The 72,089-nt window shown below is 45.8% G+C and overlaps 1 protein-coding gene across 1 annotated transcript; it reads right to left on the bottom strand.

The window, feature by feature from the left end:
* Positions 1-27,361: 27,361 nt before the first annotated feature.
* On the bottom strand, positions 27,362-70,280 carry LOC149285038 (uncharacterized). Its single transcript, XM_089495889.1, has 4 exons — positions 69,834-70,280; positions 69,518-69,677; positions 39,850-40,529; positions 27,362-28,012 (listed from the first exon to the last, which is right to left on the bottom strand). The coding sequence occupies exons 1-4, from the start codon at positions 70,278-70,280 to the stop codon at positions 27,362-27,364; spliced, it is 1,938 nt and encodes a 645-aa protein (XP_089352015.1).
* Between the last annotated feature and the right edge of the window lie 1,809 nt (positions 70,281-72,089).

The raw sequence follows: 72,089 nt of genomic DNA, 5'->3' as shown, positions 1-72,089 counted from the left end.
TTCTCTGGAGTAGCAGAAAGCAAGCCTGCTCCATCCTGAATATGACATCTCTTCAAATATTTGAACAGGGCTGTCATATACATTCTTAACCTTCTCTTCTCCAAGCTAAACATACCCAGCTTCCTAAGTCATTCCTCAGAGAGTATGGTTTCCAGACCATTCACCATTTTGGTTTCCTTCCTCTGGACATGCTCCAGCTTCTCAACATCTGTTTGAATTGTGGTGCCCAGAACTGGACACAGGATTATTGCAAGTGAGCCCTGACCAAAACAGAATTGAGTGGCACTATTACTTCCCTTGATCTTGACACTATACTCCTATTCATACAGTCTAGGATTACATTGGCCTTTTTAGCTGCTGCATCACATTGTTGACACATGTTCAACTTGTGCTGTACTACGATTCCTAGTTCCCTTTCACACGAAATTTAATTGTCATAACAACTTCCTGTGGAATTGTGAAATTTCTAGTTTTAGTGAGGAACTATTGTTCTCCACTTTGTAAGGTTTCTAAATATCCAATCCTAAACTGCCAATTCTGGAATGTTGTGGGACGCAAGTGCTATCCTTTTAAGGGAGTTTGGTACTTAGGTCAATAGAGTGAAATAGTTTTACTGGGGCAATAGTGACCTTTGGACTCAGCCAATCTATAGCAGTTCCTGAATCAAACAGATCTTCAGTGGGATTTGAAATAGGTTTTTGTGTTTTATTTAGGGGGAAAGCAAAACACACAGACGCATATATATAAGTGTTCATGCACACACGCAAGAACTAGGTAACAAAGGTGGGTGTGGTGAATAGATGTAAGGCTTTGATAATGATGATACGTTATCTATCCAGATCTTTATTCCAGTTGTTGAGGATTTGAAATAAGGAGAGGTCAGTAGTTCCTGCGACAATTGGGGTTGGTGAGTACATTGAGGTGTTTAGCCATGAAAACAAACAGAGTGTCTATCTGTAACTGGACTGACACCGAAGAACAGCAAGTCAGGGCTGATATTTATACTGAAATTGGTTTCTGCTCGGGAGCAGAAACTGTGGGTTCAGAAAGGTTTATATCACTTTAGAATATTTCCTTTGTGGGGGAAGAATGGTGTGAAATGAACTGAATGCAAAGGGTGTTTGATGCAAATACCTCAGACAAAAAAGATTAGCTCACCACCTCTCAGATTCTTGTTGGCTCTGAATTTTGATCGCGTTCACAAGCCAATATACACTACAATCTGAGGGTGATGCACCCAGATACAGCTCAAAAATATCATAGCAGAGTATGGAAGCAAATATCCAGATATAGGCATTGGCAATGCAGTGACCACTTTTTCTTCGTGGTCTCTGCGAATCATACAAATGGGTTTCACTGCGCCTGCGCAGTGCTGTTCGGAAACTTCTGGAATCACTGGGCAAAGTTAACTTTGCAACATATAGAAACTTTTTGGCGGTAACTCCGCCCACCCGTTATAAGGCCCCTGCGTTCCCGCTCTTTCCCCAGTTCCTTTTTTTCCGCCGCGTTGGCTGCTGTAGGGAACTTCGCTTGCATTCGCTAGCTCTTTTGGCTTGAATCACTGTTTTTTTTCTGACTTCGGACTGCTTTTGACAACTCTTCTTCTACATCCCCCGTGTTTTGGTGACTCCGGACCGTTTTTGACGTTGGCTTCGTTTTTCCCGTCGACCATGTCTCCGGCTCCCTTTAAGAAGTGTGACGTCTGTGGTGGTAAAGTACCTATCCAGGATCCCCATACCTCCTGCCTTCTGTGTCTGGGGAGAGACCACGATGTCAAGGCCTGTCCACTCTGTAGGTCCATGACGTCCCAGGCTCGGAAGAACCGGGAGTCCCGTCTCACCTCTGCTATTGCCCAGGGAGCCCTTAAGAGACTGGATGAGGGGGATCCGCGACCGTCTTCAGCCCCGGTAGTGAACTCTGCTCCGGCGCGTGACAGCCCGGCCAGCGTGTCTTCAGCTCCCCCGGCCGACGCGGCCCGTGGTTTCACTGAACCCAGTGCCGCCACCGCTGTGGCCCGTGGTCTTGATGCACCCAGAGCCACCACCAAACCCCCTAAACGCCCTCATAAGGTTTTGGGCACGGGGGAATCTTCCAGCTCTTCCTCCGTCATTCGGAAGAAAAAAGATCGGGCCACTCCGTCTGAGACCAGCCCCAAAGTCTCTAAGACTCCATCCGAGACCTCGGGTCGCAAGCCGGCCTCGACCCCAGAGAACCCAAGGGACCCGAAGATACATGGGTCCGGGACCGAGGCTTCGACTTCCAAGACTCCTACGCCCGGTAGGAGCTCATCCAAGAAATCGAAGTCGTCAACCTCTCTGATGCCTCTGGATGCCTCCAAGGTGGATGCAGGGGCCCGCACCTCCTCTCTGCCCAAAGGAGATGGTCCGCGATCCCATGGTGACCGGGACCCCTCCAAGCCTTCTAAGAAAAAGAAGAAGAGCTTGGACAAGGCCTCTCATTCGGCGGCCCTCGATAACCTCTTCGAGCCCGACCCGGTTTCGAAGAAGTCCAGGTCATCCTCTGGGCCTTCTGAACGGCCTGAAACCACCAGGGAAGTTCCATCGTCGGTGTCTGGTATACCTCCCTCCGAACCCGGCTCCTCCTGCCGTCGGACCGACATAGCCCCCGTCAACACACCTCGGGATGCGTCCACGGTACCGTTCATCCATTCCGGGGATGAAGATTCGTTGTCTTCTGGACGTCGATCCCCAACCCCGATTCCGGAGCCCACACGGGAGGTCCCTCGACGAAAGGTCCCAGACTTCTTTTATGACTCGGAGACGGATCAATATTACATGTCTGTCTCCAAGGAACATGCCTTTGAGTGCTTTTCATCCAAGCATCCTAAGCGCCGTGCTCTGGACCTGGCTGTACCGACACCGAGGCATCCACCTGCGTCTCCCTCGCGTCATGGACACATCTCCACAGCGCCCGCAGCCCCGGCACCTGCCAAGAAGGCGCCCCGCCCAGACCGTCCAGTGGTGCCTCAGGAGCCCGAGGAACTTGACTCGGAACCCGAGGTTGTTGTTTCCTCGGACGAGCCATCTGAGGCAGAGCTGTCACCTCCAGGCTCTCCACAGGAGATGCATTGTCCGGGACCGGCCTCTTCGTCGGATGACGTCCGGTCTTTCAGTGAACATACCATCAAGATGGCTAATGCTCTTGAGATTGAACTCTCGTACGCAAATGATGGTGCCCAAGACCCCGTCGAGCGTCGAGTTCAAGGCAGGGTCCCGACTCCTCCTTCGATTCTGCTGCTACCGTCACTGGAGACCATATTGAAGCGGGCGTGGGATTCCCCTACTTCGTTGGCAGGCTCATCTCGAAAGGTGGAGACTCTCTACAGGGTCTCCCCCTCCTCCTGCCCATGGTTGGCTTCGCATCCGAAGCAAAATTCTGCTATTGTGGAGGGCTCCCAGCAGACCTTCACTCAAAAGCAAGCCTCATCCCCAGCAGACCGGGAGGCTAAGAAAGTGGATGCGTTGGCGAAGAAGGCCTATTCAGCTGCCGCCCTTGCTGCCAAGGCTACGAATTATAATGCGTGCATGGGGGCTTATGTCCAGACGCTAATGGAGGGCATTTCTCCTCTCATCCCTGACGTGCCGGACGAGGTTCAACGCAAGCTGGTGGAGATCAGGGATGAGGCCCATTCTATAGGAAGCTGGCTCATTACCACTTCTAGAAACATCACGGATTGTGTGGGCAGGGCAATGTCAGCCGCTATCGCCCTTCGTCGACATGCATGGCTCAGGAGCTCTGATCTCAACCTCAACGCCAGGGCCGCTATTGAGGAGATGCCAATTGACGGGTCTGGCCTGTTTCATACCGACACTGATGAGACTCTCAATAAGAAGTACCGTATGAAAGCGGCCGCCAGAAAACACAGCATGTCTTCGGCGCCCACCCAACCGTTTAGGAAGAGGCAGCGCCCCTGGCACACTCAAGGTCAGTCCCAGCGGCCCTTCCAGCAGGACCGTTCCTTTCAGCAACAGGGACCCCAGAGGCAGAGATACCCCTCACAGTCTTCCTCCTCCTCCGGTCGACGCAACACTGGTCGGTACCGAAAAAACCGTCAACAGGAGCCCGACCAATCTAAAAAGAGGTCCTGAAGGCCCCCAGCGCGCTTCGTCTCCTCTTCCCCTCCCTCCTATCTTGATATTCTGAGGCCTCACATTAACATCTGGGCCTCCATTACATCTGACTCGTGGGTCCTCAAAATTGTCCGTAGGGGTTATGCCCTCGAGTTTTTTGACCTCCCTCCGACTGGATTTTTTGTTTCCACCCCACCCTCGGACACCCTTCTCGACGAAGTGCGCTCTCTCCTTGCTAAGGGAGCAATCTCACCTGTAGCTCCCGAACTTTTCCATAGATCTTTCTTTTCAAGGTACTTCACTGTGCCCAAGGCCGATGGTGGCATCAGGCCAATCCTAGACTTGAGAGGTCTGAATCAATTCCTTGACCACCACCACTTCCGTATGGTAACGTTGGCTTCTATCCTGCCTTTACTCCACCAGGGACTTTGGTTTGCAACCATCGATCTCAAGGATGCCTACTTCCACATAGGGATTCGAGAATCCCACAGACGCTTCCTTACCTTTGCCGTCGGATCCGATGCTTACCACTACAACGTTCTTCCCTTCGGCCTGGCCACGGCGCCACGGGTGTTCACCAAGTGCATGGCACCGATAGTAGCCTATCTCCACCAAAGAGGCTTTATGGTGTTTCCGTACCTGGATGATTGGCTCTTTGCAGCGACCTCCCGGGACCAACTTCTAGAGGCATCCAGATTTGCACTGGAGCTCCTGGCATCTCTAGGACTGGTCGTCAATTTAGACAAATCCCATCTCGTCCCGTCCATGCGCATCAGGTTTATTGGAGCTGTCGTCGACTCCGTGCTATGCACCGCATATCTCCCTCGAGACCGTTTCCAGGCTCTGTCGACAGCGGTTCGGGCGTGTATGGCTCACAGAAGGGTCACAGCCAAGGTCATTCAGATAGCCCTGGGCCACATGGCGTCGACCACCTATGTCACCCCCTTCGCAAGGCTTCACCTCCGACCATTACAGGCCTGGTTCCTATCGGTCTTCAACCCAGTAGAGGATCACCCCTCCAAGTGGCTCACCGTCCCAAGACCTGTCGCCTCTTCTCTGCAATGGTGGCTAGACTCCCGCAACGTCTGCGCCGGCATGCCGTTCGTCCCACCGCAACCACAAATAACTCTCACGACGGACGCGTCGCTAGAAGGCTGGGGAGCCCATCTACTCGACCTCGTGATAAGAAACTCTTGGTCCCCGGCGGAGAGGTGCCTCCACATCAACGCACTGGAAATGCTAGCGGTGGAGAAGGCCCTCCGTTCATTCGAGCCCAATGTTGCAAACAAGGTGGTACTGCTCAGGACAGACAACACCACCGTGATGTTCTACATCAACAAGCAAGGCGGCACCAAGTCCAGGACCTTACTGGACATCACTCTACGGATCTGGGACTGGTGCATACGGAGGCGGATCACCCTCCAAGCAATTCACCTGCCCGGAGACGAGAACGACCTTGCAGATCAACTCAGCAGGTCCTCATCCACCTGCCACGAGTGGAGGCTACATCCAGAGACAGTCAACGACCTCTTCGACAGGTGGGGCCGAGTTCAGATCGATCTCTTTGCGACCGTCCACAACACGCACTGTCCCCAGTTCTGCTCCCGAACGCCGAACCTCAATTGCCTTGGAGACGCGTTCGAGTTCAGTTGGTCGGGGCGGAAGCTGTACGCCTTCCCACCGTTTCCACTAATAACCAGAGTAGTCTCCAAGATGACCGCGGATCGCCCGGAGGCAATCCTCATCACTCCTTGGTGGCCGAGACAACCGTGGTTCCCAGTACTTCTTCAACTCTCCAAGGGACAACATCTCGAGTCCCGTCCCGATCTACTCACGATGCGAGAGGGACGGATTCGACACCCAGAGATCGAGAGCCTACCCTTGGTGGCCTGGAGGCTTCGTCCCTGACTACATTATCGGATCCGATACGCAGAGTAATCCTGGCTGCACATAGACCATCCACCCAGCGGTCCTATGCCCTCAAGTGGAGGAGGTTCGGCCTCTTCCTTGAGGAAAAGGGCTTGTCTCCTGCTGAGATCTCCACCCCTGTGCTGTTGGAGTTTTTGATGGCGCTATTGGATGAGGGGCTGCGCCTCTCATCCATCAAGTGCTATCTATCTGCTATTTGTTCCAAGTATCAATTCGGGGGGAGGGTTTCCTTCTTCAAGGATCCCTTGGTGAAGGGGTTCCTTAAGGGATGTGCCAACCTCTACCCTCCCGTGTCGGTACCGACCCCGGCTTGGAGCTTGGAGGCGGTGCTTGCCGCTCTTCAGTCCAAGCCCTTTGAACCGATGGCCACAACGGACTTGAGACTATTGACTTGGAAGACCGCCTTCCTTGTGGCCATCACCTCTGCCCGCCGTGCTGGTGAACTATGTGCCTTGCGGAGGGACCAGCCCTTCCTGAGGTTTCACAAGGACAAGGTGGTCCTCCGGACAGACATTACCTTTCTGCCTAAGGTTGTTTCTGCCTTTCATATGTGCCAGGACATTGTGTTACCCACCCTTGCTTCCAACCCGACCTCGGATGTGGAGCGGAGCCTGCACTCTCTTGATGTCAGGAGAGCGCTGGCGTTTTACCTGGACAGAACTGCTGCCTCCAGTCGGTCCGAGAGACTTTTCCAATGCTACTCGGAACCGAAAAAGGGGTTGCCTGTGTCCCCGCAGAGGTTTTCCAAATGGGTGGCCGGTACCATCCACCTCTGCTATGAACTCCTGGGCAAGCCTCTCCCTGGCAGGGTTCGATCCCACTCCACAAGGGCAGTGTCAGCATCCTCTGTATTCCTGTCGGGGATTCCCTTGGAGGATGTTTGCAAGGCTGCTGTTTGGTCCCAACCTCTGACTTTTATCAAACATTATCGGTTGGACACCAGAGCCATTCGAGACGCAGCCTTTGGGAGGGCTGTGTTGGTTTCAGGGTTGCATTGATTGCACTATTGATGGTTGTGTTTCAGCATTTGTGTGTACATTGTGTTTACATTCTGTTGAATGTTGGTTTGCACAATTTCAATGGGATGGGTCTTGCACGACCTTATCTCCTTTTCTCAGGTTTAGCAATGTTGTTGCTATGTTTGGTTTGTGCAATGACAAAAAGACTGACTCCTTTTATGGTTCAAGGTGTTTATTGTTGTAATAAATATACCTTTGGTTTACCATAGCTTTGGTCTCAGGACACTCCCTCCGCCGCATACCTAAGCTTGTCAGTCTAAACCCATTTGTATGATTCGCAGAGACCACGAAGAAGAAGGACAGGTTGCTTACCTGTAACAGTATTTCTTCGAGTGGTCATCTGCGAATACATACAAATCCCACCCGTCCATCCCCTCAGTGTCCTGCTCTGATTGGCTCTTTCCATCGCCTGATTGGCGGAAAAATTTGCGGAACTGGGGAAAGAGCGGGAACGCAGGGGCCTTATAACGGGTGGGCGGAGTTACCGCCAAAAAGTTTCTATATGTTGCAAAGTTAACTTTGCCCAGTGATTCCAGAAGTTTCCGAACAGCACTGCGCAGGCGCAGTGAAACCCATTTGTATGTATTCGCAGATGACCACTCGAAGAAATACTGTGACAGGTAAGCAACCTGTCCTTTTCACACTTAAAAATAAGTCACAAACATAGTCGATTTAATTGAAATCCTTGGAGGTTCTCTATCTTGAGTTGCAAAATAATATAAATATTTGCAAGCTCTCCTCCAACTTCCATCAACTTTACTATCCCTTGTACACACAACTCTAATGCAATCCACACCAATCCGCATGTGAACTGCATACTGTATTGGTTGTGAGTCATCTCTTGGTGCCACATAGCATGAAACATCCTCTGCAGTTAGCTTGCATCATGCCTTGGGCTCTGACTCAGCATTCAGTGGCCGTCTCACAGGATATGATGCCACCTGTCAATCAAAGTATTTTTGCACATGTTTAATTAAATATTTTTTTTCAACAGTCCTTTGACTATCTTCTTCCACTGATTCCCTCAAGGCAGTCCCCATACGGTCTCCTCTTTGCTAGCTCCTATGAGTAAGAATGCAACCGTTCAATGGATTTATGGTCATAAGCAGCAGGGTCATGCTTAGGTTACTCATAGCAACTTTATTAATTTAATCTCTAAGAAGGAGGGATTAATGAGGGCTAAATCATGCGGTAACACCCTCCTCTTTTAACGCTGATTTTCAGTCTCATCTGTAATTGTCCTTCTTTACAGAAAAACATTTGAGTTATGAGAGAGTCCCCACAGGAAAGAGGTCACAAAAATGCCAGCATTGTGGGAAATGTTTTCCTTTCCAGTCAGTCCTTGTCATACATCAGAGAGTCCACACCGGGCAGAAGCCTTACAAATGCCAGCGTTGTGTGAAATGTTTTTCTTGGAAGTCATACCTAGTGACACACCAGAGAGTCCATACAGGAGAGAAGCCATACAAATGCCAGCGTTGTGGGAAATGTTTTTCTCGGAAGTCAATCCTAATGATACATCAGAGAGTCCACACAGGAGAGAAGCCATACAAATGCCAGCGTTGTGGGAAATGTTTTTCTCAGAAGTCAATCCTAATGATACATCAGAGAGTCCACACAGGAGAGAAGCCATACAAATGCCAGCGTTGTGGGAAATGTTTTTCTCAGAAGTCAATCCTAATGATACATCAGAGAGTCCACACAGGAGAGAAGCCATACAAATGCCAGCATTGTGGGAAATGTTTTTCTCGGAGGTCAAACCTACTGACACATCAGGGAGTCCACACAGAAGAGAAGCCATACAAATGCCAGCATTGTGGGAAATGTTTTTCTTGGAGGTCAGTCCTAGTGAAACATCAGAGAGTCCACACAGGAGAGAAGCCATACAAATGCCAGTGTTGTGGGAAAGGTTTTTCTCAGAAGTCAAACCTAGTGAAACATCAGAGAGTCCACACAGGAGAGAAGCCATACAAATGCCACCATTGTGGGAAAGGTTTTTCTCAGAAGTCAGACCTAGTGAAACATCAGAGAGTCCATACAGGAGAGAAGCCATACAAATGCCAGCATTGTGGGAAATGTTTTTCTTGGAGGTCAAACCTACTGACACATCAGGGAGTCCACACAGGAGAGAAGCCATACAAATGCCAGCATTGTGGGAAATGTTTTTCTTGGAGGTCAGACCTAGTGAAACATCAGAGAGTCCACACTGGAGAGAAGCCATACAAATGCCACCATTGTGGGAAATGTTTTCCTCAGAAGTCACACCTAGTTGCACATCAGAGAGTCCACAGAGGAGAGAAGCCACACAAATCCTAACATTATATTTGTCAATAACGAATACAACAAATATATTTTCACTCCAGCAGTGCAAAGAAAAGGCCCTTGTGATCTTATTTGTAAAATTTGTCTGTCAGTATGTCTCTATGTTTTCAAGTTGGATTTTGTTAAGTTTAGGTTTTAATTGCCAATAGTATAGATAAGTGCTTTGGGTTGTCAATTTGGCTGGGGATTGTGGGTTGTGGTATAGGTTAGGTAGATGGGAGGTTGGGATTTATTGCAGCTGGTTAGAATAGTTATGGGAATTATAGCTTTTGCAATGTGTGGGATTTTGTCTTAAGAAAGTTGGAGGCAGGTATTAACAGAAAGGGCTAGTTTTTGGGAATGGCAAAAGGGGGCCTTGTTACCTGTGGGGCAGAGACTGTGGGAACTGGAGGTGGGGGCTAGGTTTGGAAGAGGGTCATGTTTTAGGTTTTAGGGATTTTAATGTATTGTTTGGATTGGAGTGGTCAGTTCTGGCTTAAACACTGAATTTCTATGTGTTCTCAATAAAGTTCTTTACTGTTTCAACACACTGGACTTTGATGCACAGAATTTCTGAATTTGCCCAAAACTGACCCTTTCTTCTTTCCTCAGTTCTCATCTCCATTCCCAGCCACAAGAACAGCACAGACACACAGACACAAACATACAGGATACACAGAAAGAGCTATATTGCCAAATCAGAGCCTTCCTTTCCTGCCTTTCCCTCCTGAGTCCAGCTCTGCACCTTGGGCTCCATTGCGGTCTCCTCAAAGGAAGAAAGGAGGGAAGGAAGGGGAGGCCACTGAACCCCGGCGCATACCTTCCTTTCCCACAAAGGCCGCCAGCGGAATAAACAGCTGCATCTAGGACCTGGCAATCCCTGCACATGCTGAGGAGGGGCCTTTGGGACTATATGCGCCTGCACAGTCTCAGCCCCAGAAGCCATTTCTGCCCTCACAGTCTGTTCTGAGGGAGGGAGGGAAGTGGGGAGAGCCCTTGTTCATTCAGAGGAATGGCTGGAGGGGAGAAACCCCTCTTCTCCCCCCAAAGAAAGGCAGGGGTCCTGCAAGGCCTCCTCTCCTTCTTTCCTTCCCTGCCCCCTCCTTGGGGGATTCCTTGGGTCCCGGGTACTTGGGGGGTTATTATGAAAAATGAGGGCCAGGGGGACCCTTGGAGAGAGGCATGGCCATGGAGGGGAGGGGGATCTAAAGGTAAAAAGGTCTTTGAGGAGCCCCCTCCCTTGTGGAAAGTGGGGCTGAGGAGAGACCCTCTCTTCTGATGCCTCATTTGGGGAAGAGTTTTGTGCCAAATAGAAAGCATCGCACAGGATAGGATTCAATGGCATTTTTCTTGGGGGGGGGGGGAGTTTTCTCTGGAGTCCTGGGGGAGGAGGCTCTGGGGGGGGGGGAGAAGAGCCAAAATCCTCTTGGCCAAAGCCAAGAGGAGGGAGACGGAGGGAGCTCAAAACTCTGGCAATCCCCTGTCAACCTGCGAAGTAGGCTTAGAGACCCACAGGATCCAGATTGGGCATCCTCCCTCACATACTTATCTTTTCTTTCACAACAGCCCTGCAGAGGAGGACCAACAGAGAGAACCACAGCCCCAGAAACATGGGAGCATACTGAAAGGGCTTTTGATCCCCTTCAAGAGATGTAATAAATAATAATAATAATAATAATAATAATATTCCACCTTTTCTCAAAGGAATCAAAGCAGATTACAGTAATAAAATAACATACAATTTAAGAAATACAATTAAAATTCCAAATCCCCAACCCTTCTCCCAATTATAAAAACATTAATCAACCCTTAAAAAACCTATTAAACAGCAAGAAAATTTAAAACTTTCATAACACAATACAGTAAAAAAGTTTTTTTGGGCAAGAAATGGGTCGTTTTCTGAAGGAGAGGTGGGAGGACAGGAACGATATACATCAATAGCAATTTCCATCACACTAATGATGGCAAGGGTCAGGGTCAGGGGGAGGGGGAGGCAAGTCAATAGATCCAAGGTGTTAATAGGACGGATCTCATCCGGAGGTCATTCCAGAGTGAACCAACACCTTGTATCTTGCCCGGAAACTAATGGGCAGCCAGTGGAGGGATTTAAGAACCGGTGTAATGTGGGCAGTTCTAGAACAGCCCGTAACCAACCTGTCTGCCATATTCTGTACGAACTGAAGTTTCTGAACTTGGCACAAGGGTAGCTCCATGTAGAGTGTGTTACAGAAGTCAAGCCAAGAGGTGACCAGCGCATGTACTACCGTTTCAAGTTCTCCCTGTTCCCCGCCCCATGTCTCCGAATGATCTCACCCAGCAGCTTCATGTAAATGTTGAATAGCACTGGGAATAGAATTGCGCCTTCAGGGACGCTTGAGTTGACTCCCTCTTGGACGAACAATTGTCCCCAAGTGACAGGAATCTGCCTGAGATGTAGGACCTGAACCACTGGAAAGCAGTGCCCCAATTCCCAACTCTCCCATATGTTCCAGAAGGATACTGTGGTCAATGCTATTGAAGGCCACTGAGAGGCCTTCAATAGCACCAGCAGGGTCACACTTCCCCTTTTCAAAGAGCTGTCGATGCTCAGACGGAGGTCATCGACTAAGGTGACCATGGCTGTCTCAGCTCTATAACCCGTCCTAAATCCAGTTTGAAATGGATGTAGAAAAATCCATTTCTTCCAAGACTCCTTGGAGTTGAATGGCGACTTCCCTCTCGATTACCTTGCCTAAGAATGGTAAGAGCCAAACTGGCCTGTCATTGTTTTTGTCCAGAGGGTCAAGGGAAGGCTTTTTTTAGGAGTGGTTTAACCACCACCTCTTTGAGGCAAGATGGAAGACAGCCTTCTCTCAAAGATGCATTAGTTATGTTTTTAGGAGCATCTTGATGGTATCTTCCGCTGGACGGCCAGCCAAGACAGGGAAGGATCAAGTGAGCAAGTCCTCTTTATCATACTCCCAAGACGCTTGTCCACATCCTCTGTACTAATGACTCAAATTGATCCAGAAGAACAGTATAGGTGGAGGCCCTGGATACCTCTCCTGTCGCCTCCGTCATAAGGCCGGCATCCAAATCGGCTCTTATCTGAGAGATTTTGTCTGTGAAGTAGTTATTAAAAGCATCACAACAGGCTTTTGTAGGTTCTAATAAAGAGTTCAGGGTTCTGGAAGCTATATATTAAATAGGACAGTGTTGAAAAATATATAGTTTGGCAAATGGGTGATATAACCCAAGAAAAAAGATTAGTTCACAGAGACTGGAAGAATCTTAAAGTAAAAGTTGAAAGAATAGATGTGTATATGCAGAACATGTTCATGTCTATAAACTTCACTGTCAAACATACTGGTGATGACCGGATGACAGACAAGCGTCGGTGGGACCCCAAAAGCCATCAACCAACTGGAAAAGGAGATTCAACAGAGGGGAAAAGACCAAAGATTGTGATGAACTATCTAGAGAACGGGATGATTTTGATAAGGGACACTTTCTGGTCTACAGAAGAAGATGTAAAGATTGCTCAGCACACTCAAGGAATGTGGTCCAGTGAAACAGGAGGAAGCAAAGACTTTTTACTAGATGAGGTGTTAAGTCCACAGCCGGTAAAAAGAAACACGTGGTCAGTTACAAGGACTGATCCAGAGAAGACTCCTAAAAAGGACAAGGATATAATTGAGTTGATAGACTGGAAAACCAATATATTGTAGTTTGCCATTAGTATAATGGAAGATGAAGTGTTTTCAAAACCATACTGGGAACGGGACAAAGTGGTTGGAGATGATGCTCCATCAATAAGAGAAAAGGGTTAAAGATTAAATATGTTTGATAAAAACATTTAAATGGAACATATAAAGATCTAAAGTTGGGGAAAAGGTTATTTAAGTGTTATTAAAATATCAAAACCCAACAAGTGATAAGGGATATGGTTATAATATGCTAAACTTACAAGAAAATGATGGTAAGTTGTTATAACAGGTAGAACTGATATTAGACATATGTTTAAAAGGGGAACATACAGGAAAATACCAAAGATATTTAAGTTGGAAATGGTTATTGATAAAACAAGTATATGAAGTATATCACATGTGTCACCTGATGTGTGTATAATGTTATATATAATGGGTAAGTATAATTGATAACTGGGAGTTCCTTGGACCTTAGAACCGTTTGGTTCTGTGTCTCAATGAACCTATTAAAGGGGGGAGGCATGTGACGGACTGACTTACAAACCAGCCAATCAGAAGCCAGAGACTCTAAGCCAATCAGGTGCTGGCTGAGGAGTTTGAAGATTCCGCTTGGCAGTTGGGTGGAGTCAGTTAGGGTTTGCAATCCTGAGGGATGAAGCGGGAGTTCAGTGGGGAGATGGTTATAGGGAGGATGGGAACAGTAGAGTCCAAGAGAGGACTGGGTTCCCATAGTTCCTGAGGGATGGTTACTTAAGGAACTGCTTTGTCCAGAGAGGGACAGGATTAGTTCTGGAGAGTCTAGAAGAGACACTCAGTGGAACCAGACTCAGGAAGAGGGCTTTGGCTTACATCATTTCTTGAGTGATACTATAGCCTGTGTGGCGGAGTTATTATTATTATTATTATTATTATTATTATTATTAAAAATAAACTTATATTCTTGTTAAATCAGCCGCTTGGTCTGTGTTTTACAATCCATCCACACGACTGTCCTTCAAACACCCAAAGAAGTGTCAGGTCAAAATAGAAGAGAGGATTGTGAATCGTTACATCATCTATTAGAGACTTAAATCTGATTCTAGGTCTTTTCCTGCCCAGATGAACTTTTGCAGGTCCTTCTGCCATTCTAAAAATGGTTTGTCATTAAGAAGGATAGTATAGTGTGAAATGAAAATAGTAATTTAGGCAGTATGTTCATTTTAACTGCCCTGATCCTACCCAAGAGGGACAGGTTGAGTTTAGCCCATCTATTGGGATCTTGGTTGATATCACCCCATATTTTCTTGTAGTTGCTTTTAAAGAGGTCTCGGTTTTTAGAGATGAACTCAACACCTAGATATTTGACCCTTTTTTCTACTTTAAAGCCAGTCTCCTCTTGTAGATTTTCCTGATCCTTCTTTTGTTAAATCCATTGGTAAAATTTTTGTCTTATCCCTGTTAATCCGGAAACCTGAATGCTGTCCATATTCCTTTAATTTATGAAGTTGGGGATTAACACTTTCTATTGGGTCAGATAAGTATATCACCACGTCGTCTGCGTATAGTTTAAGTTTCAACTCTTCCTGTTTTATTTTCAGGCCTTTGGTCTTCTTATCTTCTTTAATGCTAGGACTCAGAGTCTCTAAAGTGGCTATAAATAAGAAAGGTGAGAGGGGTATCTCTCTTATCATCCCCATGAATAATAAGTCTCAATGTTTGTTTTCTATAGATTGCATCTATCCAGCTTATAAAATTATCTCCTAGAACCATGTTTCTTAAGGTTTCCAGCATGAAGTTCCAATTAACTTCATCAAACGCCTTTTCGGCCTCAAGAAAAATCATAGCTGCTTTTTAATCTGTTTTCTTCTCATAGAAGTCTATAATATCCAGTAAATTCCTCGTGTTGTTTCTAAGGTGCCTTTTTGGGAGGAAGCCCGTTTGGTCTCCGTTTATGATATTTTGTAGGGTTTTAAAAAATCTTTCTAAGACCATTGCACAGATTTTATCATCGTTGTTAAGGAGAGAAATCGGTCTGAAATTTTTGACCGCCAGCACTTCTTTACTTTCTTTAGGAATCAAAGGCGGGTTACATACCGCCATTTGGGACGTCCCCAGGACATCCCAGTTTAAAAAGGGGGCATCTCTTCTAGATGTTACGGACTCCTGTTACGGACTCTGTCTGTAACAAATGGCAGCGGCCGTTCCACACGGCCGCCGCCATCTTGACGTAGCGGACGCTGTGTGTCTGCACGTCACGCAGCGCTTATGACGTTTTTGGACATTTTGGAGCTTCTTTTTTGCTCCGCAAGGGAGTCGCACAGTTTGGCTGCTGCGGCTCCCTCGCGGAGCAAACAACAGCGCCGGCAGACCGCCGCAAAGCGGCGGTCTGTAAAGCACCAAAGTCTCATTTAATCTTCATATCAGTTCCTTAGGTTTATTCTTCAAAGACAATAAAATTGGATTGTGATCCAATAGGATTTTTGGTAAGGTTTCTACTGCTTCCACCATTGTGCTAATAGTTGGGGAAGTCAAGAACATATCTATTCTCCACCAGGATTGATGGGTGTTTGAAAAGAACGTGAATCCTTAGACAGACCCTACTTCATTCTCCAGTATCTTCTAACGTGAAGGCTTCTTTTGATTCAAAGAAAGATTCCGGCAATTTCCCTTTCTTATATAAGTATATTTTGTTGTCTGCTTTTTTATCTATCTGGGGGTCTATCACCCCTTTCCAATCTCACATCATTAAGGTCCTATAGAAAATATGGTCTGGCATTTGTTTTCTCCGTTTTCCAAAAAACAGGCCTTTATTTCCTAAGGGTACATAAACTCCCACCATTAGGATCTTTTGGTCTTGTAAAGTAACTTCTCCACCAACCAAGTATCCATTGGGGTCTGAGAATACCTCTTTAGATTCTCATTTATCCTTTACATATATCACTACACCTTTTTCCCTCTTTTTTGAGGCTGCTATGTATTCTTTCCCCAATTTGTCATTTTCCAACAATCTTATATCCTCTTCCTTTATATAGGTTTCCTGAAGACAAATGACGTCAAGTCCGTTTCCCTCAATAATGAAAAAGTTTACCTCTTTTTTTGGGCTGTTAATTCCTTTAACATTCGATGATAGGATGTCCGTCTTTTCCCATTTCATCCTCATATTCTCCATCTATATCTTCCTCTCTTGTGTTTGGATCTGGTTTCCTAAGCAATTCTCCTTCTTCTCTTTCTTCTTCTAAGCTCTCTTCCTCCTTTTCCTCTTCTCCTTTTCCGGGGTTGTTTATTTATTCTTTCTGACTGTCTCCTTTATTAAGTTCTTTTTCATTCTTATGTAGAAAATGTCTTGCTTTTTGTACCGAGTTGATTTGGTATCTTTTTTGCTTGAATTTAAAAGACAGGCCCTGAGTTAGTTCCCATTTGTAGTAGATCCCATTGCTGCGCAAAACCTTAGTCAGTGGTCCATATTCCTTCCTCTTCCTTAACACTTTCCCAGAGATATCTTTAAACAATAAAATTTCATTTTCTTCAATTCTGAATCTTGTATGAAAGTGTTGTTGTAGAATTGCTTCTTTCATTTGAGTCCTAACAAAATAAATCACGATATCTCTGGGCAGTCTCTTCTGTTTTGAGACCCAGGAGTTTACTCTAAACATCTTGTCCACCTCAAGGAGAAAGGTTTCATTATCTAGGTCAATAAATTCAGCCAAGGCCGGTATTATCCTTTTATATAGATCTTCCTCTATTCGGGAAGACCTCTTATTCTAAGACATCCCTCCCTAAATCTTTGCTCTAATTTAATTCTTTCTGCTATGTCTTCAGTATGTTCTTTTGATAATCTCTCTATCTCTTTCCCCAATTTTTTATATTCTTCCTCCAGGAATATCACTCTTTCCCTGGTTTGTGTTAATTCTGATGTTATCTTTTCCAAGGAGTATTTATGTTAAGCAACGGGGTGGACATTAAACCAACAGAATCCCCAGACTTTCCCTAGTCTTTAAGCTGAGGCAAATACATTTGATGTGGTCCATCTTATGGATAGGTATCCTGGCCAAAGCAAGATTGTCTTTATGGACCAACGCGACGTCCCTTTACCTGCTCAAAGACTGAGAACCCGGCTGGTAAGGCCTGATCCCAGGTGGCTGAGCTATCATCACCCAGCCAGGTCTCCATGAAACAATCCAGCTCAGCCTCTTCGTCCAGAAGGAGATCCTGGGCTATCTGCGGTGTATTTTTGACTGACCTGGCATTACACAAGAGCAGGGAAAGGTTCTGTGGTTGGTTTGGTATTCTCTCCAGCTCTTTTGGGATAGCAGGGAGAATGGAAGGGGAGAGAGATATCTGTCAGGGTCCTAATTGCAGCCCATATTGCAACAGAAAAGGCAATACTTTGAAAAAGGAACAGCTTTTATTGAAAAAGAAGATGCATGCAATAGAAGTGACTTTTTTTGTCAGGAATGAAAGAAAGTATGTATATACATTTCACTTTTATAACCATATCAATTAACCCCATCCTATAACCAATAAAGCTAATTAATTAGATAGCCCTTCATCCGGGATTCTGGCAGTGTTTCTAAAAACAATTAAGCTCTCATGTGCCTTTTCTCAACCACTGCACCTGTGGCCTTGTACCACAGAACTCAGCGACACAATAGTTTTAATTAACATTATGGCTTAACAATATATATATATGAAACCCCATCAATCCCAATCTAATATGATACCATATGAAAATATAATAAGCATAAACCCATGACAACATATTACAATATAAAAATACCAGTAACTCTCTATGTTCCCCCTCCTTTTACAGAGACCAGTCTTTTAAACTCCAGCCTCTGTTAGAAGGGTGATTCCCATACATTCCAATCCTAGCAAACAAGAACATACTTTAGCCATGATCTCTCTACCTCTTTCTAGTATCTTCTATTAAAGCACATATTCAAACATATTATTTCAACCCACCATAAATCCCATTTATCTTAACTCTAATTTAATCCTAAACCCTTATGGCATGAATCCCTAAATTAATAAATGCATGAATAAAGGGATTCGTGACATATAGCAACCTCAGGCTGGTGCTCCTTGCCTGCAGCAATGAGATGGGACCATTGTGAATTTAGGCTAATGCTACTTACCTGAACGTTTGAGACTTGACCATTGCAACCTGAGGCTGATGCTTCTTGCCTGAAGGATTGAAACTGGCCCATTGTGATCTCAGGCTGATTCTCGTTGCCTGAGAGACTGAGTCTGGCCTATTGTGACTTCAGTCTGATGCTCCTTGGATGAAGGATTGAGACGGTACTATTGTGACTTCAGTCTGAGCAGGTGCCTTCTTCAGAGGAACTAGGGCCAAGCCCAAGACTGGGAAACCCCCTGAAGCTCACAGCACCCAGGCCACCACTGGAGGATTTGGGTTTCCGGCCCCAAACTGGGGAAAGGAAGGCTGTCAGGGGGGGAAGTGACAGCCTGGGACCTGGCAGTGGGGGAGTCGCTTGATAGCCGCCCCAGCAAAGAAGAACCCCAGGTAGAAGTCTATTGAATGGAGGAATACAGAAAGGAATTAAAGGACCGTATGAAGTGGATGGTGTCCAAGTTAAAGATGTAAGAGAAATGTGTGAGTTCTGACTTAAACCCAGAGCTGAAGAACCAAAGAACCAAGGAATGGTGTTTTAAAACAAGCTAAAGAACTAAACAAGATGGTTCTGCGCAGAGCATTGATGTGAAGGAGGGATTTGGCAACTGAGACGAGGAAAGGCTGAGGAATTTGGAAGCTGAAGCGGGGAGATGTTCAGGTGTGTCGAACTATGACCTGGAAGGTGCCTTTTCTCCTGAGTCACAATAAAGAGGAACTGACAGGACAATAGACTAATTTGAACAGAACGACCTGCCTTTGAACAGCTGTCTCCTCCTGAAAAGAAGAAGTTGAGTAATGGGCAGCAATATTGCAAGACTTCAGCAGCCAAAAACGAGAGAGAAGAAAAGTATAAGGATCCTTGGCTTTCACCCTAATTTTGTTGGCACCAACCGCGCAGCAACGATGTCATCTCCAGCCTTCGAGGACAACTGATCAATGTCCGGCGGAAGGAAAGTGTGTGAGAGTATTGTATGAATCTGTGAGTGAATGAAAGACCTCTTGATAATCAATGTTTGTATTATGTTTGTGATTTAATAAATGTTACATGTATTATGTTTAAACTCAAATTTTGGTGTCTCACTATCTGTGTTATCCCTTCTCTGAATCAGTCCACAGAAAGAGACATTTTCATTACACGCTCTCAGGTTAAACAGGTTGCCCTTACAAACTTGGGCATAACAAAGATGTGGAGGAGGAAGACGTCAGAGGCAAACTGAGGGCAGCTGATGCTCCTTGCCTGAAGCATTGAGACTGTCCCATTGTGACTTCAGTCTGATGCTCCTTGCCTGAAGCATTGAGACTGTCCCATTGTGACTTCAGTCTGATGCTCCTTGCCTGAAGCATTGAGACTGTCCCATTGTGACTTCAGTCTGATGCTCCTTGCCTGAAGCATTGAGACTGTCCCATTGTGACTTCAGTCTGATGCTCCTTGCCTGAAGCATTGAGACTGTCCCATTGTGACTTCAGTCTGATGCTCCTTGCCTGAAGCATTGAGACTGTCCCATTGTGACTTCAGTCTGATGCTCCTTGCCTGAAGCATTGAGACTGTCCCATTGTGACTTCAGTCTGATGCTCCTTGCCTGAAGCATTGAGACTGTCCCATTGTGACTTCAGTCTGATGCTCCTTGCCTGAAGCATTGAGACTGTCCCATTGTGACTTCAGTCTGATGCTCCTTGCCTGAAGCATTGAGACTGTCCCATTGTGACTTCAGTCTGATGCTCCTTGCCTGAAGCATTGAGACTGTCCCATTGTGACTTCAGTCTGATGCTCCTTGCCTGAAGCTTTGAGACTGTCCCATTGTGGTTTCCAAATCCTTCACCATTTTAGTCGCCCTCCTTTGGAGGTGCTCCAGTTTCTCAACATCCTTTTTGAATTGGGACACCCAAACTGGACACAATATTCCAGGTAAGGCCTGACCAGAGCAGAATAGAGTGTCACTATTACTTCCCTTGATCTAGACACCATACTTCTATTGATACAGCCTTAAATCGCATTGGCCTTTTTAGCTGCTGCATTGCACTGTTGACTCATGTTCAACTTGTGCCTACTTGATTCTTAGATCCCTTTCACACGTAGTTTCATTCATCCAGGTGTCCCCCATCCTATATCTGTGCATTTCATTTTTCCTCCCTTAATGCAGTACCTTACATTTCTCTGTGTTGAATTTCATTTTGTTAGGTTTGGACCAGCTTCTTAGTCTATTCAGGTCATTTTGAATTTTGATCATGTCCTCTGGAGTATTAGCTACTGCTCTTAATTTGGTATCATCTGCAAATTTGATAAGCATGTCCCCAATTCTGTCCTCCAAGTCATTGATAAAGATGTTGAATAGCATATAAAACAAAAACATGAAACAAGTTAGACAAGGCAACTGTTACATGGATTTGTAACTGATTGACCGGCCGAACCCAAAGGGTGCTCAAGAATGACTCCTTTTCATCCTGGAGAGAAGTGACCAGTGGGGTTCTGTCCGGGGCCCAGTGCTTGTTTAATTTGGTTAACTGCTATTAGTGAATTGCCAAGAGTGGCCACCAGGTGGCGCTCCAGAATAGAAGTTGGTGAGGAGCCCAAAGAGGCTGCAGTGCCCTGAGTATCCACCAGAGGGCAGCGTTGTATTAGGAATGTTCTTTATTGATTAAAACATTAGTCTATGGGGACTAATGTGATTTTCCATTGGCTCCCCATTCCTGAGGGGGTGTGGCCTCCTTCCCATTACCTGGACTTTCCTCCACTCCCATTGGCTGCCTATTCCCCACGAAAGGTTTCAGCCTTATCCCAGCAACAATGGAGCGAACAACGCACCCCCCTGGTTGCCCTGAAAGTGAAAGGAGCACCGGAAGGAAATGGGGGGAATTGCAGCGCTGCATCATGGGAAATTTGCAACCGGGGGGTTTGCGGTGGTGAAACAGAGCAGAAGCGAAGCTACATTCCACACCAGACCAATTCGGAGTGGAATCGGAGTGAGCTTGGAAGCGATTTCTGTGCATTCGCTTGTTACCGATTTCAGCAAAATGAGGGGTCACTTTGGAATCACTTCGGAAGCCCCACGGAAGGAGCCCCATAGAAAGGAATCGCGTGTGATAACACAAAATGTTGTCGCCTGAATTCGCATCATTGGACCCGCAGTGGCTTCGGATCTGAGCTGCATAGAGCTGCAAAAACCTCCGTGTGATAAACACAGTCTTTGAGATTTCACAAGGCTCTGTGCTTTTGGGAACAAGACACTAATTACCATAATTGTTGTTGATAATAATAACAATAATAATAATAATAATAATAATAATAATCTCATTCTCCCTCATAAAGGGACACAACTGGAATTACAAGTTTAAGACAATAAACTCTCTTTCCCTGGAGTTTGCACCCATTGCTCCGTCTCCCAGTCTCCTCCGCTGGTAGGAGGGAGAGTGTGGAATTCTGGGAAAGGCTGGCGGTTGGCTTGGAGCCTGAATAGGGTTCTAGAAGGCTGGTGGCTTTGACTGCTGGCTGCTTAGGAAGAAGAAGGGCTCCTTCTGGGATTCCTTGGCAGGGAAGGCAAGGTGGGGGCCTCGAGATGGCAATGGGGGACCCCCAAATTTGGGTCTTCTGTGAGAAGGATGGCTAAAGGGAAGAGCCCCCATTTTGGAGCCAAGGATGGGGTCTGGAGGGTCTTCTGTAGGGAGGCAGCCTTTGGGGGCTGGAAGCAAGGAAGCCCCCCTCCTCTTCCCCTCTTCTCCATCTGCCAGGCCTCCTCTCCTCTCTTGGGAGTCTGTGTGGGGCCCTGAGAATTTGGAGAGGGATCCAAGAGAATCAAAGGGAGGCTGGGACCAAACAACCTCATAATATGATCAAGACTGCAAGGTTCTTTCTGAGGAAGGAGAGGCAAACTAGGAGAGGCTGCAGCTGTTTGCCTTTGCCTGAGCCGCTGGGAAGGGCCCCTCTTCTCCTTTCTCCTTGGCTGTCTTCATGGAGGGCAGACTCCTTTTGCCCTTTGCACTCAGTTTGCAGCAATGGCAGCGAGCTGAAGAGAAGGGGAGAAATGGCAGCAGGAGGAGGAAACTGTGGCCTTTGAAGAGCAGCTGAAAAGGTGGGAGGGCAGAGGATGAACAAGGGGAGGGTCCCTGCCAGACTGGGAGAGATGGAGGGTATGCAGAAGGACCTGGGCCTGGAAATGGAGGAGGAGAAGGGGGCTTGCAAAATGACCTCCATGGATGAGGAAGCTGCCCAAATCCATGGCATACAATGGTCCAGTGAAATGATGTCCATGATATAGGAGCCAGTGTGGGCTAGTGGTTTGAGCATAGTGGAACTACAACTCTGGAGATCAGTGTTTGAATCCCATCTCCAACATAGAAACTCTCTGGGTGACTGGGCAAGCCACACTCTCTCAGCCTTAGGGGAAGGCAATGGGAAACATTAAATATAGACATTTAAATATTGCAATTGCTATGGTTGTTGTTATTGCTGTCTATCTATACATTATGATTTTATGTAGATTATTGGAAGAAAAAATTTAAAAATAGACCCATTAAAATCAATCAGACCCATGAGTCCCACCCAGCCCTCCTCCTATTGACATCTTTGGGAGTGATAAAGGCTGGGGCCAACCCTAGGACTCCAATCCTAGCCCCATTTTCTGGAAATTAAGGGGATGTACAGGCCGCCCCTTTTAGCGCCAGATCAGGGCCACGACAAACACGCTACTTTTTGCAGCTCCTTTTTCCACTATGATAAAGCTACGCTGTGGCCCTGATGTGGCCTTTCCGTGGGGCAAAAAGGAGCTCCTTTCTGCGCCAGGGAAAAAGTGCCATATCCGCCAATGGTGTGGCTTTTCTCCACTCCTTTTCTGCATCATCAGGATGTAGCGCCAGAAGAACACCGTGATGTCACCTGTGATATGGTGCAATGTGCAGCATCAGACATGCGGGAAGAGTCAGGGAGTGCGCTGTGCAGACGCCATCTTCGCCCTCATGCCAGCCAACGATGCTGGTCTCTACGCCCCGAAAGGCACAGTGAACTGTCTTAGTCTTTCAGTATTCACAATATTCTCTCTCTGAGGGTTTGGAGGCAAGACTAATAATAGTAATAATAATAATATCAATAATTAATATCCTGCTTTCCAATGGATTTATTTTGAATTTTAGGGAAGGTTCAGGTTTGATTTGCCCTTAGTGCTGTTGAATTGTATTTTCTGTGGTCCATGAAAGATTGCATAAATGTGTGCACATAAAAACACTTTGTATTTTCTGCAGGTGTGGAAAGAACCAAGATGGCTTCCAAAGGAAGGGAGAGAAGAGAAACAACCCTCAATTCCTCCTTTGTGGAAGAAACTGGAGGAAAGAAGACCTCCGGACAGGTTAGTGCCCAGACCTCCTTTTTTGTGGTGGAGCCATTGGGAATTTGACTGACTAGGATGCAATGGGGGTGTTATTTACAATCCTCTGTCTTTCAGCGAAGGCTGTTTTCTATTGCAGATCACCTTTTGAGATGTGGCAGTGTTCTTCACAGAGGAGGGATGGCCACTCTTGAGTCCAAAGAAGAAATTTCTGTACAAAGAGGTGATGATGGAAACCTATGAAAATGTGTCCTCTGTGGGTAAGGACACATCGCCCTTCCTATAGAATGGGGGCAAGTGCTCTAGAACACTACATTGCATGCAACACTGGTCCGAATTCAATTTTTATAGCAACATCCTGTGAAATCATGGAATTTGTAGTCTGTAGTTTCTAGAACTGCCCACATTACACCGGATCTTAAATCCCTCCATTGGCTGCCCATTAGTGTCTGGGCAAGATACAAGGTGTTGGTTGTAACCTTTAAAGCCCTACATGGCTTGGGTCCTGACTACTTGCAGGAGTGCCTTCTTCCACACAATCCTCCCTTCACTGGAAAAAGTCTCCTAAAGCCTAAGAAGACTAGATTGGCTACAACAACCCAGAGGACCTTTTATTCTGCCACTCCTAGTCTTTGGAATGACCTGCCAGAAGAGATCCATCACATCTCCACCTTAGAAGCCTTTAAAAAGGCTGTTAAGACAGATCTCTTTCAGCAGGCCTTTCCAGATTAGGGCTTTTCACTGTCACTGACACTTTTATTGCTACCAATACCTTGGCTACCTTGCATAGATAGAGGTTCTCCCCTCAGCCTCTCCACCCTCATTTTAGCCCATTTTTCCTTTTTCTTATCTGTATTGTAATTTATCTTACTTAGAGCCGATATAGACAGGCCAAAATAAAGCTGCTTCTGGTCACTTTGGAGGTATGCTATTTAAATGATGCATGTGTCCTAAGAGGCCAGAAGCCATGACAAAGCCACACTACAATCCTAAGGACAGGAGCGCAGCTTTGGTGCAGCTTCTGGCCTCTTAAAATGCATGTGTCATCTGAACAGTAATAATAATAATAATAAGAAGAAGAACAAAAATAAGAACAAGTGTGATGTATGTTTGAATTGTAATTTTATTGATTGTATGGTGGAATTTGAAGATTATTTACAGTTTGACCTCAGTATCTGCTGAGGTTTGGTTTCAGGACCCCATGAAGTAACCAAAATCCGTGGATGTTAAGTCCTATTACAAACAATGGGGTTGTAGTATGATGTGCCTTACATAAAATGGCAAAATCAGGGTTGGCTTTTGGGGGATATATTGAGATGCAGAATCTGTGGATCCTGAGAGCTGACTGTGAAATGTTAAAAAGCAGTTGAAATCATCCTATTAAGAGAAATGTAACCCATGTCATTGGACTCATGGAGAAGTGGTCAGATGGAACCAAGGAGAATGTGTTTCTTTGGTTGGTTTCCTTGGAAAGAATTGGGAATCTTGGCCAAGGTGGGAGTTGAGTCAGTTGAGGCTGAGAGAAGGAGGGGAGACCTCAGGACAAGAGCATTTCTCTGGGTTAGTTTGCCTGTTTCCTATTTTATGTTAGTGTTTTGAGTACTGTCTTCCTTACAGTGGAACCTACTCCTGCTTTGTGAAGGCATCACAAGTTGGACTGGTTGATCTCACCTGAAAGCATCCTTCTGGAGGTCTTTAAGCAGAGGCTGGTTGGCCATCTGTCAGGGATGCTTTGATTTGGATTTCCTGCATCATAGGGGGTTGGACTGGATGGCCCTAGTGGTCTCTTCCAACTCTACGATTCTATGATTCTATGATTCTTATTCATTCATTCCTATTGTACGTTCTTTTAACTGTATGGTTGTGTTATTTATTACATTTCATCCCATCTTTCTCCCATGGGTGGGTCTCAAGGTGGCTTAGAATACAAAATGTAGAATGAACAAAAGCATCTTTGGGTCTCCATTAGTCCAAAATGACTTGGAGACACACCAGCACCACCAGCAGCAGCACCACAACAAGGCAATGTCACACCTTCTTCCCCTCCTTTCTTTCAATAGTCAGATCCCTGATTTTGTCACATCCCTAATTTTGCTTTAGGACTAATCTGCCCAATTTTCTTCTTTCACTGGCCAAAGACAGTGAGGCCAAAGTTGGAGATAAAGGGAACCCACCACAGGGCCCTGTCTACGTTGCAGCTGGGAGTGAGCCCATAGCCATTGTGGAACAGGAGGAAGAAGAGGAGGAAGAGTATATAACGAGGAAACATTTGACATTGTACGTTTTCTGCCACTCATATCATGCTGAAAACATGCAGAAAAGAGTATCTATTGAACTCTTCTCCTGCATCACATTTTAGATGAGCTGATTTTCCTCTTTACTTAGCTGTCCAAAGCAATAGGCAAGTTAAAAAAATTCCTCCCACCTTCCCTCCAACCCTTCACTTTCACATGGCTCCTCTCTGTTTTTTCCCCTCTTCAGTGCGAAGAGAAGATGCAGCCAGTCAGGAAGGCCATACAAGATCTGGACAACCCAGGCAAGGGGCACTTGGTGGAAGAACTGGAGAATCCTATGCTCAGCTGTCTGTTGAGATAGGCGACCACATCGGCGAGTGCTTGAAAGCTTATTCCAACAAGCAGGAAACTATACTTTGGCGAAGGTAAGTCTCAGCTACTTTCCTGCCAGGCCTTTTACCATGGAATCCAATGACCCCGACGGAAAACCCAGGACAGGGCTATAGAAAGGGAGCTTGTTTGGCTCTCGGTGGCTCCCCTTGAGGTCCAATGGACACGGCAGATTGCAGTCTGGAACATAGTTGAATGCAGGAGCAATCATGGGTCTTGGCTTCCATGTCGACCTGTTCTCAGTTTTAATACCCTCTAAGATGCTGAGTTTGAGGGATATGGTTCAGCACTGTCAATAGTTGCCTTAAAATCTGAAACTGCGCATGTGCATATACTTCCAAAAGCCCCTTCTGATCATGTGCAGGGATCACCAGGGCCTTACTGCTGCTGCTGTTTATTCCACTGGCGGCCTTTGAGGGAAGGGAAGGAGCGCGCCGGGGGTTCAGCAGCCTCCCCTTCCTTCCTTCCTTCCTTCCTTCTTTTGAGGAGATTTTGAAGAGGCCGCAATGGAGCCCAGGAAAGGCAGGAAAGGAAGACTCTGCTTTGGAAATAGCTTCTCTGTGTATACTGTATGTATATAGATATATAGATATATATATAGATGTATGTGTGTTTGCCTCTGCTGTTCTTATGGCTGGGAATGTTGCTGAGGACTGAGGGGAGAAGAAAGGGTCAGTTTTGTGCAAATTCACAACTTCTGTGCATCAAAGAGTCCAATGTGTTGAAATAACAAAGACCTTTATTGAAAACACAGCCAGAAATTCAGTGTTTAAGCCAGAACTGGCCTCCCCAAGCCAAAGAATATACTGAAACTCCAAAACCTAAAACTACACCTTCTACCAAACCTAGCCCCCACCTACAATTACCATCATCTATCCCCCACTATTAACCAGCCCCACTTTGCCATCCTTCTCACACGCACAATCTCTCCCCGCCCCAGACATTCGAAGAAGCTAGTTCCCTTTCTGTTACTACCGGTCCCCAACTTTCTTCAGCCAACATCCCACAAATTCTGAATGCTATCATTGCTATTCTAGCTAGCTGCAATAAATCCCAGTCCCCCATCTAACTAACCTAAACCACGGCCCATAATCCCCAGCCAAATTTATAACCCAAAGCGATTATCTATACTAGTAGCAATGAAAACCTAAACTTAACAAAATATAACATAAACAGACATATGGACATAAAAACCGTACAAATAAAATCATGAGGGCCTTTTCTTAGCACTGCTGGATTGAAAAAAGATTTTTGTATTCCTTCTTTACAAAAATAAAGTTCGTTCACTGCTTGGATTTGTGTGGCTTCTCTCCTGTGTGGATTTTCTGGTGTGTCAGTAGGTTTGACTGCTGAGAAAAACAGTTCCCACAATGCTGGCATTTGTAAGGCTTCTCTCCTGTGTGGATTTTCTGGTGTGTCAGTAGGTGGGACTGCTGAGAAAAACAGTTCCCACAATGCTGGCATTTGTATGGCTTCTCTCCTGAGTGGATTCTCTGGTGTCTCAGAAGGCAGGACTGCTGAGAAAAAGAGTTCCCACAATGCTGGCATTTGTAAGGCTTCTCTCCTGAGTGGATTCTCTGGTGTGTCAGTAGCTGAGACTGCTGAGAAAAACAGTTCCCACAATGCTGGCATTTGTAAGGCTTCTCTCCTGAGTGGATTCTCTGGTGTGTCAGTAGCTGAGACTGCTGAGAAAAACAGTTCCCACAATGCTGGCATTTGTAAGGCTTCTCTCCTGAGTGGATTCTCTGGTGTGTCAGTAGGTGAGACTGCCGAGAAAAACATTTCCCACAATGCTGGCATTTGTATGGCTTCTCTCCTGTGTGGATTCTCTGGTGTGTCAGTAGGTGAGACTGCCGAGAAAAACAATTCCCACAATGCTGGCATTTGTAAGGCTTCTCTCCTGTGTGGATTCTCTGGTGTGTCAGTAGGGTTGACTGCCGAGAAAAACAATTCCCACAATGCTGGCATTTGTATGGCTTCTCTCCTGTGTGGACTCTTTGATGCATGACAAGGATAGACTTGTACATAAAATGTTTCCCACAATTCTGGCAGTTGTATGGCTTCTCTGATGTGTGGACTCTCTCATGACTGACAAGTTCTTCTGTAAAGAAAAATAATGACAGATAATACTGAAATTCAGAGTTAAGAGAGGAAAGTGTTAGCCCAACATTTAGCCCTACGTTCACGCCTCCCTATTTGAGATTAAATTAATAGAGTTGGAGTGGGTGACCTGAGCATGATTCTGGTGCAGGTGCCCCAAATCCATGAAATGATTATATCCTTACTCAGAGGAGCTGGCAAAGAGGAGATTGTGGGGAGCTACCTTGAGGTAATCAGTAGAAGCAGATAGTCATACAGACTGTTGAATAAATATTCATTTAAACATGTGTAAAAATATCTTGATTGAAAAGTGGCATCATATCCTGTGAGATGGCCAGAGAGTGCTGAGTCAGAGCACATGGCATGATGCAAGCTAACTGCAGAGGACGCTTCATAGTGTGGCATCAGGAAATGAATCACAACCAGTACAGCATACAGGTCACATGTGGATTGCTGTGGATAGGATTGAATTGTAGTTGTTTATACAAGAGACAGTGAACATGATGGAAGTCAGAGAGGAGAGCTTGCAAATATTTTTTATTTTGCAACTCAAGATAAAAAACCTCCAAAGATTCAGATGAAATCAACTGTGTCTGTGACTTATTTTTAAGTGTGAAAAGTGGTCAGTGCATTACCAACACCTGTATCTGGAAATTTCTTTCCATATTCTGCTATGTTATTGATGAGCTGCATCTGGGTGCATCGTGCTCACATTGCGTTGTACATTAGCTTGTGAACGGGACTGGAATTCAGAGCCAAGAAGGACCTGAGAACCGGGGTGCTAATCCCTTATGTCTTAGGTATTTGTACCAAGCACCCATTTTATTCCATTTGATTTTGGACCATATTTTCCCCAACCAGGAAACTTTCTGAAACGATTTAAACCTTATAGAAACTCAAGTTCTGCCCACTAGCAACAATTTCAGTATAAATATACCAACTGGCTGTTCTTTAGCGTCAGTCCAGTTGCAGACAGACACTCTGTTGGTTTACATTGCTAAACACCTCAGTACACTTGCCAGCTACACTGGCCATGGGAGTTACTGATTTCTCTCCCCATTCTGGACTATCAGCACTTGGAATCAAGTTCTGTCTAGGTTATGTATTACCATTAACAAAGCCTAACATCACCAGTCCCACCTTTGTTACCTAGTTTAGTGCGTGAACACCTATATGTGTGTGCCTGAGTGTAGAGTGCACCTGCGTCATACGCGGGCATGCCTTACACGGATTTCAGGATACACTAAAAGTCACACTGGGAAAAGGGCCGGCATGCCTCATAAGGGTTAATGGCGCCTCATTCATTTAAATAGGGTTTGGGAATATACGGAATTCGTCTAATGCCGGGGGGGGGGGGTGTCCGGAACTACTGAGGTCCCTGTTGCCCCAATCTCTCCTTTGAACTAAGTATGAAATTCCCCTAAAAGCATAGCACTTGGGGGTGTCCTCCCCAGACTCCAGCAATCAGGTAATAAAGGGCCTCTGGAATCAACCATGGAACTAAGCAAGCTCAGATTGTAAAAGAAACATTAGAGAAAAAGGGATTTTTGTGTCGCCCTTCCATCTCTTCATGGGCCAATAGTGTGATGCGGCAGCTACAAAGGCCCAAGTGATTCTAGGCTGCATCAATGCAAGAATAGTTTCTAGATCAAGGGAAGTAATAGTGCCACTCTATTCTGCTTTGGTCAGCCCTCACTTGGAATAATCCTGTGTCCAGTTCTGGGCCCCATAATTCAAAAAGGATGTTGACAAATTGGAGCATGCCCAAAGAAGAGCAACCAAAGTGGTGTAGAGTCTGGGAACTATCAAGTTCTGTGAGGAACACCTTAAAGAGCTGGTTATGTTTAGCCTGGAGAAAAGAAGATAAAGAGTGGATATTATATCCAAGTTTAAATATTTGAAAGGTTGTCATGTTGCGCAAGGAGCAAGCTTGCTTTTTGTTGCTACAGAGAAAAGGCGACACCACAATAGATGCAAGACACAGGGAAAGAGGTTCCACCTAAACATTAGGAGGAACTTTGTGACAGTAAGAGCGCTTTGACAGTGGAATATACTCCTTTAGAGTCTGGTGGAGTTCTCTCATTTGGAGGTCTTTAAAGAGAGGCTGGATGGCCATCTCTTGGGGGTGATTTGAATGTGTATTCCTGCATGGCAGAAGGGGGTTGAACTGGATGGCCCTTGTGGTCTATTCCAACTCTATGATTCTATTATTCTAGTGGAACCATAGAAACATAATAATATAGGATAAAAGGACCCTCACTCTGTATAGAAAGAGCAATGGATTCAGGTTCCTTACCTACAGAAGCCACATTCTCATAATTGTCCATCATTACATAACTGTACAAATGTTTCTGTTTCTTTGTCAACAGATTCCATTCATCCTCGGAGAAATATACTGCCACATCTGCAAAGGTCACCTGAAACAGAAAATAGCCCTCATCCAGAGAGTGACTGAGCAAAAGGGGAGGAAAGCACATGGTGCATCCCAAATATTAGTATTTCATCCCTTCAGAATTCAGTCCAGGAAATAAACTTTAAATTTTGGCTGGGATATTGAGGATGGATTAGGATACTCACTATCCCAGCACATATCGTACATTTAGCCACCAAAGAATTGTGGTGCATTTAGATATTTCTTGCCAAATTTCAGAGGCAAACATCATTTTTAATAAGGGCCACTGGGCCCACCCCCAATTTAGAACCAGAGACATTCTCCCATATCCCCCAACATTTCACAGATTGGAAAAGCAAGACACATATGGACAAGCAATCCAGAAGGGGGTGAAGATGGCCAAAGTTGTTTATGAGGAAGATCACACAAGCTAGGAAGGACACATCAGTTTGCTTTTGCTTCAGCCTTTTGGGAAGGGCATATCCTGTCTCCTTTCTTTTCCTCTCCCCACTTTTGAGTTGATGGGCTGCAAAGTGAATGGCACTCAGGAACTGAAGTGAGCTGAGAAGGGGGAAAGTGGGATGGGGTATTTTTAAAGGTCCCTGAAAAAGTGGGGTGAGAGAGGCTTAACCAGGACTGTCTCTGCTAAATTGGGAGAGTATGTTCTCCGCTTGCTTTCATAAACTGGCCCAGCAGTGACACAGATGAAACTAATAGTCAAGAACCTAGACTCACCAAAGAGTTCTTGTACTTCTGCATCCTCTTTCTTTTGGAGCCCAACTCCCTCCGCTTGGCCTCTGTATCAGCCATCAGGTGGGCAGGGGTCCTGGTGGTCTTGCACTTGAGTCACTTCCAGAAAGAGAGGCCCAAAGCCGTGTACGAAGAGGCCGAGATGAAGTTCCTGACAAAAGGGACCAGGGTTAGGATAGGCTTGGTAAGAAACCCGGCAGTGCTCAAAGACACAGAGAACGGCATCCTGCTGATGACATACGCAGGTTATATATGCCTCCTTTGGGCCGATGCAGAGGTGGGTATCCCCTTTCTCCCTGTGCCCCAAACAAAGCCCCCTGGACCTAGCATAGATTCACTGCAGTTCTCTTACACAACAGCTATTCCATGCCTTGTGAGAGTGGTGGGGAATCAGGGGATGGGGAATTGGAAAGAGCCTTGTCTATGTCCCTGTTGCTAGATGTGAAATGAGTGCATCATCTCCACAAGTACCCAGTGGTCCTCAGAGGAAGATGTCTTCATTTTGCTTCTGGCTACAGAAACACGGCTGGATGCTTCTCTAATACCTCGCACCCGACACTCTCAGCAGGCATGGGATGGCCATGCGGGATGGCATCCACAACTCTATGGTAGGACCTGGGTCAGTGAATGGCCAGTTGTAGCCTCATTCCACCCAGAACAACACTGGAGCGTGGAGGGTTTTGCTGAGTCAGGCTGTGTGGTTTAGTGGGCCCCTCATTCTCCCAAACCAGTTGCCCTCCATCCCCCAGGGAGGCCCCTGGTCAGGCAGGGCAGGAAAGGAGCTCTCTCTTCTCTTCTTGCTCCCCTTGCATTGTATCCTGCCCTCCTCCCAGGGTTGGGGGGCACCAGAGGATTAAGCTGATGTGAAGAGAGCACCTGATTTACACATGCAGGACTAAATCCTAACCTGGAACCTATACTATGCTTTGTCCTGATCAGAGGAGAATCACTGAATCAGTTGGCATTGCCTATAGTTTGACTCGCCAGTCACTTATGGGTTCAGTGGGTCTAATCTCTAGGGTTAACCAACAGGATTCATACCACGTCAGTTTTTTTAAATGAAGAAATGCTGTTTCAAAGTCACGGATGAGAATTAGACTACTCTTTCATGTAGAGGAGGAGGAGGACGACCGGTTTTATGTCCCACGAAGAGAAGATCTAGCTCCTGGACTGGATAAGATATGCACTACTTTACGGATCTGATTCACAGCCTCCCCTCATCATGCCCCCATCCCCATTTTGACACTGGTGAAAATAATCATTTCATTATTACAAATGAGAGTGTTTATCTAGGTTTAACTGCTGTGTTTCTGTCTGTCAGTCATAGCTAGAGCATGAGGTGTGCACCTCCTCTCTCTGCTTGCTGAGGCCATCCAGAAATCCTTATATGTATATTTGTGTGCAGTGTTTCTGAACAGACCCATTGTCAAAATCACATTCATTTTCACTTCTTTTTGTATATTTTAAAAGGTATGCACACCACTTGATACAATAAAATTATATAAATGCATAGGATTAAGATTAAAGATTGCATCCTGGATTACTCTTATTTTTGGGAAGAGAGGACATATGTAAATTCATTTTATAAACCCAGTAAAACAAATACCTCACAAAGCTCTAGTAAAGAACACATACACATATATTCCCCACAAAAAGGACCATGTGTCTGGGGTCTGGAAATCTCACTTCCACCTTCTGGGAAGACAATGCTGCCAGAAACTGAATTTGGGGCTTTATGCCTGCAAAGCATGGGCTCAGTCTCTCAGCTACAGCCTTTCCACACAATCCTGGACTGAAGCATTTAAACAAAGGTCCTCTTTCAGCTCCAGGAATAAAGGCCTACCTTCAGTACAAAGACCCTGATTCCTGCAGCCCCAGAAAGGCCTCTTCTTCGGTCCTTTATGGCCGGAGCTTCCCTGGGTCAGAGGCCATCTCCTCAGCCGTAGAGAAGGGTTGCTCTGGGTACGAAGGAGGAGGAGGTCCAAGGGCTGAGGGAGGGAAGGCAATGGGAAAAGGTCAGTGCCAATGGCCATGGAGGGCAGAAGGTGACAATGCCTAGGAAACTCCTCTGAGTCCCAGCCCTAGGAATGAGTGGCAGGAGTGAGTCCAGGGGGCTGAGGGGGTCTCCTTTCCCAAAGGGGGAGGCAAGGACCGGTGGACCCTCCCCAGCTAGGGCCCAAAGGGAGGGTCTCTTTCCCAACTCTCTCTTCCAGTCCCCAAAGCCCAGGTTCCCCACTGACCCTGAGTCCCTGCCTCCCCTTCCTCAGACCCCACTGGCCCCTTCCTTCCTTCCTTCTCCCCAAAATGGAGGGCAGAGGCACAAAGGGACACACTTCCTTCCTTTTGGCCCAAGCAGCCTGGCCTCCTTGACTCTGGAGCCACAGGAGAGAAAGAGAGGCCTCTGTTCAACTGAGACTCAGAGAAGCCTCTGGAACAAGCAGCACAAAATGGTTGCCAGAATACAAAATGGCCAGGGATGGTGGGAGGGACTGGGATTCCAGCCAATCAGGGCCAGGGATGGTGGGAGGGACTGGGATTCCAGCCAATCAGGGCCAGGGATGGTGGGTGGGACTGGGATTCCAGCCAATCAGGGCCAGGGATGGTGGGTGGGACTGGGATTCCAGCCAATAAGGCCAAGGAATGATGGGAGGGAGGGGATTCCAGCAAATCAGGGCCAGGGATGATGGGAGGGAGGGGATTCCAGCCAATGGCAGCCCTCAGAGTGTACTCAAGAGGCAATCATGTGTAAAATACACATCATAAAGCCATCATAAAGAGGGACGTAGCCAGGATTTTGGGAAGGGGGGGGGTCCAGACTAAGTGCCACCATTTTGAGAGACACAGAAAGAGGGTCAGCGTTCATCTGAGGAAAGGGAAAGAGGAGGGGAGGGGGCTCCATTGCAGCCCCATTGCCAAGGGCTCTCAGGTTCATTCAGGGGAAGGAGAGCCAGGAGAGCTGTCTTTTGGGGGAAGGGACATAAAGGAAGCTGGGGCTGCAGGGAAGTCTTTGAGTCAGTGGAGAAGTTTGCCCTTGGAGCGAAGGGAAGGAGGGAAAGAGAAGAGAGGGCTTGCTCCCTGGCTTCCTCCTCTCAGGGGCTCTGCTGCCCTCACTCCTTCCCCAATCTGGCTGAGTGTCTTTTGGGGGAAGGGACATAAAGGAAGCCAGGGCTGCAGGAGAAGTTTGCCCTTGGAGTGAAGGGAAGGAGGGAAAGAGAAGAGAGGGGGGAAATCCCATTTCAAACCGGGGGGGGGGATACGGAGTGGAGACTGCCATGGTCGCCTTAGTCGATGATCTCTGTCTAGGCATCGACAGGGGAAGTGTGGCCCTGCTGGTGCTCTTAGACCTCTCAGCGGCCTTCGATACCCTCGACCATGGTATCCTTCTGGAACGCCTGAGAGAGTTAGGTATCGGAGGCACTGTTCTACAGTGGTTCCGGTCCTACCTCTCAGGCAGAGTCCAGATGGTGGCGCTGGGAGAGTTGCTCTTCTAAAAGAGAGCTAAAATTTGGTGCCCCCAAGGGTGCCATATTGTCTCCTATGCTGTTTAACATTTACATGAAGCCGCTGGGAAAAATCATCCGGAGACATGGGGCAGGATGTTATCAGTACGCTGATGACACCCAAATATATTTCTCTATGTCTCAGACCGATGCAGTGTCTATGGATGGCATCTCTCCTCTGAATGCCTGTCTTGGGGCGGTAATGGACTGGATGAGGGAAAACCGACTCAAGCTGAATCCAGGTAAGACGGAGGTACTTGTTATAGGAAACCCAAGCCCAGGTATGGAATTATGTCAGCCAGTTCTGGATGGGGTCACACTTCCCCTGAAAGACTCTGTCCGCAGCTTAGGGGTGCTCCTTGACTCGTCACTTCACCTGACAGCTCAGGTGGATGCGACAGTCAGGAGCACTTGTTATCAGCTTTGGCTGATACGCCAGCTGCGCCCCTTCCTGGAGCAGGGAGACCTTGAAACAGTTGTACATGCGCTGGTCACCTCTCAAATGGACTTCTGTAATGCGCTCTACATGGGGCTACCCTTGGGCCAAGTTCAGAAACTTCAGCTTGTACAAAATATGGCAGCCAAGTTAATTACAGGTTCTCGTCGTACCGATCACATAACACCGGTTTTGAAATCCCTTCACTGGCTGCCAATTAGTTTCCGGGCAAGGTACAAGGTGTTTGTGTTTACCTTTAAATCCCTACATGGCTTGAGTCCAGAATACTTAAGGGAACGCCTTCTTCCGTACTGTCCGTCCCGCACTCTCAGGTCCTGGGGGAAGAATCTACTTCAGCCAATAAAATCTAGGCTAACTTCAGTCACCCAGAGGGCCTTTTCCATCGCAGCTCCAAAGCTATGGAATGACCTGCCAAAGGAGATCCGTGACATTTCTACTCTTACAGCCTTTAAGAAGGCTCTTAAGACGCATCTCTTCAGGCAGGCCTTCCCTGCCTAGTTCCCTACCTAGTTCCTCTCCCCATTTACTGTGACTTATGTCACTCTGTCCACCAATTTTTCTCTTATATTAATGAGAAGAATTAAATTAAAATTAATGAAATTATATTATTGCCTCAAGAAGAAGAGCCCTCCCTCCATTTCAAGTGTCATCATCAGACCTGGGAGGGAGTGAAAAAGACAGGCCCAATTTCCATCAGGCCTAACTGTGAATTACTGTAACTAACGTCGCTCTCTTTTATTTTATTGTATTGTATTTATTTTTTGTATTTTATTTTATTGTATTCTTTATATTTTTATTGTTGTAACCCACCCAGATTCCTTGTGATTGGGCGGGCTATAAATAATAATAATAATAATCATTATTATTATTATTATGTTGTTGTTGTTGTTGTTGTTGTTGTTGTTTAGAAATGGAAGATGGGAGACCGGTCTGTAATTGTTCATGTCCTAGGGATCATAACACCATTTCTTTTAAGCAAGATGGAAGAGATGCATTTATGATACATCTCAGGTGAGTCCTAAGTGCATCTCCTCCTTGGATGACCAGACATGAAGGACACAGATCAAGAGGGCAAGTTGTCTTCTTCTCATTTCCCAGGAGCTTGACTACATCCTTAGTACTCACAGATTCAAATTGATCCAGTATGATCTCATTGACAGAGTCACTGGACACCTGACCTATGACCTCTGCAATAATGCAATAATGCAATAATGCTGGCATCCAAGTCAGGTCTTAGCATTTAAAGCAGGGGTCCTCAAACTCCGGCCCTCCAGATTTTTTGGACTCCAGCTTCCAGAATCTCAGATCATTGGCCAAGCTGTCAGGGAGGGCATTATGAGGTAGGAAGGAAATTTGTGGATGGTGATTGGCTGAGGGCCAAAGAGGAAAGGGGAGCCTTTGTGGGGCTCTGGAAGTCTATTCAGATTGGCTGTAGAGTACTGAGGTAGGAAGGGAATTTGCATGTGGATGTTGATTGGCTGAGTCTTCTGGGAGATGAAGTCCAAAACACCTGGAGGGCTGGAGTTTGAGGACCCCTGATTTAAAGCATCACAGTGAGCTGTGATAGCTCTTACAATGGGTCCTGGGAGGTGAATACATCAGTCTGGTCCAAGATACCCCCACCTCACTTCAACAGTCCCATTATGCTTTTCTTCCCTTGGCACCTTCCTTCCTTCCTTCCTTCCTTCCTTCCTTCCTTCCTTCCTTCCTTCCTTCCGTCTCTTCCTTTCACCTCCAGCCAGGCAGAGAGTTGAGCCAAGCCAGAAGCAACCCTTTCTCTCCTCCAATTCCTCCAGGGGCCAAGGAAGCCAGCAGAGGCAAGGCAGCAGTGAGAGGGGCATGGCCAGGACTGTAGATCTTCCCCGAGGCCAGAGGATGCCAGCCAGGAGACAGCCTTCTCCCTTAACATCCCTGGCTCCCAGTGGCAGGGACGCAGTGGTGAATGGTGGGACAGATGTTGCCAACTGGCTGGTACCTTTTTCCTTGTGTACTTTTATTTCATATGTTCTTAGACAGACACTTGGAGGGAGATGGGCATGGGCAAGGAGAATATCATTCAGATGACGAATTGGGGGGGGGGGGGGGAGATTGACTGTGGAGTGGCTATACAAGATGTGCATGGTGTGCTAACAGGGTGAAATGTCGTTACAGCGGAAGAAGAGATTGATGTTTGATATCTATCTCCCCTTCCATTCACCCTGCTATCCCAAAAGAGATGGAGAGCATACCAAACCAGCCACAGAGCCTTTCCCTGCTCTTGTGTAACGGCAGGTCAGTCAAAAATACAACGCAGATAGTCCAGAATCTCCTACTGGACCAAGAGGCTTGACCTGGCTTGTTTCATGGAGACCTGGCTGGGTGATGAGAGCTCAGCCACCTGGGCTCAGGCCTTACCAACCGGGTTCTCCATCAGTGAGCAGGTAAGGGGATGTTGCTTTGGTCCATAAAGACAATCTTGCTTTGGCCAGGATACCTATCCATAAGATGGACCACATTGAATGTCTTTTCCTCAGCTTAAGGACTAGGGAAAGTCTGGGGATTCTGTTGGTTTAATCTCCACCCCCTTCCTTAACAGACTGCCTAGCAGAGCTGACACAACTGGTCTCAGAGCTGCTGCTGGAGTCGCCTAGGCTTTTAGTCCTGGGTGACCTCAACATCCCCCTCGAGGCCGGTTTAAGGAACGTATCTGGTGCAGCTCGGGAGTCCATGGTCAGCATGACAAACATGGGCCTTTCCCAGATAGGCTCTGAGCCCACTCACTGTGGAGGTCATACTCTCGATATGGTCTTCTGTGCGGAACAGGCACATCCATGGGCGGAGGTAGTCAATATCTCCGCATTGTCATGGACCATGGATCATTTCCTGGTCAAGGTTGGGCTGAAGACCACTATTCCCCCCGTCGGGGTTGGAGGACCTATTAAAATGGTCCGCCCTCGAAGGTTGATGAAACCCACTAGGTTCCCAGAGGCCTTAGAGGGTTTGATGGCTGGTAATGCCTGCGATTCTGTTGAAGCTCTGGTCAATACTTGGAACAATGTTCTTACCAGAGCTATAGACACTATTGCTCCCAAGCGCCCTTTTTCAACCCACTTCAAATTGCAGTTCATGGTATACTAAAGATCTCAAATTAATGAAGGGGGCTGGACAACGGCTAGAGCGCTTCTGGCAGAAATATGGACTGATACCTGATAAGGGTTTTCCTATGTAGTAGCAATAGATGCAGCTAAGAAGTCCTTCTACTCTGCATGTACTGCATTTGCAAAGTCTCATCCTGCAGAGCTATTCAGGATGGTAAGGGACTTGGCTCAAATGTCCCCCACCCTCAAGTCTTTGTGAGAACCTACAAAAGTCTGCTCTGATGCTTTTAATAATAACTTCGCAGACAAAATCTCTCAGATAAGAATTAATTTGGACTCTGGCTTTACGACAGACGCGACAGGAGAAGTATCCAGACCCTCCGCTTATACAGTTCTTCTGGATGCACCGGGGGTTCAGGAGCCTCCCCTTCTTTCCCTCATTTCTTCCTTTGAGGAGACCAAAATGGAGCCCAAGGTGCAGAGCTGGAAAATCAGGAAAGGAAGGATCTAGTTTGGAAATATAGCTGTCCCTGTATATTTGTGTTTGTGTGTGTTTGCCTCTGCTGTTCTTATGGCTGGGAATGGAGCTGATGACTGAGGACAAAAGAAAGGGTCGGTTTTGGGCAAATGCAGATCTTCTGTGCATCAAAGAGTCCAATGTGTTGAAATGGCAAAGAACTTTATTGAGAACACACAGAAATTCAGTGTTTAAGACAGAACTGCCCACTCCAATACAAACAATACATTAAAACACCAAAACCTAAAACATTACCCTCTTCTAAACCCCACCTCCAATTCCCACAGTCTATGCTCTGCAGGTAACAAGGACCCTTTGCCATTCCCACAAACTAACCCTTTCTGTTAATACTGGCCTCCAACCTTCTTAGGCCAAAATCCCACAAATTGCAAAAGCTATCATTCCCATAACTAATAAAGCCAGCTGTAACAAATCCCAACCCCCCATCTACTTAACCTATACCATGACCCACTATCCCCAGCCAAATATACAACCCAAAGTAATTTTCTATACTATTAGCAATGAAAACCTAATCTTAACAAAGTATAACTTTAAAACATAAACAGACATATGGACAGACAAACCTTACAAACAATATCACAAGGGCCTTTTTTGGACTGTTGGACTGAAAATGTATTTTTTGTATTCGTTATTGACAAATATAATGTTAGTTCACTACTGAGATTTTTGTGGCTTCTCTCCTGTGTGGACTCTCTGATGTGTCACTAGGTATGACTTAGAAGAAAAACATTTCCCACAATGCTGGCATTTGTATGGCTTCTCTTCTGTGTGGATTATCTGGTGTTTCAATAGGTTTGACTTCAAAGAAAAGCATTTCCCACAATGCTGGCATTTGTATGGCTTCTCTCCTGTGTGGCCTCTCTGATGTGTCACTAGGTTTGACTTCCGGGGCAAACATTTCCCACAATGCTTGCATTTGTATGGCTTCTCTCCTGTGTGGACTCTCTGATGTCTCACTAGGTTTGACTTAAAAGAAAAACATTTCCCACAGTGCTGGCATTTGTATGGGTTCTCTCCTGTGTGCACTCTCTGATGTGTCACTAGGTATGACTTCCGAGAAAAACATTTCCCACAATGCTGGCATTTGTATGGCTTCTCCCCTGTGTGCACTCTCTGATGCATCACTAAGTGTGACATCTGGGAAAAACACTTCACACAATGCTGGCATTTGTATGGCTTCTCTCCTGTGTGGATTCTCTGGTGTTTCAATAGGATGGATTTCAATGAAAAGAATTTCCCACAATGCTGGCATTTGTATGGCTTCTCTCCTGTGTGGATTCTCTGGTGTTTCAATAGGTTTGATTTCAATGAAAAGCATTTCCCACAATGCTGGCATTTGTATGGCTTCTCTCCTGTGTGGACTCTCTGATGTTTCACTAGGTCAGACTTCCAGGAAAAACATTTCCCACAGTGCTGGCATTTGTATGGCTTCTTTCCTGTGTGGACTCTCTGGTGTATCACTAGGTCTGACTTCTGATAAAAACATTTCCCACAATGCTGGCATTTGTATGGCTTCTCTCCTGTGTGGCCTCTCTGATGTGTCACTAGGTGTGACTTCTGAGAAAAACATTTCCCACAATGCTGGCAATTGTATGGCTTCTCTCCTGTGTGGACTCTCTCATGACTCAAATGTTTTTCTGTAAAGAAGGACAATGACAGATGAGACTGAAAATCAGACTCAAGGGAGGAGGGTGTTGCCACATGATTTAGCCCTCATTAACCTCTCCTTATTTGCGATTAAATTAATAAAGTTGCTGTGAGTAACTTAAGTATGGCCCTGCTGCTTATGCCCCTAAACCCATTGAATGGTTGTATCCTTACTCATAGGAGCTAGCAAAAAATGGGGCTGCCTTGAGGGAATCAGTGGAAGTAGATAGTCAAAGGACTGTTGAAAATATATTCCATTAACCATGTGCAAAAATACTTTGATTGACAGGTGGCATCATATCCTGTGAGACTGCCATAGAGTCCTGAGTCAGAGCCCAAGGCATGATGGAAGCTAACTGCAGAGGTCCCTTCATGCTGTTTCGCACCAGGAGATGACTCACAACCAATACAATATACAGCTCACATGCGGATTGGTGTGGATTGGATTGGAGTTGTGTGTATAAGGGATGGTAAAGTTGATGGAAGTCGGAAAGGATTATTTTGTATTATTTTGCAACTCAAAATAGAGAACCTCCAAGGACCTGAATGAAATCTACTGTGTCTGTGACTTATCTTTAAGTGTGGAAAGTGGTCAGTGTATTGCCAATACCTATATCTAGATATTTGCTTCCATACTCTCCTATGCTATTTTTGAGTTGCATCTGGGAGTGTCACCCTCAGATTGCAGTGTACATTGGCTTGTGAACATGGTCAAAATTCAGAGCCAACAAGGACCTTAGAGGCGGTGTGCTAATCCCTTTTGTCTGAGGTATTTGCATCAAAGACCCAATGCATTCAATTCGGTTTCACGCCATGCTTTCCCCACACATGAAATATGCTAAAGTGATATAAACCTTTCTGAACCCTCAGTTTCTGCCCCCAAGCAACAATTTCAATATAAATATCAGCCCCAACTTGCTGTTCTTTGGTGTCAGTCTAGTTACAGACAGACACTCTTTTTTTTCATGGCTAAGCACCTAAATGCACTCACCAACCCCAGTTGTCAAAGGAACTACTGACCTCTTCCCAACCAAATCCTCAGCAATTGGAATAAAGGTCTGGATAGATGACGTGTCACCATTAACAAAGCCTTACATCTATTCACCACTCCCACCTTTGTTACCTAGTTCTTGCATGTGTGTGTGAACACTTATCTATTTCAAATGGCTCTGAAGATCTGTTTGATTCAGGACTTGCTATAGCTGAGCTGAATCTAGAGGTCACTATTGCCCCAGTAAACCTAATTCATTCTATTGAGCTAAGTACCAAATTCCCCTAAAAGCATAGCACTTGTGGGTGTCCACCCAGACTCCAGCATTTTGGGTAACAAAGGATGTCTTGAATCAACCATGGAGCTAAGCAAAAGAAACATTAGAGAAATAGGAGTTTTTGTGTCCCCTTTCCTCCCTTCATAGATGTTACACATAACTGCTAAATGGAACCCCTAAATATGTCTGAAAAGAAGGATTTGAGCTGGTTCTCACCAGTTCACTCAATCCAGTTCTTAAAATCTGTCAGTTTGGTGGCTGCCTCCCAATCCCCAAGGCCTCTCTCCTGGCCCTTCCCAGAAGTCCCTTCCTCTCCGCACAGAACTAGGCAATCCTGGCTTTGCTCCTGCCTTCCCCTCCTGGCTCCCAGAGGCCTGATCCCCTTCACTTTCTCCCTCTGCTCTCCAACCTTGCCTCTTGCCCATCTGCAGAGCTTTACCATTTCACCTTCCGCATCTCTTCCGTGCCTTTATGTTTTTCACATTGCCACCATCTCTCTATCACAGACACACACCCACAGAGTGTGATTCACAAAAGGGACACTTTGAGGTCATTTCTTGGCAAGACAATTAATATACGACTAATGCATTAGGAAAGGCAGAAAAAGGGGTCCGAGACCTTGTTTCTGATATTAGTGAGGGTCAAGTGCAAGGGAGAATCCTTAAAACAACCTTAAGACATCTCTAAGACAAGGATGGACTGCTGTAGGGAAGTGGGGTGGTCACATTGGACCCCAGGGGATCTCAGGGGCAACCCCACATTGTGTCGCCTAAAAATATGGCCTAATGTTTTGCCCCTCAATATCCCACAGCATCCCTTTGGGGAAGTGGAGGCCATTTTGCCACTGTTGGGCCCTCTCTGAGCCATTGCAGGGCCAAGGAAGGCTTTTTTCCCACAATGCCTCTCCAGAGTCTCAAAATGCTAGAAGAGGGGCTACAAAAGCCAAGAAACTTGTTCTGGGATGGGCTGAGGACCATTTAGGGGCAAAAAGCATTAATCTCCATGGCTCCTTCCCACAAAATTCCAGAATTGGCAGTTTAGGATTGGATATTTAGAATCCTTACAAAGTGGAGAACAATAGTGCCTCACTAAAACTAGAAATTCCAAGATTCTACAGGAAGTTGTTATGACAATTAAATTACATGTGAAAGGGAACTAGGAATGGTAGTAGAGCACAAGTTGAACATGTGTCAATGGTGTGATGCATCAGCTAAAAAGGCCAAAGTGATCCTAGGCTGTATCAATAGGAGTATAGTGTCAAGATCAAGGGAAGTAATAGTGCCACTCTATTCTGTTTTGGTCAGGGCTCACTTGCAATAATCCTGTGTCCAGTTCTGGGCACCACAATTCAAACAGATGTTGAGAAGCTGGAGCATGTCCAGAGGAGGGAAACCAAAATGGTCAACGGTCTGGAAACCATGCTCTCTGAGGAACGACTTAGGGAGCTGGGTATGTTTAGCTTGGAGAAGAGAAGGTTAAGACTGGATATGACAGCCCTGTTCAAGTATTTGAAGAGATGTCATATTCTGGATGGAGCAGGCTTGCTTTCTGCTACTCCAGAGAAAAGGACATGGAACAATGGATGCAAGCCACAGGGACAAGAGGCTCCACTAAAACTTTAGGAGGAACTTCCTGAGAGTAAGAGCTCTTCAAGAGTGGAATATACTCCCTCAGAGTTTGGTGGAGCCTCTTTCTTTGGAGGTCTTTAAACAGAGGCTGGATAGCCATCTCTCGGGGGTGTTTTGAATGTCTGTTCCTGCATGGCAGAAGATTGAACCGTATGCTCCTTGTGGTCTATTTCAACTCTTTGATTCTATAATTCTAAAGTGGAATCATACCGCTCTGACAGTAAATGATGAAAGGACCCTCAGTCTTCAGAGGAAGGGCAATGGATTCAGGTTCCTTACCCACAGAGGCCACATTCTCGTAATTCTCCATCATTACAGAACTATACATAAGTTTCTGCTTTTTTGTCAACAGTTTCCATTCCTCCTCAGTGAAATATACTGCCACATCCGCAAAGGTCACCTGCAACAGAAAATAGATCTTATCCAGAGAGTGACTAAACAAAAGGGGAGGAAAGCACATGGTGCATTGCAATTATTTTTTCAACAATTCACAATTTAGTCCAGGAAATAAACTTTACATTCTGCAAACAAACAAAAAGCTACAGCCTTTGAGATCCAGTTTGTCTCTAATCCTTTCAATGTAATATATAATATAATAAACAATATAATTTAGGCCATTTCTGGAATATTATACATTGATTAAGATACTGACTATCCCAACATGTATATTAGATATAGTCACCAATGAATTATAGTTCATTTAGTCATATCTCACCTAATTTCAGAGGCAAATTTCACTTTAAAAAAAAACAGTTCTGGGGAGTACTCTGGGCTTTAGGGCCACTGGGCCCACCTTCAACTTAAGTCCAGAGATATTCTTCCATATCCCCCAGCATTTCACAGATTGGGAAAGCAAGACTCATGTGGAAAAGCAACATCAAAACGGGGTCAAGATGGCCAAAGTTGTTAATGATAAAGATCACACAAGCGAGGAAGGGTACAGCAGTTTGCTTTTGCCTCTGACTCCTGGCAAGGGCAAGACCCTGCTCCCTTCTCTCCTCCCCTCTTTTGAATTGATGGGATGCACACTCTTTTGAACTTGAAACACATTTTGCAGCAACTGAACTGACCTGAGGCGAAGGGGGAAAGTGGAAGGAGGAGAGTGAAATAGGACATTTTCAAAGCCCCTGAAAAAATGAGGTGACAGAGGAATAACCAGGACATTCTCTGCCAAACTGGGACAGTATGTTCTCTGCTTGCTTTCATCAGCCGGCCCAGACACAGATCAAAGTAATAGTCAGGATGGCAACTTACCAAAGAGTTGTTGTACCTTGGCAGCCTCTTTCTGTTGGAGCCCAGCTCCCTCTGCTTGTCTTTTGTGTCGGCCATCAGGTGGGCGAGGGGTCTTGGTGGCCCTGCACTTTGGTCACTTCCAACAAAAGATACCCCAAAGCCGTGTACAAGGGGTCCAAGTTGAAGTTCCTGAGAAAAGAGACCAGGATTAGGCTTGGTTTGGCTAGAAACCCTGCAGCACTCAAAGTCACTGAGATCATCGTCCTGCTGCTGACATACGCAGGTGACTAATGTCTCCTTTGGTCCAATGCAGAGGTGGGCATCCCCTTCCTCCCTCTGCACCAAACAAAGCCCCCTGGAACTAGCATAGACTCACTGCAGCTCCCCTACACAACAGATACTACATGCCTTCTTAGAGTGGCGGGGGATTAGGGGATGAGGAATTGGAGAAGACCCTGGTTATGTCCTAATAGCTAGATGTGAAATGAGTGCATTATCTCCTGCAGAGGTCCCCAGTGGCCCTCAGAGGAAGATTTCTTCATTTTGCTTCTGACTACAGAAACACAGCTGGATGCTTCTCTAATGCCTCACACCCAACAGTCTCACCAGGCATAGAATGGCCATGAGGGATGGCTTCCACAACTCTATGGTAGGACCTGGATCAGTGAATGGCCAGTTGTAGCCTGATTCCACCTGGAGAAACAATGGAGCATAGAGGGTTCTGCTGGGTCAGGCTGTCTGGCCTGGTGGTTCCTCATTCTCCCGATGGTCGAATCAGCAGAACTCTCTATGCTCCAGTGTTGCTCTGGGAGGAATGGGTCTACAGCTGGCCATTCACTAGGGAGGCCTCCGGTCAAGAAGGGCAGGAAAGGAGCTCTCTCTTCCCATGTTGTTCCCCTTCCATGGGATCCAGCCTTCCTCCCAGGATCAGGGGGCACCAGAGGATTGAGCTGATGGGAAGGGAGCACCCAATTCCCATGGCAAACTTCTGCATGCAGAGAAGTCACAATTCTGAGAGTGTCTCTGCCCATGTGGAGAGTGCCCATTTTCCACACTGTTGCCTGTCCATCTTGTCTTGGGAATATCCTGTTCTAGCCACATGCAGACCTAAATCTTAGCCTGTATCCTATGCCTAGTCCTGATCAGAGTAGAATCACTGAATCAATTGGATTTATCTATATGTTGACTCACCAGTCACTTATGGGTTCAGTGGGTCTGCTCTCTGGGGTTAACCAACAGGATAAAGGACTCCTCAGATTTTTTAATGCAGGGATGCAAATTTTTAATGCTATTTCATCATCACTGATGAGAATTTGACTTCTCTTTCACAAAGAGGAGGAGGGGGAGGACCTGCTTTATGTCCCAGGTGGAGAAGCTCTAGCTCTTGGGCTGGATGAGACATGCTTTACTTTACAGACCAAATCCACGCCCTCCCATCATCATGGCCCCCTCCCCATTTAGACACTGGTCAAAATAATTATTTTATTTTTGCAAATGAGACTATTTCTCTAAGCTTAACTGCTGTGTTTGTCTATGTCAGTCATAGCAGGATCAAGAAGTGTGTACTTGCTCCCTCTGCTTGCTAAAGCCACATAGAAATTGAGGCATGTACATTTGTGTGCATTGTTTCGGAATGGATCTATTGTCAAAATCACAATTTCTTCACTTTTCTTTGTATATTTTTAAAAAAGATGCACACTACTGAATGTGTTGCACTTGATATAACAAAAGTCTATAAATGTATAGTTTATGAATGAACATTGCACCCTGAATTATACTCATATGTATATGTGAAGACATATGTAAATTCTTTTTATAAACGAAAGAAGTCTTCCCAGACAAACCTGATCTCTTTTTTTGATAAAATTACCAGCTTGTTAGATGAAGGGAATGCTGTGGATATAGTATATCTTGATTTCAGTAAGGCCTTTGACAAAGTTCCCCATGATATTCTTGCAAACAAGCTTGTAAAATGTGGACTAGACAAGGCAACTGTCACATGGATTTGTAATTGGTTGACCGGCCGAACCGAAAGGGTGCTCAACAATGGCTCCTTTTCATCCTGGAGAGAAATGACCAGTGGGGTCCCACAGGGCTCTCTGTCTTGGGCCCAGTGTTATTCAACATCTCTATCAATGACCTGGATGACAGAATTGGGGGCATACTTATCAAATTTGCAGATGACACCAAATTAGGAGGAGTAGCTAATACCCCAGAGGACAGGATCAAGATTCAAAATGACCTGAACAGACTAGAAAACTGGGCCATAGCTAACAAAATGAAATTCAACACGGAGAAATGTAAGGTACTGCACTTAGGGCGGAAAAACGAAAAGCACAGATATAGGATGGAGGACACCTGGCTGAATGAAACTACATGTGAAAGGGTAGTAGACCATAAGTTGAACATGAGTCAACAGTGCAATGCGGCAGCTAACAAGGCCAATGCGATTTTAGGCTGCATCAATAGAAGTATAGTGTCTAGATCAAAGGAAGTCATAGTGCCACTATATTCTGCTCTGGTCAGGCCCCACCTGGAATATTGTGTCCAGCTCTGGGCACCACAATTCAAAAAAGGACATTGAGAAACTGGAGTGTGTCCAAAGGAGGGTGACTAAAATGGTGAAAGGTCTGGAAACCTTGCCCTATGAGGAACGACTCAGGGAGCTGGGGATGTTTAGCCTGGAGAAAAGAAGGTTAAGAGGTGATATGATAGCCCTGTTCAAATATTTAAAGGGATGTCATATTGAGGAGGGAGCAAGCTTGTTTTCTGCTGCTCCAGAGACTAGGACCCGGAGCAATAGATGCAAACTGCAGGAAAAAAGATTCCACCTCAACATTAGGAGGAACTTCCTGACAGTAAGGGCTGTTCGACACTGGAACACACTTCCTCGGAGTGTAGTGGAGTCTCCTTCCTTGGAGGTCTTCAAGCAGAGGCTGGATGGCCATCTGTCGGGGATGCTTTGATTGTGATTTCCTGCATGGCAGGGGGTTGGACTGAATGGCCCTTGTGGTCTCTTCCAACTCTACGATTCTATGATTCTAATATGTCACAAAGTTCTAGTGAACACAACATACAAACACAGTCCCCATAAAAAGGAATCACTGGCGCACTGTGTGTCTGGGTCTGGATATCTCACTTCCACCTTCTGGGAAGACAATGCTGCTAGAGACGGAATTTGGGGCTTTATGCCTGCAAAGCCTGGGCTCAGTCTCTCAGCTACAGCCCTTCCACACAATCCTGGACTGAGCCATTTAAACAAAGATCCTCTTTCAGCTCCAGGAATAAAGCCCTACCTTCAGTAGAAAGACCCTGATTCCTGCAGCACCAGAAAGGCCTCTTCTGCAGTCCTTTATATCTGGAGCTTCCCTGGGTCAGAGGCCGTCTCCTCAGCCATAGAGAAGGGTTGCTCTGAGTGCGAAGGAGGAGGAGGTCCACAGGGCTGAGGGAGGGAAGGCAATGGGGAAAAGATCAGCGCCAATGGCCATGGAGGGCAGAAGGTGACAATGCCTAGGAAACTCCTCTGAGTCCCAGCCGTAGGAATGAGTGGCAGGAGTGAGTCCACGGGGCTGAGGGGGTCTCCTTTCCCAAAGGGGGAGGCAAGGACCAGTGGGTCCCCCCTAGCTAGGGCCCAAAGTGAGGGTCTCTTTCCCACCTCTCTCTCCCAGCCCCAAAAGCCCAGCCTCCCCACTGGCCCTGAGTCCCTGCCTCCCTTACTCAGACCCCCACAGACCCCTTCCTTCCTTCCTTCCTTCCTTCCTTCCTTCCTTCCTTCGCCCCCAAAATGGAGGGCCAGAGGCACAAAGGGACACACTTCCTTCCTTTTGGCCCAAGAAGCCTGGGCTCCTTCTGACTCTGGAGCCTCAGGAGAGAAAGAGGAGCCTCGGTTCAACTGAGGCCTCAGAGAAGGTTCTGGAACATTATTCCCCACAATCACAAGCAGCACAAAATGGCTGCTGGGAAGACAAAATGGCCTCCTGAGTCTCAGCGCTTTGCAGTTGGCAGTTTGAGGCCTTCAGGGAACCCAAAATGGAGGATGAAAGGGCCTCAAAGTCGGAAGTGCCCCAAATAGGATTTCTGATCCTAAAGAAATGTTTTCCTGATGGCACCTGATGGCTGTGAGAACACAAAAAGTCCCCAAACAGGATTTGCAAACCTTCACAACATCTAAACATTTTCCTGATGCTATTGAAAGGAGGAACCTCATCCCCTCCTTAATTACAATCAATAGTGAAAGATACTAATATTGATATTAAGAATGCCCATCGTCCACAACCCAGCTCAGGTCTTGACTGCTCAGGGAGGCCAGTCCAGCTGCAGGTGGCCCTCCGTCCGTCCGTCCGTCCGTCCTCCTTTCCTTCTGCATTCCTCCTCTTTTCCCCAGCATCAGCCCCTTTCCCAAGAAGGCTGCATCCGCACTATAGAAAGAAGGCACTTTGACACTGCTTTAACCACTCAGTGCTATGGAATCCTGGGATTTTACCTTTGGACACTTAGCCTTCTCTGCCAGAGAGCTCTCATGCCACAACAAACTACAAATCCCAGGATTCCATAGGATGGAAGCAGGAGAGTTAAAGCGGTTTCAAAGCGGATTATTTCTGTAGTGCAAATACAACGGGAGTCGGTTGTAAAAGGATAGAAGCAGCCCATTCTTGTTTTTACTCTGCTAATAATGGTTTTCCTTTCAAAAAAGATGAGCAGTTTGCCTTTCAGTCTGATCTTTATTCTTATTCTTCTTGTCTGTTTGTATGTTTGTTTGTTTCATTCTTGGTAATGAGTTATTCTGATCTGTCTCCTTCCTTCTTGTCTGAAAATCTATTAATAAGGAAACTGGGGAGACTTTTTAAACCTCCCAAAGGAGCTCCTTTTCACCTTTTTGGGGGACTAGCCTCCTCTTAGAAGCCAAAGCCCAGTGTTTGTGAAGAATAAGAATAAGGCTTATATTAAAACTATCCTCCACATTTCTGATCCCTTTTAAAAGCCATCTTCCCCAGAAGGAGCAGAGCTGTGTAATAAGAAAACCCTCTCAGAAAAGAGACACAAAAGACACACAAAGAGACACACTTCCTTCCTTTTGGCCCCAGGAGCCTGGCCTCCTTCTGACTCTGGAGCCTCAGGAGAGAAAGAGAAGCCTCTGTTCAATTGAGGCTCAGAGAAGGTTCCGGAACATTGTTCCCCACAATCACAAGCAGCACAAAATGGCCGCTGGAAAGACAAAATGGCTGCCAGAACACAAAATGGCCTCCTGAGTCTCAGCGCTTGGCAGTTGTCAGTTTGAGGCCTTCAGGGGAGAGAGAGAGACTGAGGGAAAGAGAGGAAGGAGGTCATGGAGGGAGGGGGCCTTGGGAGATATAGGGCCTTCCTGAGATATTCAGGGTTTGCTTCCTAACAAACGGGTTTCTGCCCTCATAAAGGATTTGGGGCAAACTGGATCTGAAAGGCAGTAGTAGCCTTTTCTCTTGCCAATGGGACTTAAAGTGTATTTCCTGGACTGAATCTCCCAACATCCACATGGTCAGAAAGAGGAGAGGTCCTGCCCTGCAGTAAGGCCCCTCCAGTCCTTCTGAACTAGGACTACAACTCCCATGTCTTCTTGACCAGACACACTGGCAATAGCTCGCTTTCTTTCTCTTGTTGTGGTTGTGTTCTTTCAAGTTGTTTTGACTTATGGAGACCCTGTGGGAAGCTCTTCTCAGGCTTTTCTTGGCAAGATTTGTCCAGAAGTGGTTTTGCAAGTGCTTCCCTCTGAGGCTGAGAGAGTGTGACTTGCCTAAGGTCACTCAGTGGGTTTCCATAGCCAAAAGGGCATTCGAACCCTGGTCTCCAGGGTCATAGTCCAGTGCTCCAGCCACTAAACCACGCTGTCTTTTTCGTGAGGCTTTGTTGTTTTTGTGGAGTGGCTCCAAATCTTTGCCGACTTCTGGGGAGCCTCTCCTGGGGTTTTCTTGGCAAGAGTTGTTCAGAGGTGGTTTGCCATTGCCTTCCCTGAGGCTGAGAGAGTGTGACTTCTTGCCCAAGGGACCCAGCTGGTTTCATGGTGGACTGGGGCAGTGGACCGTGGCCTCCAGAGTTGTAACCAACACTCAAACCACTGCACCACACTGCCTCCCATTCCCATGTACAACTTGAGAAATAAGTACAGACTTTTTTCTGTTCTTCATCTGTGTCTTCAAGTCGTTTCCGACTTATGGCAACCTTATCATGGGGTTTCATTGGCAGGTTTCTTCAGAGAGGGGTTGCCATTGCCATCCTCTGAGGTTGAGAGAGTGTGACTTGCCAAGGGTCACCTACGTCCAAAACACACTGCAGCAATAATCCAGTCTGAGACGGCTTTAACTGTCCTGACTCAGTACTAGGGTATTGTGGAAGATGTAGTTTTGTGAGACATTGAGCCTTCTCTGTCAGAGAGCTCTGGTGCCACAATAAACTCCATTTCCCAGGATTCCCTAGCACTGGACCAGGGCAGTTAAAGCGCTCTCAAATTGGACTATTGCTGCCATGTGTTTTGGACCTTTCTTGGCCGCAAACTGTCCATAGCCTGCAATGCATCTCCTAATTCTGTTGGCAGTCCCTCCCTCCCAACACTTTCTCATTTCCCCCCAAAACCAGCACAAAGCTGGAAGATGGAAAGAGGTTTTAAAGCAGCATTTAAATCTGCCATATTTGTTTTTAAAAGACTAAATGTCCCAAATGCTGTTATCAGTTTTGTAGCTATTATTACAGAAAGACGTAGAGTGCAATCTCCTGAAGTACCTTTATTTTCTGGAGTGAGATGTGCTTTTCCAACTGACTCTCTGTGATGATCTCCGGTGGTCCAAGCAGCCAAACCGCGGCCCTGTAATAATAATAATAATAATAATAATAATAATAATAATAATAATTTTATACCCCTCTCTTCAGCCAAAAGGCTATCAGAGTGTCTTACAAACTGTTAATTAGACATTCAGACATTATGGCTCTTAGCCCAGCAGACCCTTAACTTCCTTAAATCATGCTGCCATCATCTAGTGAATTATAAAAGGACTTCCCTTAACCTACACTGGGACCAGTTAAGGAACCTTATTTCTCCTTCTTTACTTATCTTCCAAGTATCAACCGATCCAAGACATGTGTAAAAGGAGCGTCGAGTAGTAGATACTCCAAGGAGGTATTTACTATAATTAACAAAATACAACTGAAATATAACTCAGACAAGATATTAAGAGTCTTGCAGGTACAATATTTGTAAGTATATAGTATTCAATTCATACAAGCTATTAAAGAAATAAATAAACCTAAGCGTCCAATTCTGAGACTAACTTCCAAGATCCGCTCTTTAACTCTCTCTCTCTCGATCTCCAACCGACACAATTCCCCCAACTGTCTCTTGGTCCCTCAGGCCTTATATCTCCTTCTCACGGAAGCTTCCAGAAGAACCTTCATCTTGCTCTCTGATTGGTCCAGAGAGCCTTCCATAGCAGTGATGTCATTCTGTGTGGGATGTGGGAGGGACTGGGATTCCAGCCAATGGCAGCCCTCAGAGTGTCCTCAGGAGGACATCCTCTGTTCCTAAAAGAGCATTGAACCCATGGCTTTGAGGCAGGGTTGGTCCTCCATTTTGATGCAGTGAGGCTCCTGATGAAGACAGTTGATTTGGAGCCACCATGAAAGCAAGCCATTCCTAATGGCTGAATATGTGGTCTTCCTATTTTCATTGCCTGGGAAGGGAAGAGGGCCCTCTAGTGTTCTCTGCCTCCAAAAAGAACTTGACCTCCAGGAATACTAGAAATCAAATAAATAAATAAATAAATAAATAAATCTGCTGATTGGGTGACACTGCCCTAGATTTCTGTCAGTTTAGTAAAGCAGATTGGGAAGGCCTCCAGGGAAGAGCTTTCATTGCTAAACAAATAATCCCATCACAGGAGAAATCTAGATGACCAGGAACACAGATTGCAGCCTTGTCTTTCCCCTCTCACCCCTTTCTTGAAGATCCAGGGAGCTAAGGAAAAGAGAAAGGAGGATGTTCCAATATGTCCCACTCTATTGATATCCTGAAGGGATCCAATCATATTTGGGATCACCCTGTGCTTCCCTCCTGAATCGCTCTCTGGATGAGGGCTATTTTCTGTTGCAGATCACCTTTTCAGATGTCGCAGTGCTCTTCACAGAAGAGGAGGAAAGGCCATTCTTGAGTCTGAAGCAGAAATTTCTATACAGGATTTGGAAACCATGAAGCCCTATGAGGAAGGACTTAGGGAACTAGGGATGTTCAGCGTGGAGAAGAGAAGGTTAAGAGGTGGTATGATAGCCCTGTTTAAATATTAGAAGGAATGTCATATTGAGAAGGGAGCAAGCTTATTTTCTGATGCTCCAGAGACTAGGATGCAGAACAATGGATGCAAAGTGCAGGAAAGGAGAGTCCACCTCAACATTAGGAGGGACTTCCTGACAGAAAGGGCTGTTTGATAGTAGAACAAACTCCCTCAGAGATTTTGGTGGAGTCTCCTTCCTTGGAGGTCTTGAAGCAGAGGCTGGATGGCCATCTGTCAGGGATGCCTTGATTGGGAGTTCCTGCATGGCAGAATGGGGTTGGACTGGATGGCCCTTGGGGTCTCTTCCAACTCTGAGTTGTAATTCATTTTGGTTGCATCTACACTGCAGAAATAGTCCACCTTTAACAGCCATGGCTCTCAGTGATATGGAATTCTGGGATTTGTAGTTGTGTGCCTGTACAAAGGCATTCCAGGGGAAGAATCACTGTGTGCTTAATAGACTATAGCAGTGTTTCCTAAACTTGTTCCCAGGATTACAGCTCCGCCATTTACTGACCAGTAAAGTCCAAACCACTTGGAAGACCAGAGTTTGTGAAACACTGGTCACTATAGCAAAGCCTTTGACTGCATAGATCATGAAAGGCTTTGGAAAGCCCTTAAAGCCATGGGAGTGCCAACGCCTCTGATAGTCCTGATGAGGAATCTGTTCTCAGGACAAGAGGCTTCTGTCAGAACAGAACATGGAGAAACAGAATAGTTCTCAATTGGCAAAAGGCTGCATCTTATCACCCCAACTATTCAATTTACATGCAGAAAATAAATGAAGAGCTGGTTTGAAAATGAGGAGGGAAGATAAGAGGAAGGAACATCAGCAATCTTAAGATACATGGACCATACTATACTACTATCGGAAAACACCATGGACTTGGAACAATTACTAAGGAAGGTCAAGGAAGAAATGGCAAAGGAAGGCTTGTTACTGAACATAAAGAAAACAAAAATAATAACTTGGGAAGATCTACATAAATCCAACCTAAACAATGAGGAAGTTAAAAGGTTTCTTGTATCTTGGAGCAAACATTGATCAGAATGGGAAACTGCAGTCAAGAAATCGAAACAAGACTATGAATGGGAAGGGTAGCCATGAAGGGACTCTAAAGATATACAACTGAGCACTAATGTCCAGTCCATTGTGTCCCCTGTTGCCATGTTCGGCTGTGAGAGCTGGGCAGTAATGGAAGTGGATGAGAAGAACATAAATTCCTTTGAGATGTGGTGCTGGAGAAGAGGGCTGAGGATACCGCAGACAGTCAAAAAGACAAACAAATGGGTCTGAGAACAGACCAAGCCTGAAATCTCCCCGGAAGCCAAAATGACTAAACTGTTGTATTTTGGCCACATCATGAGGAGGCATGAATAATTAAGAAGGAGAGTAATGCTAGGAAAGGTAGAAGGGAGAAGAAAGAGAGGAAGGCTGCATGCCAAATGGCTAGACATAATTTGGGAGGTTACGGAGCTGAATAAAGAGAACCTGAGCAGAGCAATGGAAGATAGAGGGCTTTGGAGGTGTCTCATCCACAGCGTTGCTGTGGGTTGAAGGCAGCTAATAACAACAAAGCAAGTAAAGACTTAAGGGTTTTATTTCAGCATCAGCTTCTGTGGGTTGTGATTCATTTCGCCTGCATCCGCACTGCAGAAATCATCTCATCTGACACCACTTTAACTGCCCTGGCTCAGTGCTATGGGATTCTGGGAATTATGGTTTTGTGAGTTTTGTTGTTAGCCTTCTCTGTCAGAGAGCTCTGGTGCCACAACAAACTACACTTCCCAGGATTCCATAGCACTGAGCCATGGTAGTCGAAGTGGTGCCAAACTGGATTATTTCTGCAGTGCAGATACAGCCTTTTTCAGATGCTTGGAGTACAGTATTGTAAGATCATATGCACGCACATACACACACACACACACACACATGCATATAGACATATGTGTACACACACAGACACACAATTAAATGATTGTGGATTGAGATCAGAATGAAAAAAAGATAGAGGCAATAGCTATTATAATACTATTATAGGTGATATATGTTTTTAAATTAAACATGCTGAATTTGTAAGATGCCTGAGTGGCTGCTAGGAAATGAAAATGGTTGCATTGTAAGAGAGATTTATTTTGTAGGATCCAGTTAAGGATCCTATTGATTCCTTTGGGGACACATCTGTGGTCCAAACCTATGCTTTATTTTCCTTCTCCAAGATTAGTACACATAGAATTATAGGCCCCAAATGCATCATTAATGATTCCTTTTGAAGTTAATGAAATGGAAACATGCTGAACTATGGCTATATTGTGGCCATTTCCCATTCCATTTTGTCTATCTTCAGTACATGAGGAAGAGGCTTAGGGGTTCATGTTGGGTCTGATGAAAGTGATGCTCTCCTTAATGCCATCTATTGCCGTTTCACTCAAGGATTTCCAAGATGTGTCTGTATCTGGGAAGACACAGCAGCTGCACAAGAGTTGTGGGAATTCGCTTGTAGTGTAGGTGTATTTGGCCTAAAAACTCTAAAGGCACCAATGCCCATTTGATCTTAGAAGCTAAGCAGAGTCAGCCCTGGATAGTAATGGAGTGGGAGACTGCCAACCAAGGTCAGGTGCTGCAGGCTATATTTCAGAGGAAGGGATTAGCAAAACCATGGCTGAGTCTTTCCTTGCCTATGAAGACGCATGAAATTCATGGGGTCACCATAAGTTGACAGGCGACTTGAAGATGGTGCACACACACACTCACAGACACATCAGTTTGGATGTAATCCAGTGAAATTCGCCTTCTCCTCCAAATTTTATGTCAATTTAATACCTGCAAGATACATAGTCCTACACTTTTCCCTTTTCTGGCACAAAAAAATATGAAGCTGCTTTTTAGCTTTATGGAGTAGAGTTGGCCTTCTACGTTTGTGGCTTTGACTTTTGCGGCTTTGATTATTTGATGTTTCGATTGACATGTTCTCTCTAGGAATCTCTTGCACAACTCTGCCAGAAGTTGGCCATAGGTTTATTCCCTGCTTCTGGTTTTCTCTTTGCTGTTTTTCATCACTGTTTTGTTGAATCACTGTTGTACTGCGTTTTGTATTTCCAGCAAATTCTATTCCATGCAGAGAATTGTGGTCAGTGGGTGACAGCGAATGAATGACTGTATTCTCGGAATAGTAATAAATGGTAGACGGAGAGTGATTTTCCACCCCCATCCCCTGGTGCTTCCTTTTAAAGTGTTTGGTGGGATGTGGCTGTTCCTGTGTCAGTCATCTGCTGGACATTGCCCTTGTCATCAGTGGTCACAAATGGTTTCAGCCTAAAGCTTGTGACATCTTCAGTACCCTATTTAAATAAACCTGTAACCTCTTTGTTTAAGCATTTTCTTACTGCCCATGTGGGCTAATCTCATGCTGAGAAAGGGGTGTCCCTTCTTCACTTCCAAATCATGTACAGTTCTCCTGTTATACAGGTTATAGATCCTGGTATGTGTTTTTACCTATTGCAAGAAAGGTGCTATAATGCACTGACAGCGTTCATGCTTTGCATGTAGGAGGTTCTGTGTTCAGTTTTTGTGTAGGATCTTATGAAGAAAGGAAGCTAAGAAAGATCTATCCCTGTCCCTGAAAAGTCAGCCAGAGCTTTCCCCAATCTTCTAGATATTTTGAACAGTAACTTGTGTGTATGATTCCACTATAGGAACTGATAGGGATTTGTAGTCCAAAAATGCCAGGAGAATATCACCCGAGGGAAGTCTGTTACTGTTATAGCTGACCAGAGATCTCCATAGGAGGCAGTATAGAAAACACTTTTCCTTCTTCTTCCTCACTTGGTGACACTGACCTGCTCCATGCGACAGTTCTCCTTATATCTTCTGTGTGCCACTGAGTGTGTTTTTCAGCATCAAGCCCTATCTAATCTACATGCTGCCCTGGAATTATTGTAATGGGAAACCCTGGTTTCTTGTGACAGGAATAGTATATGAGCCTTGAGCTCTCATACTCTGCCCTCCTCTTTTTGCTCGCTGGAGAAGGGTTTGAAAGCATTTGCTTCCAGTTCTTTTTTAATTGAATAAACAAAAGAACTTTATTGAAGACCATCAGAAGTGATCAGCAATGCATTCAGGTCGGATCTGAGGCTGCCCTCCTCCCCACGAAAGTATTAAGACGCAAACTAATTAGCTCCAGCTACTCAATTTTAAAGAATCCTTTGGAGAAGCCACAGCGTTGCTTTTTATGGGTAAACTCTGGTTAAAACAAACCAAGATCTGATACCTTAGTTCATATTTGGTTGGTTTTTGTCAAGTTGCATTTAGGGAAATCACATTGTTCATGTTTGGATGTCACAGAGATCTGTTTAAGTCCATAGAAGGAATGACCCATCTCTTCTTCCAATGTATGAAAAAGCAGGAGTGGAGATGAGAAACTGCGTGTGTGAGCATAAAGCTTTTGTTCTTAATACTGGAAAGGTCGTATCTCTTGATATAAACCAAGGTGTGCATTGACATCTAAAGGGAGGGCTTTCTCACAGTCCCACCATCCTCACAGACATGGTTAGTAAGGATTCGGGAGAGAGCCTTATCCCTGGCTGATCCCAATAGGTAGGACTTGGCTCCACAGAAAGTCCGGTTGGCTCCTTCCCTTCTGTCTTTCTGTGGCAGATGGAGGCATTTCTATTTGGGCAGGCTTTGGGATTTTAACTATGGAGTTGCAGCGTGTGACATGGTATGCTCTCTCTCTCTAGACATATATTGTATATATATAAACTGTTTTAAATACGTTTTTGTTTTTAGTGTTTTAGTCATGTTTTCAATGCTGACGCTTAATTTCTTTATAGCTTTTGCAAATTGTTTTAGTTGAATATTTTAAAAATTATTGTAAGCCACCTTGTATCCCATTTTGGGAGAAAAGCAGGAATGTAAGTGCAATAAACACATTAAAGAAAGAAAATGTGGCTCATCATGTAATGGGGTTGAATTCTGTGTAAACCAGCTCACTCTCTGATCTACAAAAGTCATAATGTGTGATGTCCTTATCGAGGATGTTACTTCTCATTACATACACCTGAAATCTCCCACTTTTTGGGAGGTGGCAGTGGGCATATTGACCATCTTTCCAATGGATGCAGACATGCACTTAATGCCTTGTGTGTCTGTGAGGGAGGGATAAGTCTTAGAGAGTCAGAAACGTAGTTTCTTTTTTTCTCATACAGAAGGAAAATATGGAGGGAGAGGAGAGAAAGAAAGAGAGAAAGTGAAGTGGGAGATTAATAGAGAGAAAATCCGTGGGGATAGAAAGAGAAAAATCAGTGAGGAAGAAAAATTGTGAGAGAAACAGATCCTCACACACAAAGAAGCAAAACAGCAAAGGGATGAGGTGTGTGATGACAGGTATGTGCCCATAAAACCACTGTGTGTGTTGTGATCAGTGGTGTGACACTGAAAGTCAGGCCTTTGTTTAGATGTTTAAGTAACTGTTTGTATATGATGTGAAAAGGGCTGATGTGAAACTGTAAAGGCAGGATTACTGCTGAACATAAAGAAAACAAAAATAGCGAACATGGAGAAGCTGCATAAATTCAACTTAGACTGTGAGGAAATCGAAAGTTAGAGTTCCTTGGATCAAGCACTGATCAGAATGGAGACTGCAGTCAAGAAATCAGAGGAAGACTAGGAATGGGGAGGGCAGCGATGAAAGAACTAGACGAGATCCTAAAGAGAAACAACTGAGCACTAAAACTAGAACCGTCCAAGTCATGGGATTCCTCATCACTTTATACACATGTGAGAACTGGACAGTTAAGAAAGCCAACAGGAAGAAAATCAACTCATTCGAGATGCGATGGTGGGGAAAAGTGCTAAGGATCCCATGGACAGCCAAAAAGCCAAACAAATGGGCTCTAAAGCAGATCAAGACAGAACTCTCTCTGGAAGCCAAGATGACTAAATCGAGGCTGTCGTACTTTGGACACATCACAAGAATGCATGACTCATTAGGAAGGACAATGATGCTAGGAAATATAGAAGGTAGAGAAAACCGCATGCCCAATGGGTAGAGTCAATAATCGGACCTGAATCTGCAGGACCTAAGCAGAGCAATGGAGGACAGGGGTCTTGGAGATGTCTCATCCACAGGGTCAGCATGAGTCGGGGGCCTCGGGACCAGTTCAAGGGCAGTTAACAACGTGTATATGATGTGAAAATGACAGACTCGAATATGTAAACAGTACAATCTAATCTGATTTCCTTATTCAGCTTCTTCAGAATCTTCCAACTGTGTTATATTTTGGAATTAAATGAAGTTTGCAGCAATATTGTACTCTGGTTATTTGGCTTAAAGGTCATACAACAATGAAATACTACATTAGCCACGCAGAGAAGAAAGTAAGGGGGATGTTGAACTGTCTAGACTAGAAGATGGTGGAGAACCTGGGGCACTGGTGGTGCAGTGGTTAAATGTCAGTGCTGCAGCCACGGTTGTGAGTTCGATCCCAGGCAAGGCCCCAAGGTCCACTCAGCCTTCCATCCTTTCGTAGGTCAGTAAAAGGAGTAGCCAGCTTGTTGGCGGCAATTTAGGAAATTCATGCTAGGAGGGTGTCTGTCTCCCCAGAAGGGGCTTTGGGGTCTGTCCATCTCCCTCCTCTTGGCTTTGGCCTATATTTGGGATCTTCTCTCCCCCCAGACAGAGCCCCCTCCCCCCAGAGAAAACTCCCTGCCAAATAATGTTGTTTCTAATGCTATTGAAGCCTATGCTGTGTGAGGTTCTTTATTTGGCACAAAAATCTCCCCCAAATGAGGCATCGGAAGGGAGGGTCTCTCCTCTGCCTCACTTTCCAGGAGGAAGGGGGCTCCTCAAACCCCTTTTTACCTTCAGACCCCCCTCCCCTCCATGGCCATGCCTCTCTCCAAGGGTGCCCCCTGCCCTCTTTTCTCATAATAACCTCCCAAGTACCTGGGCCCCAAGGACCCCCCGAAGGAGGAGGCAGGGAAGGAAAGAGGGAGAGGCGGAATGGCAGGTCCCCTGCCTTTCTTTTGGGGGAGATCGGGGTTTCATTCCTTCTTACAACACCCCAACACCTCCCCCAGAAGACCCTCCAGCCAATCCTTCAAACGAACAAGGGCTCTCCTCCACTTCCCTCCCTCAGAGCAGGCTGTGAAGGCAGCAGTGGCTTCAGAGGCTGAAACTCTGCATGCGCATTAGCAACCAAAGGCCCCTCCTGAGTATGCGCAGGGATCGCAAGGCCCTTGCTGCTGCTGCTTATTCCACTCTCAGCCTTTGGAAGAAGGGAAGGAGTACGCCCTTCCTTCCTTCCTTCCTTCCTTCCTTCCTTCCTTCCTTCCTTCCTTCTGTCCTTCTTTCCTTCCTTCCAGAATGGAGCCCAACCAGCGGAGAAAGGCTGGGAAGGCTCTGCTTTGTACATATAGCTCTGTTTCTCTGAGTGTGAGTGTGTGTGTGTGTGTCTGTGTGTTTGCCTCTGTTCTTATGGCTGGGAACGGAGCTGAGAACTAAGGAGAGAAGAAAGTGTCTATTTTGTGCAAATTCACAACTTCTGTCCATCCAGTGTGTTGAAACAGCAAAGAACTTTATTAAGAACACATAGTGAGAAATTCAGCTTTTAAACCAGAGCTGCCCTCCCCAAGCCAAAGAATACATTAAATCCCTAAAACCAAAAACTCCAGCCTCTTCCAAACCTAGCCCCCACCTCCAATTCCCCCAGTCTACGCCTCATAGGTAAGAAAGCCCCCTTTGCCATGCCCAGAAACTAGCCCTCTTTATGTTAATACCGACTACCAAGTTTCTCCACCCAACATCCCACAAATTCCAAAAGCTATCATTCCCTTAACTATTCTAGCCAGCTGCAACAAATCCCACCCCTCCATCTAGCTAACCTATTCCACAGCCCATAATCCCCAGCCAAATTAATAAACTAAAGAAAAGAAATATACTAATAGCAATTAAAACCAAAACTTAACAAAATATAACTTTAAAACTTAAACAGACATATCCCCAGACGGGCATACAGATTCAAAAAACAGCTAAATACCTGGGAATAAATTTGACCAATAGCAACATAAACTTGATAAAAATTACAAGATAATATGGGAAACAATTAAGAAAGATATGAGAAGATGGAGTAGAACTAAGTTATCATTTTTTGGCAGGATGGAGGCAATAAAACTCTCAATATTACCAAGGTTGATATTTTATTTTCAAATGATTCCAATCTCGATAAAGGAAAAAACATTTAAAAATTGGCATAAAGAAATTTCATCTTTTATTTGGCAAGGGAAAAAACCTAGATCTAGACTAAAAATTTTACAGGACACTAAACTAAGAAGTGGATTAGCGATACCAAATTTAGAATTATATTACGATTCATGTTGTTTGTCATGGTTGAGGGAGTGGATTACATTGGAGAATGCCAACCTTTTGGTGATTGAGGGGGCGAGCCTCCAATTCGGATGGCACGCTTACCTTATATATGATAAAGAGAAAGTTAACCCCGATGTTAATAATCACTGTATTAGAAGGTCTCTACTGGATGTCTGGAAAAGATATAAAAGGCGCTGGGTTCAAAAACTGCCCGACTGGGTTTCTCCCAGGGAATCGTTACAGAGGAGGGACACCATCCAGAATGAAAATTGGCTCACATATAAGATATTATTAAAATCTCACGCTGGAGGAGTGAAGTTAAAAACCCGAGAAGAGTTAGAGTTGGAAGGATTTAGGATTGGCTGGTTCCCCTACAGGCAGATTTTTGACAGATTTCAATGGGATAAAAAGAGTATGGGCTTTGTGGGGAAAAACGAAGGACTTGAAATATTTAAGATTATTATCGCAGGGAAAAAAGGATTGATTGGGAAACTTTATAACATCTTACTGAGAGAAAGTATGGAGACTGAAACCATTAAAGAAGTGATCGTAAAATGGGCACAAAACATCGGACACAATCTAGATTTAGTAAACTGGGAAAAAGTATGGCAGAATGTTAAAAAGCAGACAGTATCTCAGCGAATCAGAGAAAACTGTTACAAACTTTATTACCGCTGGTATCTGAATACCAGAAAAAATCTCAAAAATGTATTTTAAAAGTTGTAATTTATGTTGGAAGTGTAAAAGGGATCCTGGCACTTTCTTCCATTCTTGGTGGTCCTGTATGAAGGTGGGGAAATATTGGGATATCGTCAATGATACATTATCGGAAATATTAGGAACACCATTGCAGAGGAAACCTGAAATGTATCTACTAAATGTGATTGATGAAACCCCGGAAAAATTTTTTGGTAAAACTCTGTTTTATGCAGTTACCACAGCTAGGATCTCGCTGGCACAGAAATGGAAGAATGAGGAGATTCCTGACAAAGAAGATTGGTTAAGTAACCTCTATGAAGCAATAGAGATGGATAAGCTTACTCAAATTTTAAGAGGGAAAACGACAAACTCAGTAGATGATACTTGGGCGCCTGTAACGGCGTATCTAAAGAAGATCTGGACATTTAATGACAATTAATGATGGGATGGAACATTCTGTCAATTAGCTTTTAATGAGAAGGTAGTAAATATATTATATCGAAGGGAATGTAATAATTAGTAGAAACATTGTAGAGAGTAAAAGATTGCTGAGAGAAAGTGTTTAATCTGTGAAGCCGCAATAATAACAGATTAAGTTTGGATGACCTCATTAGCTTTACCTGTTTGTTTTTTTTTAATATTATGAAATCGAGTGTAGTTACAACAGGATTATAAAGGAAAGAAAGTCACTATTTGTTATTATTTGTACAAACAGCAGAAGGAGGAAATGGAAGTCGTGTGAATGTCAGAATGATAGGTAGAAGAATGATTGGGATGTCTCAGAAATTAGATTTGGATGCGAGGAGAGCGGAGAAAGAAGAAGAAAGAATTATAGAACTAATTTTCTAAGTGTGTGTGATTGTAAGTTGGTAGGTAAGAATGTCAATGTTAAGTAAGTAATTAAGAATGTTTTATGTTTGACTTTGTATGCAGTGAATATGCATGTATGTATATATGTTTTTTAATTTAATAAAAATGTATTTAAAAAAAAGAACATTCCTAATACAACATCGCCCTCTTGTGGATCCTCAGGGCACTGCAGCCTCCTTTGGCTTCTCACCAACTTCTATCCTGGAGCGCCATCTGGTGGCCACTCTTGGCAATTCACTAATAGCAATTAACCAAATTAAACAGAATATAAAACAATTTAGAAAAGTACAAGAAAAATGGATAACATATGAGCATATTGTGGAAGAAGGGGAAAAAGCGGTATTAAAACTTAAATCTAGAGAAAAATTAGAACAAGAAAATATAGAAATAGAATGGTTTGCATATAAACAATTAGAAGAAAGATTTAAGAAAGACATGAAGCAAGAAGGAATAGAGAAAAAAACAATGAATTGGACATAATAATATTAGAAAAACAGAAAAAGATAACAAAATATTATAGGGAACTACTAAAAAGAGATTTGGAACAGGAAGTGATTAAAGAAAACATGACAAAGTGGAGTCAAATAATACAACAAAATATATTCTTAGAAAACTGGGAATTGTCATGGAGGAAAACCTATAAGTTCACCATGGCACAGCACCTGAAAGAAAATGTCTTTAAAATGTTTTATTTTTGGTATTTGACACCGGTTAAGCTATCCAAAATGTACAAAAAGGTAAACAAAATGTGTTGGAAGTGTGGAAAAACAGAAGGAATGTTTTACCACATGTGGTGGGTCTGTAACAAAGCAAAGCAGTTTTGGGGGGAAATATATGCAGCAATGAAAGAAATGTTGGAAAGGAATTTCCCAAAAAACCTGGAGTTATTTTTGTTAAATATGACAGGCGTGATAGGAAGAGAGACTGAAAGAACATATTGGAAAATTGTGTTATACATGGTGACAGCAGCAAGGTTGTTATACGCCCAAAAATGGAGATCTACACAGACCCCTACATTAAAAGAATGGACGAATAAATTGTTAGATATGAGAGATTCAGACAGATTGTCTAAAAGGTTAAAAGGAAAGAAAGAGGAAGAGGATAAGGATAAAGATGAATGGAACATAGTAATACGTTATGTGGAAAGAAGAAAAGAAAACTAGTAAAAGGAAAATAAAGGAGAGGAAAACAAAAGAAAAGGAAGATTAGGAAGTAAAGAGGTAAAGAGCGAAAGAAATGACTTGTATATAGATATATGTAAAGGAAGGATGATGATTGTAAAGGAAAATTGAAAGAGTAATATGTAATCTATAAAGGACTATATAGGTTGGAATGTACTAGGATGTGTACAGGGGGGAGGGGAAGGAGGGGAAGGGTAAGAGGGTGGGGGGTTTAAGGGGGGAAAGGGAGAGAAGGGAATGGGATAAGGGAAGGTATAGACGATATGTATGATCTTTTATTGATGATTACTGAAAATAAGGATGTAAAGAAAAGAAAAACCAAATAAAAATAAAATTAAAAAAAAGAATATAAAACAAAAACATGAAACAAGCTAGACAAGGTAACTGTTACATGGATTTATAATTGGTTGACCGGCCAAACTGAAAGGGTGCTCAAGAATGACTGACTCCTTTTCATCCTGAAGTGACCAGTGGGGTGTCCAGTGGCGCTCTGTCCGGGGCCCAGTGCTATTCAACATCTTTATCAATGACTTGGAAGACAGAATTGGGGCCATACTTATCAAATTTGCAGATGACACCAAATTAAGATGAGTAGCTAATACCCCAGAGGACAGGATCAAAATTCAAAATGACCTGAATAGACTAGAAAGCTGGTCCAAAGCTAACAAAATGAAATTCAGCAGGGAGAAATGTAAGGTACTGCATTAAGGGCGGAAAAATGAAATGCACAGATATAGGATGGGGGACACCTGGATGAATGAAACTACGTGTGAAAGGGATATAAGAATCAAGTAGACACAAGTTGAACATGACTCAACAGTGTGATGCAGCAGCTAAAAAGGCCAATGCGATTAAAGGCTGCATCAATAGAGGTATAGTGTCTAGATCAAGGGAAGTAATAGTGCCACTCTATTCTGGTCTGGTCAGGCCCCACCTGGAATATTGTGTCCAGTCCAAAGGAGGGCGACTAAAATGGTGAAGGATTTGGAAACCGCAATGGGACAGTCTCAAAGCTTCAGGCAAAGAGCATCAGACTGAAGTCACAACGGGACAGTCTCAGTGCTTCAAGCAAGGAGCATCAGTTGCCCTCAGTTTGCCTCTGACATCTTCCTCCTCCACATCTTTGTTATGCCCAAGTTTGTAAGGGCAACCTGTTTAACCTGAGAGCGTGTAATGAAAATGTCTCTTTCTGTGGACTTATTCAGAGCAGGGCTAACACAGATAGTGAGACACCAAATTTGCATTTAAACACTATACATGTAACATTTATTAAATCACAAACATAATACAAACATTGATTATCAAGAGGTCTTTCATTCACTCACAGATTCATACAATACTCTCACACACTTTCCTTCCGCCGGACATTGATCAGTTGTCCTCGAAGGCTGGGGATGACATCGTTGCTGCGCGGTTGGTGCCAACAAAATTAGGGTGAAAGCCAAGGATCCTTATACTTTTCTTCTCTCTCGTTTTTGGCTGCTGAAGTCTTGCAATATTGCCGCCCATTACTCAACTTCTTCTTTTCGGGAGGAGACAGCAGTTCAAAGGCAGGCTGTTCTGTTCAAATTAGTCCATTGTCCTGTCAGTTCCTCTTTATTGCGACTCAGGAGAAAAGCTACCTTCCTGGTCATAGTTCAACACACCTGAACATCTCCCCGCTTCAGCTTCCAAATTCCTCAGCCTTTCCTCATCTCAGTTGCCAAATCCCTCCTTCACATCAATGCTCTGCGCGGAACCATCTTGTTTAGTTCTTTAGCTTGTTTTAAAACACCATTCCTTGGTTCTTTGGTTCTTCAGCTCTGGTTTTAAGTCAGAACTCACACATTTCTCTTACATCTTTAACTTGGACACCATCCACTTCATACGGTCCTTTAATTCCTTTCTGTCTTCCTCCATTCGATAAACGTCTACCTGAGGTTCTTCTATCCTGGGGCAACTATCAACTGACTCCCCCACTGCCAGGTCCCAGGCTGTCACTCTGCCCCCAACGGCCTTCCTTTCCCCATTCTGGGGCCAGAAACCCAAATCCTCCAGTGGTGGCCTGGGTGGTGTGAGCTTTAGGGGGTTTCCCAGTCTTGGGCTTGGCCCCTAGTTCCTCTGAAGAAGGCACCTGCTCCTCCACCACCGAGATCTCCAGAACCACCGGGTTCTCCAAGAACTCTTCTTGTTCCTGGGTCTCCATTGGAGTTAAAACTGTGAGACTTTGCAAATGGTGAGATCTGGAGTCAGTCCTGTGCTCAAAAAATAAAACTCATTTGAAACAAAGGAAGCTTTATTGATGAATCCAGGCAGAAACATCCATTAACACCTTTTTGCAAAGTCTGAAGTCCAAAGGAACTTGCTCCCTTCTTAACCCACTCAGCCCCTCCCTAAGCCAACCCCCAATTCCTAAGCTAAAGCAACACAAGCGGAGGTTGCATAGATACCAAGGTTGTCTATACTCCCCTTCCCTTCTCCCAGACAGCCTCACCTTGAAGAGCGCTGTTCCCAAGCCAGCTTCACTCCTCCTTGAGAACCATCTCCAGCTGCAACCCCAGCCCCTCTCCAAACGCCCTCCTTCATCTAAAAGCCACTCTATCTGTCTTTCTAACATTTCCCCCTACATGCTCTCTATAACCCATCACTCTACACTACCTGCTATGAACTACAACTATAGCTCCTAGTTTAATAACCAAACCCTAATATTTTACTCTTTATGGCAGAACCCTTATACACTGTTTCTGACATGCAATGGGCCAGTCTGAATCCTTCAGGTAAAGAGCACCACCCTGAAGTCACAACAGTACTGTCTCAATCCTTCATCCAAGGAGCATCAGCCTGAGGTCACAATGGGCCAGTCTCAGTCTCTCAGGCAAGAAGCATCAGCCTCAGGTTGCAATGGGCAAGTCTCATTCAGGGAAGGAGCACCAGCCTGAAATCACAATATGTCATGAATATCTTTATTTATGCATTTATTCATTTGGCATTTATGCCATAAAGGTTATAGGTTTAGATTAGAGTTAAGATAGATGGGATTTATGGTGGGTTAAAATAGTATGTATATGTGCTTTAATAGAAGATACTAGAAAGAGGTAGAGAGATCATGGCTAAAGAATGTCCTTGTTTGCTAGGATTGGAATGTGTGGGAATCACCCTTCTAACAGAGGCTTGAGTTTAAAAGACTGGTCTCTGTAAAAGGAGGGGGAAGGACAGGTTGCTTACCTGTAACTGTATTTCTTCGAGTGGTCATCTGCGAATACATACAAATGGGTTTCACTGCGCCTGCGCAGTGCTGTTCGGAAACTTCTAGAATCACTGGGCAAAGTTAACTTTGCAACATATAGAAACTTTTTGGCGGTAACTCCGCCCACCCGTTATAAGGCCCCTGCGTTCCCGCTCTTTCCCCAGTTCCGCAATTTTTTTCCGCCAAGCAGGCGATGGAAAGAGCCAATAAGAGCAGGACACTGAGGGGATGGACGGGTGGGATTTGTATGTATTCGCAGATGACCACTCGAAGAAATACAGTTACAGGTAAGCAACCTGTCCTTCTTCTTCGTGGTCTCTGCGAATCATACAAATGGGTTTAGACTGACAAGCTTAGGTATGCGGCGGAGGGAGTGTCCTGAGACCAAAGCTATGGTAAACCAAAGGTACATTTATTACAACAATAAACACCTTGAACCATAAAAGGAGTCAGTCTTTTGTTCTTGCACAAACCAGACATAGCAACAACATTGCTAAACCTGAGAAGGGGAGATAAGGTCGTGCAAGACCTATCCCATTGCAATCGCGTAAAGCAACATTCCACAGAATGCAAACGCAAAGACATTATATACACAAATGTTAAACACAACCATCAGTAGTGCAATCAATGCAACCCTGAAACCAACACAGCCCTCCCAAAGGCAGCGTCCCGAATAGCTCTGGTGTCCAACCTATAATGTTTGATAAAAGTCAGAGGTTGGGACCAAATAGCAGCCTTGCAAACATCCTCCAAGGGAATCCCCGATAGGAATGCAGAGGATGCCGACACTGCCCTTGTGGAGTGGGACCGAACCCTGCCAGGGAGAGGTTTGCCCAGGAGTTCATAGCAGAGGTGAATGGTACCGGCCACCCATTTGGAAAACCTCTGTGCAGACACAGGCAACCCCATTTTCGGTACCGAGTAGCATTGGAAAAGTCTCTCGGACCGACTGGAGGCAGCAGTTCTGTCAAGGTAAAACGCCAGCGCTCTCCTGACATCAAGAGAGTGCAGGGTCCGCTCCGCATCTGAAGTCGGGTTGGAAGCGAGGGTCGGCAACACAATGTCCTGGCACATGTGGAAGGCAGACACAACCTTAGGCAAGAAAGTAATGTCTGTCCGAAGGACCACCTTGTCCTTGTGAAATCTCAAGAAGGGCTGGTCCCTCCTTAAGGCACAAAGTTCGCCCGCACGGCGGGCAGAAGTGATGGCCACAAGAAAGGCGGTTTTCCAAGTCAGTAGTCTCAAGTCCGCCGTGGCCATCGGCTCAAAGGGCTTGGATTGGAGCGCGGACAGTACCACCTCCAAGCTCCAAGCCGGCGCCGGTACCGACACAGGAGGATGCAAATTGGCACACCCTTTAAGGAACCCTTTCACCAAAGGATCCCTAAAAAAAAGAAGCCCTCCCCCCGAATTGGTACTTAGCACAAATGGCAGACAAATAGCACTTGATGGATGCGAGGGAGAGCCCCTCATCCAAGAGCGCCATCAAAAATTCCAGCACCACTGGAGTAGACACTTGAACAGGAGACAAGCCCTTTCGATCCAGGAAGAGGCTGAACCGTTTCCATTTCAGGGCATAGGACCGCTGAGTAGAAGGTTTTCTTGCAGCCAGGATCACCGTCCTCACCGACTCCGGAAGGGCGGTTAGGGCTGTATCTTCCAGGCCACCAACGGTAGGTTCACGATGTCCGGGTGCAAGATCTGGCCGTCCTGAGTCGACAGCAGGTCGGGACGGAAGTCGAGGCGGAGGAAGCATCTCCTGGAGAGGTGGAGAAGGGATGCGAACCACGGCTGTCTGGGCCACCACGGAGTGATCAGGATCGCATGCGAGCGGTCCGCTGTCATCTTGGAAACCACCCTGGTGATGAGAGGGAAGGGAGGAAAGGCGTACAGCAGCTCTCCCGTCCAAAGGAAGGCGAACGCATCTCCGAGAGATCCGTCCGCTAGTCCTCTGGAGCAGAACTGGGGACAGTGGCTGTTCCACGCGGTCGCGAAGAGGTCGATCCGGGGGGTTCCCCACCGCTCGAACAGGTCGCTGACCGTCTCCGGATGGAGCCTCCACTCGTGACACACCGAAGAGGATCTGCTTAGGCGATCTGCCAACTCGTTGTCCTCTCCTGGGAGATGAATCGCCTGGAGGAGCACCTGTCTCTGGATGCACCAGTCCCAGATGCGAAGAGTGATGTCGAGCAGAGTCCTGGACTTGGTGCCTCCTTGCTTGTTGATGTAATACATCACGGTAGTATTGTCCGTCCTGAGGAGGACCACTTTGCCTGTGACAGTGAGCTCGAATGCCCTCAGAGCCTTCTCGACTGCGAGCATCTCTAGCGCATTGATGTGGAGACGTTTGTCTTGTGCCGACCACTTGTCCTTGACAACCAGGTCGAGCAGATGGGCGCCCCAGCCTTCCAGAGAGGCATCGGTTGTCAGAGTCAATTGAGGTTGAGGTTGATGAAAGGGCATCCCGACACAGACGTTGCGATCGTCCAACCACCATCTTAGGGAAGCGGCCACCGGCCTCGGTACCGTGAGCCACTTTGACGGAGGGTCTTCCATCGGAGAGAAGACTGAGAGGAACCAGGACTGCAGCGGGCGCAAGCGAAGCCGTGCCCACGGTGTCACGAAGGTCGTTGACGCCATGTGTCCCAGGGCAACTTGGACGTCACTGGCCCTCACCCTTCTGTGGGAAATGAAAGGTTTCAGTGATGTCACTAGCGTTTGGAAGCGGTCCGCGGGAAGAAAGGCGGAGCATCTTTCGGAGTCGAGGATGGCTCCAATGAACTTGGCTTGCCTGGCCGGAGTGAAGTGGGACTTTTCCTTGTTGACGACCAAGCCGAGAGAGTCTAACAGGCGCAAGGCGAATGAGATTGCCTCTCGGAGATCCTGTTGAGAATCGGCGACAAACAGCCAGTCGTCCAGATAAGGGAAGACCCTGTAGCCTCTTTGGTGGAGGTATGCCACCACCGGAGCCATACACTTTGTAAAGACCCGTGGGGCCGTGGCCAGGCCGAAGGGGAGCACGTTGTAGTGATATGCGGTGGAGCCGACGGCGAAGGCGAGGAATCTCCTGTGGGACTCCCGAATTCCGATGTGGAAGTAGGCGTCCTTCAAGTCGACCGTTGCGAACCACAAGCCCTGGTATAGAAGAGGCAAAATAGAAGCCAAAGTTACCATCCGGAACCGGCGATATTCGAGGAAGAGGTTCAACTGTCTTAAATCCAAAATGGGTCTGATGCCGCCGTCAGCCTTCGGTACCGTGAAGTACCTGGAGAAAAAGGCCCTGGAACAGTGTTCGGGGAGTAACAGAGAGATTGCCCCTTTGAGGAGCAAAGCGCGCACTTCGTCGAGAAGGGTGTCCGAGGGGGGGTGGAAATGAAAGCTCCGGTGGGCGGGAGCTCTTCGAACTCGAGGGAATAGCCCCTACAGACAATGTCTAGTACCCAGGAGTCGGAGCAAATAGAGGCCCAAACGTTGGTAAAAGGCCTAAGGATGTCCAGAAAATACAGAGGGGAGGCGAAGTGCGCAGGAAGTTTTCATGCCCTCTTCTTGCCTTGGTCGGGGTCTTGCCGGCGGTTTTTACGGTACCGGGAAGACTGGTTACGGCGGCCAGAAGACGAAGAGGACTGGGATGGGTACCTCTGGCGCTGGGAGCCCTGTTGATGAAACTGGCGGTCCTGATAGGAGGACCTATGAAATTGGCCCTGCTGCTGCTGCCAAGGGCGAAATCGCCTGTGGAAAGGAGATGGAACGGGGGCCGACATACCGTGTTTTTTCGCTGCCGCCTTCAGCCTGAACTTACGATTAAGCTTATCGTCTGTCTCGGCATGGAACAGGCCTGAGTCATCGATGGGCATGTCTTCAATCGTAGCTCTAACGCTGGAGTTGAGGTCCGAACCCCTCAGCCAGGCGTGTCTCCTTAGGGCGAGTGATGCTGCCATGGCTCTGCCCGAACACTCAACGACATTCCTGGACGCCGTGATGAGCCAGGCGCCAATGGAATGGGCCTCATCCCTGATTTCGGTCAGAGTCCGTTGAACCCCATCCGGGACGTCCGGCACAATCGGGGAGATGCCCTCCATTAGAGTTTGGACGTAGGCGCCCATACAGGCAGTGTAGTTGGTCGCCTTCACCGCCAGTGCAGCCGCTGCGTAAGCCTTCCTAGCCAGGGCATCAATCTTCCTGGCCTCCTTATCCATAGGCAACGCCGCCTGACGCTGAGTGGATACCTGCTGGGAGCCCTCGACGATGGCCGAATTCTGGCGAGGATGTGAGGTCAGCCATGGTGAGTTCGGAGCCGAAACCCTGTAGAGGGACTCGATCTTACGCGGCGGGCCAAGGAGCGAAGAGGGAGCATCCCAGGAGCGCTTGACCAAAGTCTCCAGAGACGGCAGGAATGGCACGGAGGGTGTCGCGTGGACCCGACCCCGTACCCTGCGCTCAACCGGGTCCCTGGCTTCCTCTTCAGGGTACGAGAGCTCGATGTCCAGAGCCCTGGACATCTTGATGACATGCTCCGCAAAAGATCTGACGTCATCCGTCGGGGAGGCTACCTCCGGGTGGTGCAGAAATTGAGGGGAATCACGAGCTAGCTCTTCATCCCCCGAGGCGATATCAGAGCCGACGGGTTCCGGTTCGGAGTCAGACGAAAGCAGCTCGACAGCAGGCATAGGTCTGGCATGTGTAGTAGGCCGGGTGACGGGCAATCGGGAGGTGGCGGAAGAAGGTCCCGGTCGGTCGGCCCGTTCCTCGGGTCGATGCCGATCCTGGCCACGAGCACGGTCT

This window comes from Sceloporus occidentalis, unplaced genomic scaffold (genome assembly GCF_023333645.1).
Source record: "Sceloporus occidentalis isolate IW3139 unplaced genomic scaffold, rSceOcc1.0.p SCAF_86, whole genome shotgun sequence".
Classification (NCBI taxonomy): Eukaryota; Metazoa; Chordata; class Lepidosauria; order Squamata; family Phrynosomatidae; genus Sceloporus; species Sceloporus occidentalis.
The sequence above is the reverse complement of the archived record's forward strand: the minus strand, read 5'-3'. Positions and strand labels throughout refer to the sequence as shown.

Bases quoted from the DNA above. Each gene is read 5' to 3' on its own strand.
- LOC149285038 (XM_089495889.1), bottom strand. From the start codon at position 70,280: ATGGCTCCGGTGGTGGCATACCTCCACCAAAGAGGCTACAGGGTCTTC. The intron at 69,678-69,833 runs GTACCGAGGCCG...CTGGTTGTCAAG, and splicing joins CTCCGTCAAAGTGGCTCACG to GACAAGTGGTCGGCACAAGA. The intron at 28,013-39,849 runs GTGAGACATCAG...TTTTCTCGGCAG, and splicing joins TTTCTTTTAAGTCAAACCTA to TCAACCCTACTGACACACCA.